Genomic DNA, 72089 nt, shown 5'->3' with positions numbered 1-72089 from the left:
AACAGTCTTTTTCTGAGTCTGCAGACTGAGGCTTGAGTATTGGATTATGGCAAATTTTCAAATCCCACAAGAGACACCCTGGGTGTTGACAGATTCCTGGACATCTTTCTGGCATTATCCGCTCCCCTCTAAATCCTGGCTTTCGTGTGTAAGAGATGTTTTTTCTTTTCTTTTCTTTTTCTTGAACTTACATAAACTCTAGGAAGAAACTTGAAGGTGCTATATAACTAAGGCGTGGTGTTAATTAGACAAAGCCTGGTGCTTATTTATAGCCTGAAGACTGTCACTTCTGATCAGATTCTTCAACAAAAATAGCTAATTGGGTATAATGGGTCACATTTTCCTCCAGTGGTGTTTTCTTCTCCTTCCTGTTGCATTGTTTACAAATAGTGTTGTTAGGGTGATATCTATATTTTGAGTTGAACAATAGTCTAATATTGAATCACTTACTTCATAATATGCCAGATACATATATTTAGACTCCCCAAAGAGAAGATGCCATTACTTCATATTTATTTATATATTTTTAATTTTTTAATGGAAGCATTGTTGCCAGACAGCATTACCTTAGCCTCAGGAATACAATATAGTGATTCTGTAAGTCTACACATTATGCTCCATTCACCACATGTATAGCTACCATCCATCCCCATACAACACACTGCAACATAATTAACTATAGTCCGCATGCTGTATCCCCCATCCCTGTGACTTTCTCATTTCATAACTAAAAGCCTGTATCTCCCACTCCTCTTTGCTCATTTTGTCCATCTGCCTCTGACAACTAACAATTTGTTCTCTGTATTGATGGGTTTGTTTCTGCTGGGGTTTGTTCTTTTTTCTTAGATTCCACATATAAGTGAAATCATAGGGTATTTGTCTTTTTCTGTCTGACTTATTTCACCTACTATAGTACCCTCTGTGTCCATCCATGTCGTCCCATATGGCAAGATCCTATTCTTTTTTATGGCTGAATAACATTCCAGAATGTGTGTGTGTGTGTTTCCCTTACCCATTCATCTATCCATGGACATTTGGGCTGCTTCTACATCTGGCTGTTGTAAATAAACTTAAGTGTGCCCATATCTTCAAATTGGTATTTCTGTTTTCTTTTGTTAAGTACAGTGGAATTTTTTGAGTCATGTAATATTTCTATTTTTAGTTTTTTGAGAAAACTATACTATTTTCAATAATGGCCACACCAATTTACACTCCCACCAACAGTGCACAAAAGCTCCTTTTTCTCCACATCCTCACTAAAATTTTTATTACTTATCTTTTTTACATTAGCCACTCTGATAGTGTAAAGTGATGGCTTGTGGGAATTTATCAAAATAAAAAACTTTTGTATAGCAAATAAAGCCATTAACAAAACAAAAATGCAACCTACTGAATGGGAGATGGTAATTGCAAATTACATAACTGATAATGGGTTAGTATCCAAAATACATAAAGAATTTATACAACACAACACCCCCTCAAAAAACCACACAAACAATCAAATTCAAAAATGGGCACAGGATCTGAATAAACATTTTTCCAAAGAAGACATACAGATGACAATCAGATATATAAAAAGGATGGTCAGTATCACTCATCATCAGGGAAATCCATATCAAAACCACAATGAGACATCGCCACGACCACACTTTATATTTCATTCAGAGAACCATATCTCCAAATGGAAAAAAAGATATATTTCACACATTCTACACAGCTTAATATCTGATTCTGCTAGGTTTCCAAATTGAGAAGCTTTGTTCTCAAGGTAATATAAACTTGCAACCTTTCAGAACATCAAGAAACCTCAAAATCTTGGATTTTCTGCACCTTCTATTAAGAAACAAAGAGAGTTTTGATGTTTTGAAGCTATTTTGTGACAAGTATCCATCAATTTGTGGAACTTTTAAGTTATAGATTGTCCGTGGAGTGATAGAGACTGGAGAGATGGTCACTAATCACCTGATGCCTGTTACAAGGACCGTCATCGATAAGACAAGAAATAGCAAATGTTGGTTATGGAGAAAGAGAACCCCCGTGAACTGTGGTGGGAGCGTAAACTGGCCACTAGGGAAAACCACTAATTAACTTAGTCAAAAAAACAGAGGGGGAAATGTATATACATATAGAATTAGACATAATTTTTTAAATGCGAATATAAGAAAAGCAAAAAACACAAATACAAGAAAATAAAAGCCTGCAGTTTTTTTCAATTTCTGCTTAAGAATTTGAAAACCTGGATGAAAATGATGATTTTTCAAGACATGTAAATTAATATTTTATGTTCCCGAGAAAACTATTAATGTCTAAGGTACTATTACTGTGGAAAAATTGAGGCCACTTAAAAAAAATCTATATTCTCCTCCCCTCCCCCCAAAAAAGCCCAGTAAGTTTCAGTCCATTTCATAGGTGACTTTAGCTCTTTTAAAGAGATCATTCCAAAGCTCCTTAATTTATTTCAGAGCATGGATTAGAGAAGGAAGAAGAGAAAGTTTTTGTCTGCAGCGCCATAATGTTGAAACAACACCTGAGACCAAATTTCTAGGCTAGTAGCACTTATAATTCATAATGTAAATTTTAAAATGAAATACTAAAATATTCAGGAGAATAGAACCAATATCATAATATTTGTAACATGTTAAAATAATTCACAGTAACCTATAAAAAGGTAAAAATATCTCCTCAGGAGCTAAGAAAGCATTGGATAAAATCCACCATCTGACAAAACTCCTTAAAATGAATACTTTGTTGTTATGACATGATAATTGTGTGTCTGTGTGTGTTTGTGTGTTTCACCCTAAAACTAGTATGTTTAATAAGAAAACATTAGAAGCACAACCAATGAAAGTCAAAAGATAAGGATGCGCACGATTACATTAGTTATTCACCATTTTTCCTGAAATACTAATAGTGCGATGAGAATGAAGAAAAAAATCATGTTTATAAATTGTGGTTTTGTGAAGACTCTTGAGAGACTTTTCATTGTTGACTCCTTTGTGCTGATAATTCAGCATGTACTGCGTTATAAAAAATGTGAAAAAATCAACTTCACAAATGTAAAAAATTTATCTCTTCAAAGTATATTTTGGTTCTTGGAATCCATGTTACATAAACATTAGGCTCAACAATTGAGAGAAAAATTTGTGGAATCCCAATTTCTATATAAACGGTTAATACATTTTAATGATGAAAAAGCAGAGGATGCATTCCAAAGTATAAAATGTATTCCTTAGAATTAAATTGTTTTGTGTTAACATAAACTGTTTCACTCTCACTCTAATCTTACTTTCCTATCTACAAAGCTATAACATGAGACCATGTTTATATGAATACATAATCAGCTGAACTTCAAATACGAAACCAAAGCCACTGTAGAGCTTCTGTTTGAAGTTACAGATTCTCTTGTGACATTATTCCATTTTAGGAAAGAACTTTTAGATGCTTTTGGAGTTAATCATGCAATGAGCTGTCACACATGCATTTGTGGGATTGCCCAAATGACAGCGCACTCCTATTAGAAGGAACTTAGGTTATGTATCACCCCGTAAGTTGATACAACACATTGCCCCTACAGCCCATCTTGTACATATGTTCAGTTACAAACTGTAAAACTCAAGGGACTTCACGAAGAAGTGATTATAGTTAAGATTGTTCTCACAGAAGACACGTGGGGGTGTGGGGAACTTGTAGAAGGTGACATTTCAAAGATATAAAGTATTATAAATACCTTATAATAAGCATGTTCTCTATACCTTTATAACTTGAGAAATGGACACTTGGTGAATCAGTAAGCATTCATATTTTCTGGAGGATCCCTATGCCCTCGAGGCCCTCATCAAAAGATAAGATTTCTGACCCAGATATTTTCTGATAAGGGGATTTTATAAAGATATTATAAAACCAAAACTAATAATAACAATAAAGCAGCATTCTATTCTTCTGTGATAGGGACAACTCTGCTCCTCAATTAATTTCTTTGTTGTCCCAGATTTCCTAGTCTCCTAAGAGTCAGGCTAGTCATGTGACGAGTCCTGGCCAATGTGTTGAGGACAGAAGGATGTTTCCCATCCATTTGGAAGCATAAGAGAACTCACAAACCACCATCAGACCTGTTCTTTCTGGTCCAGCAAACCAGAAGCCACTGTTTTTAGGAGATGCCTCCAGAGCATGGGTCCAGTAGTGCAGCAATCCCTAGACCATGCACACTAGGCATGGAGAATGAGCACATCTCTTTCCACTCTGAAGGTTCCAGGGCTGTTTTCACATGGTTCCTTCTGATAGTACATGTCCCATGTTTGCTCCAGAGCCCTCTATGAAATGATTTCCTACAGTCCCTTCATGAGTCAGAGTCAGCAATGTCTTGCTAAACCATGACTCACTAAAGGAAACAGATACAATTAACTAATTACATGGTAGAATGGAATTTGATACTGCTCCAGTGATGGGTTGGGCCTCTTCCTCGAGAAACACCCGGATTATTCATCCCCGCTAAGTAGAGCTTGCCCCACTGGCACTTTTTCTTCCGTCTTTTCCTTAATGAACTCAATTTCCTCCATTATTTAGGAAGATTGCTGTAATATCTATGAACTAGTTGAAGCCTTGTGTTGTTGACTTGCTGAATTGTCTTAAGGCCCTGTGCCTTGAGAGATGTATCAAACACATTTATCCTAAGGTGCTCATATTGGGGAAAAACATTCCCAAACTCTGAAACAGTCTGGCTCAAAATAAGACATTTATTGTGTAAATACTCAAGGCTTCCACAAAATTAACTTCTTCGATCTCTGTGAGGGAAAATGTGCCACACTGAACTCAAGGCAAATGCTGGTCAGTAGAGTAGCTGATTATAATGGGCTGCAGGACGTGTCTCCTCAGAGTAATAATCTCTCAGGAGAGTGATCCCCATTGACCCAGGCAGGGCTGCCACTCTGAAATTTTGCTCCTCTGGCTACAGTGATTTCCCCAAGAATTGGGCATCTAATCCAACTCCGGCCCATCAGATTCTTTCCCTGGAACTGTGAGCCTCAGTGGATGTGAAGCTTATGGACCAGGACCTTCTAGAGACCATGGTTCCTGCTAAATTGCCTACAGCTGAAGAAAGACACTGAAACACATGTGAGGAGGGATGTGGAACCTGAAGTTCTGAGTGGCCCCAGGCCCATCCTGTGCAGACCTGAAGCTGCTCTGGTCACCGTGTTTCCATGTTTCTTAAGATGGCTTTTCTAGACCTTCATGTCTATGTTTTATGCTGTCTTTTGAGAGTTTCCCCTCTGTCGGCCTTTTTCTTTGTATTATTGTTTTTATTTCAAATTGGTTTCCAGTATTTAAATCCAGATTTCCTAGAAAATATGGGCCATATCAACAATTTGAAAATGGAGCAAGGGTTCTGGTGATGAGTTACTTGTCCTTCCAAGTATTTTTTAGGAGTAATTTGCACAGAAGTTGCTGATGCCATATGGTGGTTCCATAAGGAACCACCCAAGTGGGTTCCTTTTCAGCAACAGAATCATTAAGGAAGCAAGCCAAACTGAGCTAGCCAGCACCTTGGGGATTCTGCACCTTCTTATCTACCCACTGGAGCTACACTTTAGATGCAGCTTCCACTGTTGGGAGGAAACATGGCCCCAGTACTGGCTTCCTTCTGCCTCCTGTGCAGGGGAGCTGGGGAGTCTAGCTTCTATGCTTTGCATCTTTACTACTACCGCTTTCCCTACTTTGAAACCCACTGTTGTCCCTGGATATTAGTCTCCATGGACTGTCAAATAAAAAAGACAGCCTATCCTGCTCTACTTCTGTGTTCAGGCTACATCAGACCTCTTGGACTCCTTGTTCTCTGGGAAGAGATTTGAACCATAACAAAAGTGGTATCAGGGCACCAAGAGCTCTTACCAGCCTGCAGCAGGGAGCAGAGACACGGAGAAGGTGGTAAAGCCAGTTGCAGATAGATACCTGATAGACAAGTACTGGGAAAGAAGGCTGGGAATAAGACCGGAACAGGTGGCCCTCCTGATAAGACATGCTTCTGAATCTTTACAGAGAGATCACCGTGCGATAACAGATAATCTGCTGGATGCAAAAACACCTGATCTACAAATGGTACGTTGTGTGACATATATTCATGACATGGCTTAAAGTTTAAAGTTAAAATTTTAAAGTTTAAGCTTAAAATATAAATACACACACAGAGAGAAATACATGACAGAGTGGAAGCTACAGATGTTTATCCAAATTTGACTTTGATTCATTTTTCATCTCTGAGATTTTAATATGTTCACTTTTATATTTTCACATGATACAGGAGCTTTAAGCATAATTAGTATGCTTGACTTATTTTAGGATAACACTGTATTTTTTCACAGGTAAATCCAACATTAAACAAAAAAAAATTCTAAAAGAACAAATAAAAGGGGGAAGGTAGCATGTCTCATGGTTAATGTGGTAGTCATGCCCTACTCCATTATCAGAACATTACAGTGTGAAGCTTGGTGTCATATTCTGGGAGTCTCATGGTAAGATAGATCTAGAGGATGTAAGAGAAGGTGTAGATGAGGGTTTGCTGAATATCCCCTCGTCCCTTCATTGAACGATCCTGGGATACAGGCATGAAAAGAAAATGCCTTGAATGTTCTCTATACTAGTTTACATCTCCCTGGTTTATTTCTTCACAGTTCTCTGTATTCCTTTATAACCTATAACAATACTAATTAATATTCTGCATAATTACCCATTTAACATTTGCCCCTTTTCCTATATTAAAGGATTTTTTTCTAAGATTTTATTTAAGAGAGGGAGAGAGAACAGGCAAACATAAGCAGGGGGAATGGCAGGCAGAAGGAGAGGGAGAAGCAGACTCCCTGCTGAGCAGAGAGACCATTGTGGGACTCAATCCCAGGACCCAGGGATCGTGACCTGAGCTGAAGGCAGACGCTTAACTGACTGAGCCACCCAGGAGCCCCTAAAAGATTGTTTTTAAAGATCATAGTTTTCTTCCATTCTGTTTGTTTATTTCCCCCATGCATGGTGAGACAGAGAGTAGATGCTCAATACCCATGTGTCTCAGGAACTTATTGGGAACAGAGGCAGACGCAGACAGCATACAGAGAAAACTCAAACAGGAATTGAGGGCTGACAGCAAACAGGTCAAATTTGCTTGGATGTATGAGTCCAAACACCATCTTGATAGTGCAGAAAAGCATACAGCTAGGATCAGCAAGTGAATGTCACAGAGAACGAGTCATTAGGAAGGAGAACTTTCTAACTCTGGGTTCATCCCCAGATGAAAGAACTCGTCAGAGACTATGATGAAGAAGACTGGTTCATGGAAACTGGAGATAAGAGGCTGAATCAAGGCATGTCAGCATAAATAAGTTAATACTGCTTAACTATAGTGGACAAAATACATCAAAGCCTGAGAAAACGAGTGAATAGAAACAGAAACTTTTAAAAAGTCAAGAATTACAAACAGTGACTGTGGAGACCACTATCGATTTTGAAGGGATCAGACTTTGTACCAGAGAACGTGTGAGCCGCTGTGAGCGCCATCTACACTTGCAGATAGTTGGGAACTGGGTGACATTTCCAGGTTCCGTGCTCTGCTCTGTCATCTGCTAATTTCATGACTTAGATAAGTGATATGACCTTGCTATTTCCTTAACTTCAAAATGCAGAAATTGAGATGATCTTTCTGTGACTTCACATCTTATGATAAATAGTGGGACCAATACCTCAGCATTTCCCCCAGTACAACCAGAGCTGTGTTGGTGTTAGAGACAATGATGGGAAGAAGACTGAGAAAAGGGGAAGATAATGAAGAGGGATAAATGCTTGTGACAATCCCAGACATTATGGGATCATTGAGAAATGGTTCATTTTATTGGCTGTTTGAAGGTACAAACTGCACACTGTAGTAACACTTTCTCAGCATTTATTGAGATATGTTATTTATTTTTTTAGTAAAACTAATAAGACAAAGTGTGATTTTTCAGAACAGGCATTTCCATTGATTGGAACCTGTAGCTTCGATGTTGGTCACTGTTGATCAGTCAAAGTAAGGGGTTAGAAGTTATCAACAACTCGTGAAAATGCATACCAACAGCTTTCAGAGTTATGTAAATTTCCATATTTCTAAATAATAGGTTCACCTCCATTTGCCAATGCATTTATTTCCTTATCTATTTTTAATTGTAGTGAGACCACTTAACATGAGTTCTAGCCTCTCAACAAATTCTAAGTGCACAGTAGAGCGTGGGTTAATTACAGGCACAGTGTGGTACACTACTCTCTAGAACTTGTTCATCTTGTATGAGGACACTTTACACCCAGGTAACAGCAAGCCTTCTTTCTGCCTTCCTCTAGCCCCTGGCAACCACCATTCCGGTTTCTGCTTCTATGGGTTTGACTTTTTTAGATACTTCCTACATGTGGAACGATGCAGTGTTTGTCCTTCTGTGACTGGCTTCTTTCACTTAGCAAAGCGTCCTCTAGGTTTACCCTTATTGCCATAAATGGCAAGATTACCTTTTTATAAGAGGAAAACTATTCCATTGTAAAAAATTCCATTGTCTCCATATCTCACATTCTATTTATTCATTTATCCTTTGATGGACATTTAGATTTTTTTGTGTATTTCATACTTTGGCTAGTATAAACTATGTTCCCATAAACATGGGAGCCCAGAAACTTCTTTGGGAACCTGATTTCAATTATTTTGAATATATACCCAGAAGTGGGATTACTGGGAAACTGGACATTCACATTCAAAAATAATAAAAGTGGACCCTTGGCTAACTTACACAAAAATCAACTCCAAATGGGCTGAGGAAGAACATGTAAGACCTGAAACTGAAAAACTATTAGAAGAAAATGGGAAAAGCTTCATGACTCTGGTGTAGGCAATTATTTCTTGGATGTGATACCGAATGTAGAAGCAACAAAGCAAAAACCGACAAGTAAATTACATCAAATTGAAAAGTTTCTGTCCAGGAAGGAAAATAATCAACAGTGAAAAGACAACCAATGGAATGTAAGAAAATATTTGTAAAACATTTATCTGATAAAGGAAAATTTCCAAAATATAGGAGGAACTCCTACAACTCAACTTAAAAAAAGAAAAAAAGAAACCCACAAACAATCTGATTAAAACTTGGACAAAGAGTCTGTACAGTCATTTCTGAAAAGGAGACAAACAAATAGCCAACAAGTTACAAAAAGATGGTCAATGTCACTCTTCATCAAGGAAATGCAAATCAAAACCACAATGAAATACCACCTCATTCTTGTTAGGATGATAATTGTAAAAGAAACAAAAGAAGTATTGGAGGATTGAGAACACTTGTACACACTACTGGCTGGAATGTACATTGGTGCAACCATTATGGAAAACGGTAGGGATGTTCCTCAAAAAATTAAAAACAGAACTACTTTATGAGTGTCAGTGCATTTTAGATCATGCAAAGAGAGTGACATTTCTTCCCATATATCAGAAATCGTCAGCAGTGTGTGTGTGTGTGTGTTGATTTACCAATCCAGAACATATCACTGACAAGTGAGCATCGTGCGGAAGACACTATTTCTCTCTCACACACACACGTGTGTATATGTGCATGTACACGTATACGTGGCTTCCATTATAGATGGAAGGAAAACAAAACCACTAAACTAAGAATTAAGTGACCTGGTTCTCACAACATCATTATTAGTTGTATCAAGTATGTGTATTCAGACCACTCATACAGAATAGACTTTATTAAATTCTCTTTTGGTGGGGCAACTGGGTGGCTCAGTGTGTTAGACCTCTGCCTTTGGCTCAGGCCGTGATCTCAGCGTCCTGGGATCGAGCCCTACATCGGGCTCTTTATTCAGCAGGGAACCTGCTTCCCCCTCTCTCTCTGCCTGCATTCTGCTTACTTGTGATCTCTCTCTCTCTCTCTGTGTCAAATAAATAAAATCTTAAAAAAATTCTCCTTTGGTATTACATGATTGGTTTCTTTTAAGAAATTTAAAAATATAACCCTGTGAATCTCACTATTATGTTTATTATAAGGATGTTCCTGAAGCTAATTTTCATCATATTATATACAACTTATCCTACGAAGACCCAGGGGACATACTAGTTTCCTATAATTATTTTTTAAAGATTTTATTCATTTATTTGACAGATATCACAAGTAGGCAGAGAGGCAGGGTTTTGGGATCGAACCCCATGTCAGGCTCCCAAGCTCAGTGGGAAGTCTGCTTGAGATTCTTTCTCTCTCTGTCCCTACACTCCTGCCCCACAATAAATAAATAAACAAGTCTTTAAAAAATAAATATAGACTCCTAAGCAGGAAGTTGGAAGACTTTAAAATATGTCAATACTGGGCTGCCTGGGTGGCTCAGTGGGTTAAAGCCTCTGCCTTCGGCTCAGGTCATGATCTCAGGGTCCTGGGATCATGCCCCACATCAGGCTCTCTGCTCAGTAGGGAGCCTGCTTCCTCCTCTCTCTCTACCTGCCTCTCTGCCTACTTGTGATCTCTGTCTGTCAAATAAATAAATAAAATCTTTTAAAAAATAAATAAAATATGTCAATACTGTTTTCTATTTATGACATCTTTGAGATTGGTGGGAAGGGGTGAGGGTCAGAGTTTTCAGGAGAACGGAGAGTTTTTATTTGCCGCTATATAGAATAAAGGGAGAGGTGATTAAGGAACCATAGGATGACCTGGTAACTTTTCAGTCCTCAGTGGAGGTTGACAACTTTAAAGTTTTAGTGGTAGAGTATGCAAGAAAAAGTCTCTCTTGAAAAGCTCTTATGTAGGTGGGAGGAGACTTGGAGTTAGATTCCACTGAGACTGGTGTTTCTCCATGACATCTTTGGTAGAAGAAGACATCTTTGGTAGAAGAAGACAAGACAGGGAGGGAGGGAGGGAGGGAGGGAGCCGAAGATGCTGCAGCAGCATCACCCAGTCTGACGGCTCAATCTGGAGGAGAACGCTGACGGATATGAACAGAGGATGATGTGGACAGGCTTAAGGCATGAAGGAAAAATAAAAAGACATTAAAAAAGGAAAAATAAATGGTTCTGAGCACATAACCAGCTCTAAACCTATTATTTCACAAAGGGAGTAAGTCTAGTGTATGAGAGTTGGAATCAGAGCAGTGAAAGCAGGCAGCTGAAACCTTTGGTCCTTTGGGTTCCAGGACACAATTACAGTGTGTGTGTGGAGGCTACCCCACACCAACAAGCAGTTCAGGTGTCTGAGAATTCACCTCAATTCTGACACTATGTGGAGACAGAATCAGATTCCACAGGTCAAGGGCTCATTCCCACAAGCCTGCCTCCACTTCAGGTGCCAGTACACTCTCACGTGATCACCTGTACTCTGACTGATGGGCTATAAACCAGAAATTCCCACAACCCTTCCTTAGGTTCAACTAATTTGCTAGAATGGCTTGCACAGATTACTAGTTCATCACAAAGGATATTAAAAGATGGGAATCAACAGCCACACGCAGAAGAAGGAAGGATGAGGCCCCAACAAAGGAGCTTCTCTCCCCGTGGAGTTTTCGACCTGGTACAGTAGCACATGGAAGGGTCCTGGCTTCTCGACCTGGAAGCTTTCTGAACCCCATTCTATTTGGACATTTATGGACACTTCATTACATAGGCATGATAGATGAAACCACCGGCCATTGCTAACCGATTCTGCTGCACTCACTCTCCCTTTCCCAGGAATCGGTTCCACCCTTCTCTCTTCTACCCACCTGTTTGTTGACCTGACCAACCGTCCATCCTTGGTATTTTCCAGTATCACCTCATTGATACAGGCGTCCTCCCTCCCCCTTCCCCCCCACTGTCGTGGAAGGGGGCTTGTTATGATTACCGAGACAATCACCTTTAGGGCCCTGAAGGATTTCAGGAACTGGGGACAAAGAGACAAATATTAGAACAAGAGGAGCTCCCATTGCTCTTACCTCTCAGAGAATTCCCAAGTTCTGGGGAGCTGTGAGCCAGGAACCCTGGGAGAAAACCAAATACATGTAGAGATATATTCTGGTCATCTGAGTAAGTAAACTGAGAAAAAATAGACTCTAAATAATGTCCTCAAAGCTAGGATGGATCACAGGCTGAGACTGAAGTCCGAAAGTATCAGATCGAACCTGAACTTTTTCTTATTTCACAATCCTTAGACTGTTCACTCTACAAAAGCTACAGAAAATACCTGAATAGCCTTATACTTCACAAGACAGCTGTTCCTAAGAGTACATTCCCAGTTTAATTAGCAATATATATCTATATACATGCATATATATGTATGTGTGTATATATATAGCAAAGTGAAGCAGTGCTGGTTTTGCAATATTCTCCGTTTAGGCGATGATACATTCGGTATAATTTCCACCCAGGCTCAGTCACAGAGATTAATGTTGTTACTAAGGACACTGGGGAAAAGACCCCATATGATGAACAATTTTACTAACTGAAAATGATTTACATTATAATTTACTTTTTACATTTGAACAAATGAATCAAATTGCCAGTTTGACACTTATTAGCCTAGTATCAGTTTCTTGAGTTTTTAAAAATTTTTAAAAAATTTTAAAAGTTTTTTAAAGATTTTTATTTATCTATTGGACAGAGAGAGAGACAGCAAGAGAGGGAACACAAGCAGGGCAAGTGGGAGAAGGGGACGCAGGCTCCCCACTGAGCAGGGAGAGTGATGCTGGGCTGGATCCCAGGACCATGGGATCATGACCGAAGGCAGATGCTTGAGCCACCCAGGCACCCAGAGTTTGGTTTATTTTACTTATTTATACTATTTTTTTTCATTTTCTTTTATCTTACTCTTTTTTAGTGCTTTTTAATTCATTTTTATTTAAACTCAATGAATTTAACATATAGTATTATTAGTTTCAGAGGTGAAGTTCAGGGATTCATCAGTTGTTTTATTCTATTTTGTTTCATTGTGGTAAGAACCTGTAGCAGGTTTTAAGTGTACAGTAGATAACTGTGAACTGTGAGCAGGATGCTGCACGCCAGGGACCTGGAATTTATTCTTCTGACATAACTGAGACTCTGCCCATTGGAGAGCAACTCCTCTTTCCTCTTCTCAGCCCCTGGCAACCAATTCTACCCTTAGTTTCTATGCGCTTGGCTGTTGTTGATACCTCATATAAGTGGAATCGTGCGGTGTTTGTCTTTTGGTCACTGACTTATTTCACTGAACCCTGCGGGTTCACCCATACTGATACAGACGGCAGGACTTCCTTCGACAGGTATCCAGGTGTCTGCACTCTGCTGGCTTCTGTTAGTGCCTAGAACTAGATCCTCTGGAGCCCCCTTATAGCTGGATTGTTGGGACCCCTGTCTAAGGAATTCCCCTCTAGGACTAAGCACAGGTGTGGGATTTTTCACCTGTTTACTCTTCGCTGAACCAGGAGGAGGCGCTGTGGAGACCAGCTGTGTGCTCAGTGTGACAGCTGCCCTTGCCACTGACCTGCGGGCAGCTGGAGTATGCTGGGGCTCAGTCCTGCTAGCACTCAGACAGAAGCTAACCTTTTGGGCAACCCCAGAAAAGCTGGGACACTGGGCGTGTGGTACAATCTTTCCCTCCTCAAGAAGATGCTGGGGGCTGGGGTTCATCTCCTTCTCACCGTGCGCCGAGATGGGGACCAGAGTGTGGGAACTGTCTGCAAAGGGGGGGGGGACAATGTGCCACCCCAAAATATGCCACTTTGTATACGATTGTTTGGAGTTTTTTGTTTTTTTTAAAGATTTAATTAATTAATTGAGTTTAATTAATTTAATTTTAAAAATTAAAATGATTTAATTAATAAATTAATTTAATTAATTAATTGAGTAATTTGTTTATTAATTTATTTGACAGAGAGACAGAGAGAGCACAAGCCAGCAGAATGGCAGGCAGAGGTAGAGGGAGAAGCAGACTCCCCCGCGGAGCAGGCAGCCTGACTTGGGGCTCCATCCCAGGACCCTAAGATCATGACCTGAGCTGAAAGCAGAATTTAACTGACTGAGCCACCCAGGCGCTCCTTATTTTGATGATTTTGAACTAAAGTGGTTAAGTGCAAGAAGAACACTCTGGCTTCTTTTGTCCTTCTGAAAGCAGAAAACAAATTCCCTACGGGAAAGGTACCCTCTTGTACCAGGAGGAAGAGAGACATCCTTATCACCAGAGATAGGGAATTTAGGGCTGAGAAGGCTGTGCAAACAAATCTTGTTCCTTCTTCATTAATTTACTACCCCAAGCCTAAACCCCTTTGTCTTGTCAATTCTCTACAAATTTATTGTCTCCTTGTCTAAAACACATGAAAGCTGCCTCTTTTGGTTACTTCCTTGAGTCTCATATTTCTATGAACTCTTGTCCGCATGAAATTAAATGTGATTTTTTCCTGTTAATCCGTTATGCTAATTTAATTATTATGCCAGCCAAGGAAACATAGAGGAGAAGAAGGGAAAAGCTTTCCTCCCCTACACTTGCATGCTAGTTCAAACCATCACCTGGCTCTGGACAGTCCCTTGCGGGAATGAGGGTATGGCAGCCCGCACAGCTCTCCAGGCAGGCAAGACAGAAGCTTCTCTTGGGAAAAAGCTAGAAAATCTGCAGCACTAAGTCAGTGCTCCTCTGTGACTCCTCAGGGCTTAGCTGGGCACTGAAGTTCCTTTCTCAGTTCCCTATAGCATGGTCGGTGGTGGTGATGGGTGCTCACACTTGCCCAGGAATCAGGGTGTTTCAACTAGATCCTGGATTTCTCACAAAGAGAACTGGTTTGTGTGTGTTGCTGCTAAACCCCAGTGTGTGGGGGGAAGGGAGGTAAGGAGAATCAGTTGAAGGCTTCCTATTCCAGTGTTCTGCTGAAGTCACTGTCACATAATTTGGACAAAATCAAGAAAATAGTATTTTCTTGAAATAGTTTGAGAAACCTACTGAGGATGTTATATTTATGTAGAGAATATGTACGAAGCACCTTCGTTCTTACTTAATCCCCTGGGAATAAATATACCTGTGTGAGAATTGTGACCATTGCTTAAAAGAAATAGAAAATAAGGAGTGGAAGGAAGTAGAATGGGAAAAGAGAAATCACAAAGGACTGAGGTCTTCACTCATGGAACTGAATCAATTTTGTAAATCCTGATCCACGATCTGTCCCTGCATGATCCTAAATTAATAAATTTATAATCATTATGATTATATATGATTATAAAATTATAATCATAATGGTGGTCTTTAACATTTTAAGTATTTTTTTCTTCTTGAACATTGTGCCTACCACCAGCACCAATCTACAGTCAACCAACTCTACCTCAAAGAGGAAAGAGGAAGAGTTCTGTGAGCTGCTAAAGGCTGTCCTGAACCTCACTTCTAGTCATTAAAAACTCAACACAATCTCTTCTTTGGGTTATTACTTGAATGGCATTTTTAAAGGTATGATTCACTTTGTGTCACTGCTTTTTATTTTCGAGGAAACCCTGATGACTGACAATTAAAAAAATGAGACTTGGTGTTCCGTGTCATGTATTTTTGTAATGATAGGATAAATTGTAAGTACATCATAAATAAATAAATAATCTTTGTATTTTCCAGAGGGGCAGTGAATTCATGCTTCCTCATAATGTCCTCTGAAAGTTACATGACTGAACAGACCCATGGTTCCAAAAGGCGAGGGGGTGGGGGAAATAAGGATGGGGATGAAGGAGTGCGCCCGGCCGGATGAGCCCTGGTTGATTACGGAAGTACTGAATCACTGTATTATACACCTGAAACTGATGTAATACTGTCTTTCAGTTATATGGGAATTAAAATTTAAAAATAAAAGAAAAACAAAAGTAAGACTTACAGACTCTTGGATGCTTTAGCCTGGTTTTCATCCCAGTAGGTTCCAGGCCAGCAGGTGCCTCAATCTCTTCCCTGGTAGAGTGAGGTCATGCCCATCTAGGCAAAAGAGGAAAATCAGATCAGCCACCACGGCTAAGAGAGAACTGCGACACTACCTTCACAGTGGCCCGTGGGGTACCCAGGGAGAGAACCCACTGCATGAGACTTAGTCCATTATTTATGTGGGTTTTGTAGGTCCATCTCAGGTCTGCCGTTTGAACTAGTTTCACATTTTGACACTGAACATTTAAAGGCAGCTGCTAATCCCCCTTTAAGGCATTCATTTCTTAAAACAAACATTTCTAGTTCATTTTACCATCGGATCATACATCATCATCACCTCGGTGTGTCCAGACCACAATTTCATTGGTGGTTCTCTAAGTGTTGATTTTGGCACCTAGATGCAACAACAGTTACTGAACTCTAAGTTTGGTGGCATTTAGGTCAAGTGGTTGACTTACACCGGCAGTGAGCTAAAAACCCAGAGGTGTCTTACTTAAACTCCCTGCCATGAAGCCAGATTTACCCTTTACTGCCTGCTTCTACTCATGCCCAGTTGGACAGGATGATGTGCAAACCATCTGAAACCAGCAGTGTGCCTCCTTAAAAGTGTTACCCAAACAGAAGAAGGGTTTAATGAATCAGATTTTAAAGGACTTACAACCAAGTGAAAGGAACAAAAGAAACCATTAGTCTACGCATGGGAGAGAAGTACAGTTCTTCTGTAAAGAAGTCATGTATATTTTCATGAGTTCCAGGAAGCCATTCTACCTCTCTCATATCCCAAATAAACCGATCTTCATCAATGTAATTCTAAACATGAAAACTATTAGAAGGTTTTTATATGATAAGATACAACGCAAAACGTATTCTATCTTTTAAAATTAATGTTTGCAATGAATTGACTTTTGGGAATCCATGAAAGTATTTAATTTCTTAGACCAAATAACATGTATGCAAGCTAGGAATTCAAGGTAGAAATTTTATTACAAGTTTCTATTGTCATGTTTAAAATAAAAATTGCATAAATTTTGCTTATCTCACATATGTAAATAAATATAACACTAAATATTAATAATATAAACAGTATAATAATTATATAAAAATAATATACTAAGTATAATAATACAAATATATTAAATATTTAGATATAATTTATTTTTATTTTCTTTTTAATTTTTAAGAAGTTTTATTTATTTATTTGACAGAGAGAGAGAGTGCACAAGCAGACTGAGTAGCAGGCAAAGGGAGAGGGAGAATCAGGTTCCCCACTGAGCTAGAAGCCTGACTCAGCGTTCAATCCCAGGACCCTGGGATCATGACCTGAGCTGACGGCAGACACCTAACCATACAAGCCACTCAGATGCCAAAAAATATTCAGGTAAAATTTAAATCAGAGAGCATTACTAATGAAATGGCATTGGATATGATTTTTCTTCATTTCAGTTTAATATTAATAAAAACTCTGCCAGAAATTTTATATGCAAACAAACCTCCAAATCATACACATTAATTTACTTATTGCTTGAAAATCCTTCAGCATAAATAATCTAAGGTTTCTGCTGATGAGCTCTTGATGACTATAAAGATGGTTCTAATTGGATAATAAAAGAGAGATACAATGGTACCAAGTAGCATAACTGAAAAGTAGCGGTTTTCTCTTCTTTAAAAGTGCAGTTCAAAAAGGAACCTCCAAAGCCTTGCATTTCTCGGCTTTATAAAATAACTATCCTTGAAAATCAACAACTGTAAACTTTCTCATAAGCTTCTTCTTATAAACAAAGTTTTGATTTCATGGTTTAAAAATAGTGCATTCTTCATTATGGCTAATTTGAAGGACATGGGATGGGGGAAAAAGGAAGGAAGGAAGGAGGGAAAGAAGAGGGAGGGAAGAGAAGGTGGGAGGGAGAAAGGAAGGAAGGAAGGAAGGAAAAGAGAGAGAGAGAGAAAGAACCAGGAAGAACGAAAGGAGAAACAAAGAGGGGGCAGAAGGTAGGAAGGAAGGAAGGGAGGGGAAAGAAAGAGAAAGAGAGAGAGGAAGGAAGGAAGGAAGGAAGGAAAAGAGAGAGAGAGAGAAAGAACCAGAAAGGAAGGAAGGAGATGCAAAGGGGAGGAGGAAGGTAGGAAGGAAGGAAGGAAAAGAGAGAGAGAGAGAGAGAAAGGAAGGAAGGAAGGGGGAGGAAAGGAAAGGAGGAAAGAAGGAAGGAAAGAAGGAAGGAAGGAAAAAGAAAACAAGTTCCCATAATTCCCATCCAACAATTCTTAGTAGCATTTGGGTGTTCCTGATTCCATGGATGCTTTGTCCACCAGTAGATAGTGGCACTTGTGTGGACATGCAGGCGAGTATGGGAACTTGGCAGCGTTTCTCCTCACCCGCTGCTCAGTGCCTGGGGACCAGGGAGGGTGCTCTGCCTTAGGGAAGATCAGTGCCGCTGCCATAACGGTAACATATTCTAGCTGAAAACAAGAAAAGTAAAATTGCTCCAGAAAAAGGTGCTAACTTGGAAAAAAGTTAGAAAGGCGATATACAGATAAGAGAAGATTTTATGTCCTGGGACCGGCTGTCACTTTTAAAGGAGGAAGTAGTATCTTATTAGGGCATCCTGACCATTTCTTAATTAGAAAATCATGCTCTGGAGTTCGTGAGCTTCTGACTAGTTAACCTTTGTTAAATCCTCAGGGCACCATGTACTTGAAGATAATGTTTTGTTTTGTTTACATACGAAAGGCAGATATATCTGAAATAAATATCTGTACTTGCGGATGCCAAACCTAGTTATACAGTGTATGTAAGTGATTTGCAGAGACCTGCTGGAACAAATAAGAAAGTTGAGTAAGGTCACAAGGGTGAAATAAATGAGTATTCAACCCATAAACAATCAGAAAACAAGATATAATTTCATTTATATTAGCATCACACAATGTTACACATTTTAGACTAAATGTAATGGACTAAGTACAAGACCTCTCCCGAAATCAACAGAATATTTTTACACAGAGATGATAGGCGGGTCGGCAAGCCTCAGTACGGATTGGTTGTCACTTGTCTACAAATTAATAGGCAGATTCAAGGCAATCACAGTGAAAAACAGCAACAGGTTTGTACAGAAATTGGCAAGTTTATTCCTAAATTTATACAGAAATTCAAATGACCTAAAATAGTGAAAGCAATTAAAAAAAAGAAAAAAACAAATGTAGAGAATTTAAATATCCTGATTTGAAGACTTGTGAAGATTCCAGAAATCAGAAAGTGGTGCCCCGACTTACAGAAAGACGCAGATCAATGAAACAGATTACTGATTGAATAAATAAATTCACAGCATAGGGTAATTTTCATCAAGGAAAGAAAAGTCTTTTCAAAAAAATGGTGGGAGTTCAAATCAAGGCAAAATTGTTTCTAGACTAAAATATAAATGGTAGCTCTATTTTCAACTTTCTGAGGAACCTCCATATGGTTTTCCAGAGCGGCTGCTCCAGCTTGCACTCCAGCCGACAGTGGAGGAGGACTCCCCTTTCTCCCCATCCTCTCCGACATCTGTCCTTTCCTGACTGGCTCACTGTAGCCCTTCTTACTGGTGTGAGGTGGTCATCTCATTGTGGTTTTGATTTGTATTTCCCTGATCCTGAGTGATGTGTAGTATTTTTCTTTTCATACATCTGTTGGCCATCTGGATGTCATATTGGGCAAAATGTTTGTTCCTGTCTTCTGCCCATTTTTTGATTGGATTATTTGTTCTTTGGGTGTTGAGTTTGACATGTTCTTTATAAATTTTGGATACTAGCCCTTTATCTGATTTTTCATTTGCACATACCTTCTCCCATTCTGTCCCAGCGGTTTCCTTTGTTGTGCAAAACCTTTTTTATCTGGATGAAGTCCCAGTGGTTCAGGTTTGCCTTTCCTTCCCTGCCTTTGGAGACATGTCTAGAAAGAAGTTGCTGCAGTCGAGGTCACCGAGGTTGCTGCCTGTGTTCTGCTCCAGGATTGGGATGGATTCCTGTCTCCCATTTAGGGCTTTCATCCATTTTGAGTCATTTTTGTGTCTGCTGAAAGGAAATGGTCCAGTTTCATTCTTCTGCATGTGGCTGTCCAATTTTTCCAATACCATTTGTCAGAGAGACTATCTTTCTTTCCATTGGATAATCTTTCCTGCTTTGTTGAAGATTAGTTGACCTATTAATTATTATTATAATTATTATTTAATATTTTATTTATGTATTAGAGAGAGAGAACATGAGTGGTGGGAAGGAGAAGCAGACTTCCCGCTGAGCAGGGAGCCCAACTCGGGACTCAGTCCCAGGACCCTGGGATCATGACCTGAGTAGGAGGCTGATGCTCAACAGACCGGGCCACCCAGGTGCCCCACTGTTACATTTTTTGAATAGTTTCTCTATCCACAAAGGGTGTCCAATGGACTGAGAACCACAAAGGAAGGATGGGTTTTTGTCCACGGATATTTCTGAATCGTACTCATGAGACCGGCAGCGCTCACACTGGCTGAGAAGAGTCCAGGCAGCATGCCCCTGGTGAAATTTTCAGCTCCACTCTGGTGCCCAGAACCAGCCCAGTGTGGGCCGGGAGGTGCCTGGGAGAGCCCATCCTTCACCTGACGGATATCCCTGGCCTAGAGTCCCGTGGACAAATTTTCCAAGGCTCTGTCTGTGGCTGAGGTTGTATCTTTACGGCTGGTGCAGGCTGGCGAGCTCATCAAGACACATGAGCAGTTAATGGATGAATATACAGATGATTCTGGCTTTGTTATCTTGTGAAATCCATGTCAGTTTGCATTTAGCGTTATAAACTATACTTCTTTGGCTGGTTTTAAAATTTTGTATCTATTACCTGAAAATTGCTTTCTTTTTTTCAAACACTTAAGACTTTTAGGAGAATATAACTATGTTATGGTGTATCTTGATTTTACACAGTAATCTTCCATTAAAAATATTTGAAAATGATAGAATAGTAATTAGTGATGCCTGCACTGTGCCTAAATTTCATCTAATTCCTCTCCAAAACTAAAACAATGTCTTTGCTCCTAAGAGTGGAATGAGGCTTCAGATGTCATCAAAGAAACATACGTGTTGTTTTTAAATTTTTAGGTTAATTTTACTATGGCAGGTTACTCCTTTCTGTTAAAGAGAGTATCTGAAGTTTTGGGTACTTATTTTTTCCCCAACATATAAGGCCAGTATACAACAAACAAACAAACAAACACCACACACACACACACACACACACACACACACGCACACACACACACAAATAAAATCCCCAGATCTTGGAACTGATAAAGATCTTGGAGAAAGTACCTGTGACCCAACACTCTGCACACAGACCCAGGCTGAGTTCTTCACAAGGGATTGAGTTCCCTGAGCTATGAATTCCATCCACGTTCACACAGAATATAGAGGAGACAGAACAGGAGGAGGAGGCAGGCTTTGAGGATGAACAGACAATCCAATGGTAAATAGAGAATCCATTCTCTCTCAGTTGTGTGTGCGTGATATGAATGCCAATGATCGTTCTCCCGAGTTACAGAATATTCACTTGTCTGGAAAGGAGAGTCTGAGATAACTCGAGGAATACTGGAGCTATTATAGTCTTGATGCCAAAATAAAATAGCAAAGAGAAAAGAACACGATAGGTTCAAGGCCTTTGGGAAATGATTGTGTTCATCAGATTTCATCTTCTCACAGCCTGGCACCTGTCTTTTCCTTCTAACGAATTCATCAGCTGAGAGAAGCTGTCTTGCAGGACATGCAAGTCATCCAGCAAGAAAGGATGAGGATCTAGCGTTTTCCACATGCAAGTGTTTCAGATTCAAAGTAGCTTTTGGTCTCTTGTACTGAGTGAGCAGATGGCTTGTCTTGATGACGTGCAAAAGTAAAAAGGATACAGTGGGTGCTGAAGAGCTGAGCTGCAGTCCTTTTCTAGCATTTCCAGATCCCTTGAGATCCTTGGGAGTATTTCCAGATATTATCAGCCTCTTCAAGCTCTTTTACGTTCAAGATGGCATGTTTTTAAGTAATCTCTATGCCCAATGTGGGGCTTGAACTCATGACTCCCAGATCAAGAGGCACATGCTATACCCACTGAGCCAGCCAGGCACCCCTCAAGATGGCATTCTAGAATAACAGTGCTTTTAAATACTAAAATCTGTTTTGTCCTTCATGCCTCTGTGCATTTATTTTTCATCACACAATTTTCCAAGTTGAGATCAAATTCTCAGGGCTTTCACTGAAGACCTTTGACAGCAGAAGGGCCTTGCCAGAGTTTGTGGGGCCCACACAAAGCAGATCATAGTCTGGTCATGCAGGTGGTGGTCCCTTGCTCAAAGTGCTCTAAAACACTGATAATCCCTGTACAGAAACACTCAGTTATCTGGAGATCAGACACCTGGCAGTCTAAAGCATTGGGAGCAGCTCACAGTAAGGAAAAGGAGCATCTCTGGCTCCCAGTGAGTCAATCGTTTTTATCATAAAATTTTTATTATTTAATACTTTGTTAATGTATTACTTTATTATGTTTTAATGTAGTTTATCACTTATGTTATCATAATTCTTATAAATATGTATAATTACATACATACTATAAGCATGATATATCGATTATATAATTTCATACATATTAATGTTTATACATTGAATGATATGTAGGTGATTATAATTATTATTGATCATTATTGTAATTATTATGTATAGTACTAATCATAGTTGTTATGGAATATAGTTTCTCTATCCATAGAAGGTGTTCAGTTGTCTGAAGACAGCTTAGGAGAGGGATTCCAGTCTACAGAACATTCTAAATCTGCCAAGAAACCAGGCAGGGCTGGACCCACAAGCTCTGCAGAGGCCCTCCTGGAAAGCCAAGCCACATCTCTGCAGCGATCGGCCCCAGATAGCTTTTCTTGTTCTTGCTCCCAACTTAGCACACACACCCCCGGACTTGAGACCACGAGGGAAACAGATATGATCCTCGAATATGGTCTATGACATAGAACAGTCCTGTTCTGTCAGCTCCCGTCCTGCTCCCCCACCCCAACAACCTGTCATCGGACCTTCCCCTTTCACCACCCAGAAGCTTTCCTGCTCCTCTGCCTGCCTTTGACTTGATTCTCTGCCAAATGCAGGGGATGGAGATGCCCCCCGACTCACTGTCCTGCTGTCAGTAAGTAGTTCCCGTTCTGTCGTGGGTGATGTTTCTTTACCTCAGGATTCTCTCTCCCTCTCCCTTACCCTCTGTACCTTCCTCTATTCAAGAGCTCACACACGCAGTCTCTCTCAAATAAATAAATCCAGGACCCCTGGGTGGCTCAGTCAGGTAAGCATGTGCCTTCGGCTCAGGTCATGATCGTGGGGTCCCAGGATCAGACAGAGTTCCACATCGGGTCCCCTGCTTAGCAGGAGAGTCTGCTTCTCCCTCTCCCTCTGCCTGCTGCTCCCGCTGCATATGCTCTCTCTCCCTCTCTTAAATAAATACATAAATAAAATCTTTAAGAAAAATAAAAATTCACATGAAACTTCCAAGTTGTATTGTGGTTCTAAATCAGGACCCTAGGTCAGAAAGTAGCCAACTGAAAACAGTCATTGGCACTTATTGTGACTTAGGAGAGAACAGTTCTCCCTGTGGAGGCCAACCCAGACAGAGCCACGCATGCCTCCTGGAGCCCCTGCTTCAAACAGCCATGAAAACAGAGTAGTGGGCCCTGCAAGCAGCCCGTCAGAGAATCAACCGAGTGCCCTCGGGAAGATGCAGCGCAGGTATAGACATGACACAACAGGTGGACAACTATCTGCAAAACAGCAAGATGTCACAGCTGCATTAGAATTGTATTATCCCAAAGAACTGTTTAGAAGCCAGTGTTATCCAATAATACAGCCTGTAAGTGCGCAAAGGCAGAGACCGTGAATGTGGCTAAGAATCCGGAGTCTGTTAGTGGTTCCGATGAAAGAAAGACATTTGTGGATTCAGGAACTTCTGCCCTCCAGCAAAAAAAAGGGAAAAGTTTGATTTGTCATGGCATTATGAGGAGGCTGTGTCTGAAAAATCCTAACAACAACAACAATAATGCTGCCTCCTTCTGCAAGGGTCTGGTAAGTGTGGGATGGAGCACTGTCTTTCCGTGAAGGAGACAGGAAGCAAGTGTGAGAAAAGGTACATGGGTCTCACCCAGGCATCGTGGCAAAGCTATCTCTTGAGGTGCCATCCACTTCATGTTGGGAAATCTGAACTTCTAGGTCACCGCATGGTGTGCAGGTCCCACAGAATCTGGAGATTTCCTCAAATGTGCCACGTGAATCCAAGAGCCTCTTCCCTGGAGTTTGGCAGCACAGGGTTGTTTAGCAAGACCTGATATGGGCCTTTCCAAAGAGCTTGAAGAGATTTTTTTCTGGAGCTCTTTTCCAGTAGACAAGATCTCCAGGTTGCAAGATGGGATGCTTAAGGTCATCCCCTTAAATGCACTGGGAAACCACTCCTCTCCCAAAACATGGTTATTTTTAACATGAACACTTAAGCCTTTAAATATTGATTTCCATTCATTTTATTTACAAATTCCCTTTATTAATTTTCATAGCCTGAAATTCACATTGCCTGTGTGGACTGAGAAATCTAAGCCAAAATGTGAGTTTACTACATCTACTCCCATTGGAGGTACCGAGAGGAATACGTATACTCTACAGGAATATGCTTTAAAGCCAGGCATTAATATATTCCTATTGAAAAACTTTTGAGGAAATAATCAGAACCCATACAACAGTGCAGAATGTGAACCAAAGAAGAAAGTGGGGGAGGAGGAGGGGACTGGGGGCAGGGAGGGGAGGGACAACAGTGCAGAATGTGAACCAAAGAAGAAGGTGGGGGAGGAGGAGGGGACTGGGGGCAGGGAGTGGAGGGGAGGGGAGGGGTGGGAGAAGGAGAAGAAAAGCTTGCAAAGACCACATACTGCAAATTACAGGCTCTGTATATTTTCAAAAGAATGTATTGACATCAAGATGAAAGATTACCAAAAATGTCCAGACATTTGAAAGGAACCCAGGCGAAACTTCCAGAATTGACTAATGAAATAACTAAAATTACAAACTCAGCTAGAGGGCTAAGCAGATACAGAGGAATTAATTAACTAGGAGCCAGATTTGAAGGTACTCTCAACAATGCCACAAGGATTAGAACATGGAAAATGTGGAGAAAACTCTCCATGAAATTTCAAAGCGCTTAAAAGGTCCTCAAATGCACTTGCACAGCCTCCTAGATGGGAATCTCTCTTTTCTTCCTCTGTGACCTCATTTGGTATCATTTCCCCGTGACCCAGAAGCTTCATTCACTCTTGTGGAATATGCTGTGATGGTTCATTTTTTGTGTTGGCTTCGCTGGGCCACAAGGTACCCAATTGGATGAAACTTTGCTCTGGTCCTATGAGAGTGTTTCTGGATGAGACTAACACTTGAATCGGTTACTCAGTAAAACAGATTGCCACCCCAATGCTGCTGGGCCTCATCCAACTGGTTGAGCCAGAACAAAAAGGCTGAGTAAGGGAGACGCCCCTCTTTCTAACCCTCTGACTTTGAGCTGGGACATTGGTCTTCTCCTGCCTGGGCCATAACCGTGTGAGCCAGTTTCTAATAAATCCCTCTCTAGAGAGAGATTACATGGAGATGTAGGTATAAACAGTCAGTTGTTTCTCTGGAGAATGCCAACTAATACACATTCAATTCCTCCTCCTGACTTAGTTCCATTGATTTAACTCCTTCCTTTCTTTAGGAAATGAGGATCCCAGTTAGATGCCCTTTCTGACCTAAACAAATTTAGACCACACAGATCCGCAGGTCCCGCCCCAGTGAATGGAAACACCACTCTGTTGTCCAGATCGTGGATCTACATTGTCACAGCTCTGTCCTAGGGAGGCTTCGGGTAGTTTGCTATGTTCCCCCAGGGCCACGAGAAGCCCTTATTATTGCCAAGTGGGCTGCTAAGAGGCACATCCTGGGATAAATAGAGCAGAACAACAAGTGGATGAACAAAAGAGCAGACCACTTGCAAATGAAAAATGAAATGAAATGAAAAACTGAAAGAAAAATGAAATGAAAAAATGCTTTTCAACCAATTCTCATGTAAATTAGGAAATCTGAGTTGCAATTCACATAAAATCAACAATTTAATATGGCAGATGGGTGTTTTGAAATTTTTCTTAGGAAGACAGGAGACCTGCACCAGGGAGTGTTAAAATCCCTTTTAACTGATGATTAAACAAAAAATTCAAATGATTTATTTGACCAAGAAACAGTGGATCTCAATCTAAACAAATCTCAAGGGAAAAAAAAAAAAAGGACTGATAGAATGAGAGTGCAGATTTAGACATTAACTAAAATTGAGTAGAGAATATATGATGGATACAGAAATATCACTGAAACCCAGTGACTTGCCACATTCCTCATGTCTAAATGTCCAGTCAAGTACTTCTACTTATGCTCAAGTCCCAGGCCATGCTGTGCTATGTGATACATCCCAGACCCATATTACCAGTCATCATGGCGGTAATTTCACTGTGGATATTAAACAGCTTCAAGATACTATTCAGGGCATTCCTCAGTATTCTTACAATCAGTTCCAAGAGTGAGTTCCACGTAAAGGATTAATGATATTCTGTCTGAGGTAAACTCCTTTGCTTGGATCAAAACACTGGTCTTGGCATTATAGGTGGAATGATGACACTTTTTATTGCTATAATCATTTTATGCTTAGTCCTCAGATGCTCACGGAAATCTTTCTGATGACTAACGGTACGACAACTTGCAAACGGATTTTGCTGCTTCTGCATTAACAAAAAGGAGGAAATGTAACCGTCCCTCAGAATGATAGACTGCTTAAAATATCACCAAGTGGTGATATTTTAATAAATAATATTTTAATAATAACAATTAAATTTATTAAAATAATAATATTTTAATAAATAAATGAGAAATGGTACTGGTCACGCAGCATGCTTGAGGATGACCTTGAGAAAACCTGTACTAGCAGCAGGCCTCCGGTGGAGAGGAGGATACACGTCCTTGGAGCCCAGCAGCTGGGGATGCCCTGGTCGCTCAGGGTGGAACATTGCCTGTTTCCCTTTTCCATTATCTCCCCGGCCTCATTAAAGCCTTCTGTTAGAATAATCCCTTTCTGTGCTCTTGCTCAACTATAAATTTCATGCTGCTGGGCCAGGCACACCCTACTCTGTTTACCTACAAGACTATGATCGATGTAGGACTCCCATTCCTTCTGGTTGGCCTACAAGACCCATGACTAATGTATAACCTCCTCCTTTGTTGGTTGTTATCTTGTATCTAATAAATACGGGACTGAGGAGTTTTTTGGGGTGACAGTCCTTTCAGCTGTTGTCCTGCTCCCTCTTCAGGTGACTTGTTTGCACCTCATTCTTCTCCTGAGTGCCATCAGGAAGCAGCTCCCCAAATCCCGGCAGAGGGAAGAGATGCACTGAGGGAGGCCTGGTGCTTGTGTGAAGTGGGATGTCACTCAGCGCTCAGGGAGCTGTCACACCCTCACGGCAAAGCTGTCCTCCTTTGCCCTGAGCCTCAATCTTCGATGCCAGACCCATACTCTAGGCCAGGAGTGTCTTTACATTGCCCTAGGGCTGTGAAGCAAAAAGATTCCATGGGGTCCCCAGTGGGAGAGAAGTGGCGCTTCCAATAGGGAAGGGTGAGTCTCCCCCACTTGCCCTCCCCAGGCCAGTGTTCTCCCAGGCCCATCCCCGAAACTGAAAACCTACTCCCACTCTTCAAGGGTCCGTCCTTCTAGCCCTACCCGCTCTGCTGGGCCACGGGAACCTGGAAACGATGGCGTCTGGCTTCCCATGCCAGCACCCACTCGACTCCCAACTTTTGCACACTTGACCCACAGAAGAGACTCAGGAGAGCTATGCAGAGAAACTAGAACAAGGCTTTAATGAATGAATGAACACTACCTAAAAGTTCTGGGAAGAACATGGGGAGAAGGGAGGGGAAACCTGTGGCAGCGGCAACAGTCCCGGGAGCTGTGCGGGTCTTGAGGCCAAAGGGACACGGATCTCCGTGTACTGTCCCAAGGCCGATGGCTCCTGGGATCACACATGAGGCCTCAAGCCCTCATGTTCTTTCAAAATGGTGGGTCAGGGATTGGGAAGTTTCCCCAATGCTGGCTGGCTGGCTGGGAGCCTGGTTTTGCTCCAGGACCCGCTGGATTTGTCTCCCGTGCCACCCTATTCTTTACCGGTGTCACCTGGAAGGAAGCAACACCGGCTACTTCTCCAGGAAGCTACGGGCTCAGCCGAGCCTCCGCCTCTTGGGCCCCAAAGGAGTGGGCTGTGATGTGGAGGAAGATGGTTTGTTGCATGGTGCAGCTCGTTTGCGTCTCATCAAGCGCTGGGCAGGGGATGAGCTGGTCTTGGTGGCAAGGCTGCTCTGGGCCGTGCTGACCAGCGAGGTGGGTCCACTAGGAAGAGAGACCGGGACGCCCCCGCTCCCGCAGGCGGCCTTGCTGGCAGTGCTGTGGCCATCTGAGCTGGATGTCTGCTTGGTCAGGTGCCTGGGGATGTGACTGGAGGGAGGGGCACTCGGGGCTCCCGACACAGGGTGGTTCATCGTGCTGGCTCCCGTGGTCCCTGACAGGGTGTTCAGGCCCAGGCTTGCCCTGGAGCTCTGCGGGCCGCTTGGGGCGCTGCTCATTCCTGCTGTGATGCTGAGAGCCCCAAAGCTGGAGCACAGATCCGCAATATCAGCACCTCTCCCCAAACCTGGGGGTGCTGCCGAAAGCCCCACCCTGATGGGTACCGCCATTCTGCTGCCAGCTGTGGGGCGGGGCTGCTGGTTGTTGGGCCCAGCATGGGACACAACGCGGGGCACCTGGGGGGCAGCTGCCAAGCCAGGGGCAGCGGCCGCTCCAGGGGCGAGTACAGCAGGGGTGGTAGTTGAAACTGGCTGGGCACAGGCACGGGTGCCCTGGGAGGCAGATGCAGGTAAGGGAACCACATAACCCACCTGGGTGCCGCTGCCCAAGGATAGCTGGGCTAGAGCTGTGCTCAGGGCCTGGACTGGGTCTGGAACCTGAGCTGCCGGCCGTCCATGCTGGGGAGAGCTGTGAAGGGTGCTGGCTCCGGGCCACTGCCCACCCACAGCCCCGAATGCGGTCTGGGCAGTGGATCCCGGGTTGCCACTACCCCCGGGCAGTGCAGGCAGCCCTATGGGGACTGTGACTGAGGCCATGCTGTCCCTGGATGGCATCAAGGGGGCCTGGGTAGATGCACAGTTGCTCCCACTGCAGCCAGGGTGAGACCGCAAGAGGACAGGCTGCGAAGGTGGGGAGCTGTCCACGGGGGTGACCTGGGTGTCAGAGGCTGGCAGGGGAGCAGCCACTGCAGCAAACAGGGACAAGGCACTGGATGTCCAAGTTGGGCCAGAGCTGCAGGTGTCCTCTGTGTCCCCTCGAAGAGCTTCTTGGATGCGCTGGAGAGCAGCTCTCTTTTCCCGGTCCAGGTCCTCAGCAGTCACTCGAAACCCCAGCTCAGGGGGTGACGGCAGCCTCAGAGGCTCCCCTCGCCTGTGTGGCAGCAGACAAACCTTGCGTTTTCGGGCTCTGGAACAGTCAGCTGGGGATGAGCTGTTCATCTGCGTTGCCTTCTGCCTGGTGGTGGTATCGGCATCCTTTTCCAGCTGGTTCTTCTTCTGGCAAAGTGCAGGCACTCTGGAAGGACACACGGGGCCCTCTTGGCTGACTTTTCTGGGGGACCTCAGGGGCTGCGAGGCCTGACTTGTGGCCAGACCCCTCCTCCTCTGCCCCAGGTGGAAGCCCCTGGTGGAACTGTAGGAACTCGTGATGGCATTTCGAGTGGGGCAGGAGCTCCTATGGGAGCTGGGGGACTTCTTTTTGCATGGGTCTTCTGAGCTCTCTTCCCGGGGGAGGGCTCTCAGCAGAGGCCCAGGCCTGGGCACAAAGGATGAGAGGCCTCCGTGGACCCCTAGGGGCCTAAATGCCCCCTGTGAGGCCCCAGTTACTTCAGGGTCCCCTCTGTGAGTCTCTCGGTGGACCATCCCTTTGCCGCTATCTTTGGGGTCTCTACACACGCTCTCCCCTGTGGAGACATTGTGGACATTCCTGGGTGCTGAGGGCAACAGCCCGGTGACGACCTGCTTCTGCACCACACAGGGGGTGACCGTGTCCACGATGGACTTGCAGCAGCGGCGGCAGGACACCTGTGATCCAGCAGCTGACAGCCTCGCCATCAGCCGGCAGCCCCATCTGCAGAAGGAGGCGGGGAGCCCCAGAAGAAAGCGCAGGATCTCCAGGATCATGGAGTACTTTAGGCAAGCTGCAAGCACTGAGCATAGTTGCCAACTCGCGGGGTACTTGGAGGACCGCCTGCAAGTAGGCGCCGGGGCGTGGACCGCCGGGCGAGCCCTGGGCGCCAAGAGTAGTCTGCGGCCACAGTGAGCGGGATTGGGGTGGACCAGCCCTCCTGGCAGGTGCAGACCCCACAGAGACCGGGGCTGTGGAGAGGGGCACGGCCTGCTCAAGGAGGTGCCCATAGAGCAGTCAGGTAAGGCCAGATGCTGAGGATACCAAACTAGGCTCGCAGCACTCTCCTTCAGCTGCCAAGTCGCGGCAGAAGGCCTAGAGCACAATGCAGGGCCTGTTGCCAGGACACAGCTTTGGAACCTGGAACCTGAGGAATGAGCGCACGTGCAGGAACCCCTGTGCACGCGCACAGCTTCTGTTGGGCCGCCGCCCAGTGCATGAATCAGGCCTGCAGAGGTGCCTTGTAGGGGTCGACTCCCTTGTTCCCAACCCTCAGGGGGTTCACAGATCTCTCAGGCTTGAAGGCTGAACTGAGGAAGAGGAATGGGAATGCAGTGGGTGCCAGCCATGTCAACTGGCTGGGCCCCAAGCCGTCAGGGACAGGAGCTGGTCCCACAGCCGTGCCCCTGTGGACCCGTCAGGCGGGCATTGCAGGGCTACATGCATCCTCTCTTCCCTCGGCAAGTGATCGCATTTTCTTCTTCTCTGGGTGTCAGGCCCTTTGGTTCTGGGTGACATCCCGGACAGTGGACTCACAGTGTTGTGCGACTCTGGCCTCTAGGAGACGCTCTGAAGACCTTTAGGGTTCTTTCCCCATTTTGATTAATCAAGCAACAGAGTGAATGTCCAAGTGGGCTTTCCATCTTGCCTTTTGTCCACCATTCCTGTTCCAGTGCCCATGGCCTGCCCTTGCCATGCTCTTCATATACACTTTACACACCCACGTCTGCGGTTACAGCTACAGCTCAGTCTCTCCTCTACTCTCCCTAAGATCCCATGGACTGTTTTCCATTCACAGAACTTTCCTTACTTTCTGACAGCACCAGCACCCACTGTGGAGTCTCCTTGGACAATCCCCACAAGCACAAACTGAAACCCAAAGGGCAATTGTTTCTGGTAACACCCTCTCACAGAGACCCCAGGGTCGGTCCCCTGGCGCATGTGGGTCCACACGGCAACCAGTGGTAAGCCCCCCGGTCAGCTACAGCTTCGATCCTGGTGGTCTCTGTGCTTTTCTCTCTTGCTGCTGCTGCCACTCAGAACCGAATTCTCACCACTGCCTGTGGCAACTGCAAGAACTGCCAAGTTCTTGATGTCTGTCCATCCCTATCCCACTCAGAGGCACATTAAGAAGGAGGGAGTCTTCCCTGTTCCGTAGTTGGGGACACTGAGACACACAGAGGATTCACCGCCTGTCCCGGGTCACCCAGCTGATAGGCTGCTGCCACCCTGAGTCCATGCTGAGAACTGGGTCCTAGAGGCTTGCAGGCCTAGTTAGAACTCAGGCCCTGACCTTCCCTCATCCGTATAGGTCTGAGAGCTTGCTGGAGAAGGGTGGTAAGGGGGAGAAGGTGCTGAGCAGTCCCCACACTGGGACTGGGGCCTGAGCGGGGCCCGTTCCCTGTACCCTGGCCCTGACCCCAACAGCTACATTTTCAGTGTGGCCCATAGGCCAGGTGGACCCCCGTCCCCCACAGGGCCGCCTTTTGCCACTCTCCCAGGAAGTACAGCTTGAGCTTTAAGGATGCTGGCCTGAGCATGCAAGAAAGGTGGCCTGGGGGCTGAGAGACGACGCTGACTGTCCTGGACGCAGTGGCAGGTGGTTGGGAAAGATGGGGCAGCAAGCAGACAGAGAAGCAGAGAAGGGACAGCACTGCAGGAGGAGGTGGGAGGGGAGAGGAACAGAGGGGACTGACAACACACACACACACGCACACACACATACACTCACATGCACATGCACACACAGAGACACAGGGCAGGTAGGAAAGAGGGGAGGAGCAGCGACCCAGGGATACAGTAAGGCCATCTAGATCTTGCCCTTCCTCCTGGCTGCACGTCAGGACCCTAGTGGGCAGCTCACCCCTGCTGTGTCCTAGTCAGTCTCTTCCTCATCTGCATAGCACTTTGGTGGGACCCTGTTCCTGCTTGCACGAGTGGGTAGCATCTACTGTCACCTGTGTCCAGGGCTGGCCTAGTACCAGAGCTTTCATCTGCTCAGGGCCCAACCCACACCACAGGCACACAGAGAAACTTTAAGCAATGACTGCTCCCAAGGCCACAGACATGCTGCTGGGGGCTCAGGAGGCTGAAAACTTGGCCTGGGAAGAGAATTTCTTTCCCTGGGGGTTTTCTGCTGAAAACGATTCCCCCCAGGCCAGGAGCCAGCTGTTTTCTTGGATAGTCTGTGGCCATGGAGCAGCAAGAAGACCCCCTACCCCATGTGGGAAGCCTGGGAGGTGGGTTTCTGAAATCCTGAACTGTAATCCCATCGGTAATAGTCCAACAGTTTGCTTTGACCAAAGATCCTTTGTATTTGAACATGCTTTCCAATTTTTCATTAATGGGAGTCCCAACATAACACAGCTCACATATTTTTATATGTGGGTATAGATTTTTATCTATCCATAGAGAAAAATTATGAAATCCTTTGTTTTTGGAGGTACTCTCTCATACCTGAATTCATCTCTACACCCAGGGTGGGACTCAAACTCACAACCCTGAGACCAAGCATCACACACTCCACCTAATGAGCCATCTGGGCAGCTCATCATTTTGAAAGTCATTTCTAAAATTCTGCCTTAAAATTTTTTAAAGATTTTATTTACTTATTTGTCAGAGAGAGATGGAGAGCACAAGCAGGGTGGAGGGACCGAGGCAGAGGGAGGAGAAGACTCCCCTTTAAGCAGCGAGCCCAATGCGGGACTCCATTCCAGGATGCCGGCCTCATGACCTGAGAAGGCAGATGCTTAACACACTGAACCAGTCGGGTGTCCTGAAAATTCTGCTTTGAAATGTAACCTGGGCAATTATCAATTTATTTATTTTATTAGTAGTTTTATTATGAAGATGATTATTAATTTTTAATATTTTATTTGTAAATTACTTTTTTATTTTATTAATTTTATTTTTAAATTTATTTTATCATTTATTTTTATTTATTTATTTAAAATTTTTGCAATTTATTTGAACAGAGAGAGAGAGGTCACAAGTAGGCAAAGAGGCAGGCAGAGAGCAATGGCAGAGGATTAAACCCCTGAGCCACCCAGGAGCCCTGGATTCATTAACAAGTTACCTTATAATAAAAGGTCACCTTTTAGAGTACAGTCTGGAGGACAGTTTGATTTTTCGGTGGGGGTGCTGTTGGGGTCTTGGAAAATGACAGTGTCCTTAAGGAGCTCAGTCTGAAGTTGCTGTACCAGTTAACAATGGACAGGGTCCGATCGTAGAACTTAATGTTACCTCTATTATCACCTGTGACAATATAGCTGAAATGGAGAAAAACGGTTTGGGAACTAACCGTAGTAAGTACCATCTCCTGAACAGCTCATTTTGGGTCCAGCTCTGGACTCCAGGTGTTGTACAAATTTCACTTTAATACTGTCCTACGAGGCTGATTTTACATTTGTTCCACTTTACATCTGGGAAACTAAGGCTCAGAGAAGTTGAGAAATTTGACAAAGCCTGGGGTTGCCAGATTTAGCAAATAAAAAATGCAGGATGCCCAATGAAATTTGAATTTCAGTGAAACAAGCAGTAATCTTTCAGTAGAAGTATGTCCCAAATACCGCTGGGGACCGACTTACACACGGCAGCTCCATCAGGCCCGGTGGCTAGACTGTGCAGGGACCCAGGAGTACCTAATGCAAAGCACACGCTCTGTCTCGCTCTCCTCTCCCCGGCCTCTCCCATTAGCCACGTGCAGTGACGGTGGGCATTGATTGACACTCTCTGTCATGAGACCACAGAGGACACAAGAGTCTGTCCACCAGCCCTCTGAAATCACACTTGGCAAAACCACACAATCCACTGCCCTCAGAGCCATATAAAACCTTGTTTAATGGTCACAGCCAAAGGCAGTGTCCTGTGACAAAATGGCTTTTATTTCCAGTTCTCAGATCCATCCCAAATGTTTTTTTTTTTTTTATAAGCTTCTGGCATAAGTCTAATCACGGGGGGGGGGGCAGAATGGGGGATGAATTTCCTCTTATAGATGCAAAGTGATTAAATGCAGTTTCTGATTGATCAGCAAGGCAGGTGGGCAGAGTAACTGATGAGAACATCTTTCACTGCCCTCTGCTGGAAATAAATGGGAAAACAGGCCAAGTGTTTTCAAGATCCTTGGTGGGCTCCCTGGTCCTGGCTGGGTTTTATTTACCATGGATAGTGGGGAGCACAGGACTGGTCTTTACTGGGCCCTAGCCCCCAACTAATTAAAGGCTGATTCACCATCAGTTGCAATTCTTCTACTGTATTTTCCACACCCCTGAGTGAGGACAATTTGCATTTCTCTTTATAAAGACATGCCAGGACCTCACCGCTCTCTGTATTAAAAGAAATGAAAAAAAAAAAAAAAAAAAGCAGGGCTTTTGGAAAGCAGTTGGCACAGGGACTCCAAACACATGTGCATGGTCCCTGTCATGAGGCAGAGTCCTCCGTCCCTTTAGGGAACTTCTCAAGCATACAGATAACAACAATTTCGTCTAGAGCTCCCCTGTGCCAGACAAGGTGCTAGAGTTTTACGTGGCTTGTCTCACAAAAATTCTCATAAAATCACTCTGAGGGAGAGTGTCGTCATGCCCATTTTGCACGTGGAAAAATGGAGGCTCAGCCAAGTTATGTCCCTTGCCCTGAGTCCTTCAGCAAGGAAGGGATATGTCTGGAATGTGAACCCCTTTCTGTCGGAGACTAAAGCCTTTAATGACACTGTATGAGCCCCCACAGCCTCTTCAGTCAGCAAACTTTATAAAGTTCTGTTGTATTTCATCTTTTCATACTGGGTAAGTGTTGTTTTGTAATCAGAAGAAACAATATAGTTATTTATGCCATTTCCTTAAAATTAAAGTACATACTATTTAGGGTGAAAATGACTCTAATTAGTGTGGAAGGAAAAAACCAAGTTTTTGTTTCACCAACACAAAGGGGTTCTTTAAAAGTAATACATGGCCATGATTTAAAAGAAAAAAAAAAAAAAAAAAAGGCAAACCAGGGAGGAGTCAGGATGGCGGAGAAAAGTAGCCCACTGAGACAACATCAGATAGTAGGAGATCAGCAAGATAGCTTATCAAACCATCCCGAACACCTACAAGTCCAACAGGAGACTGAATAGAAGAAGAGCAACAATTCTAGAAACAGAAAATCAACCACTTTCTGAAAGGTAGGACCAGCGGAGAAGTGAAATCAAAGTGATGGGAAGATAGACCATGGCGGGGGCGGGGGGTGGGGCGCTCCCAGCAAGAAGCAGGGCAATGGAGCACAAAATCAGAACTTTTAAAAGTCTGCTCCACTGAGGGACATCCCTCCAGAGGCTAAACCGGGATGAAGCCCATGCGAGGAGAGCGTGGCCTCAGGTCGCTCAGGCTCACAGAAGGATCGGGGCTGTCTGAGTGTTGCAGAGCTCATAGGTATTAGAGTGGGGAAGCCAGCTACAGAGACGGAGTCGGGGAGCGAACTCTCAACTTGGGATTACCTTATCGTGATCCGTGGCACAGGCCATTTCTCTGTGAGCAGGGACCCCATAAGATCCGGGGAGACCCCACTGGAAGAACTCAGGGATCGGAGGGGTTCAGAGACTCCAGGCAGGGTTGTGTGCCAGAGACAGAGAAGCTTGGTCACAGTTTGGAGGCCAGGGAGATGGGAGTGACTGAGCGCTTTTCTCCGAGGGCGCACAGAGGAGTGGGGCCCCAAGCACTCTGTTCCTCTGGGCCAGAGATTGGGAGGCCGCCATTTTCATTCCTGAGCTCTGGAACTCTACAGAAAGCATTCAGGGATAGTGAACCCCAGCGGATTACGTAGCCTGGCCCCTGGTAAGGGCGATGCATTTCCGCCTTGGGCAAAGACACTTGAGAATCACTATAATATGCCCCTCCCCCAGAAGGTCAATAAGAAATCCAGCCAAGACCAAGTTCACGTACCAAGAGAACAGCGGAATTCAGAGGAGGAGAAAGCAAAGCATGGAATTCATGGCTTTCTCCCCATGATTCTTTAGTCTTGCACAGTTAATAAATTTGTTAAATTTTATTTTTTTTCCGCTAAATTTTTTTTAATTTTACCCTTTCCTCTTTTAACATTTTTAACTAGTTTCTCTTAACAATACCTTTCGTAAAAAAAAACAAAAACCAAAAAACAAAAAACAAAAAACATTTTTTTGGAGGCTTCATTATTAAAGTCATATTTTATCCTTCATTGCATCTAACTTAATTTTTTGTTTACACATAGGGTTTTTTCTTCTAAATAAAATTTTGGGTTACAACTTCTTCTAATAGATCAAAATACACCCTATAACTAGCACAGGGCTTTGTTATAATCTCCAGCTTCAGCAAATTGTCTCCAATTTCTTATTCTTTATTCTCCCAACCAATTTATCCTTATCAATTCCTTTTATAGAAATTAAAAAATTTTCATCTTTATAATCATATTCCATCACTTCATTGTGTTTACCATTATATATTTTTTTCATTCTTAAAAATTTTGGGAGATACTTTCTTTAGTTTCTTCTAAGAGACCAAAATACTCCCAAAATTAAGTGGGAGACCCTATTCTATTCAACAGTCTAATATATATATATATATTTTTTCTTTATTTGTTTACTTAAAAAATTTTTTCTGAACTTCTTTTTACCCACTTTCTTCCCCCCATGATTTGGAGTCCCTTCTGATTTGGTTAAAGCACATTTTCCTGGGGTCTTGGCCACCCTTTGAGTATTTTATTCACTCCTTCATATATTCTTATCTGGATACAATGACAAGGCAGAAAAACTCACCACAAAAAAAAAAAGAACGAGAGGCAGTACCGAAGTCTAGGGACCTAATCAATACGGACATTGGTAATATGTCAGATCTAGAGTTCAGAATGATGATTCTCAAGGTGCTAGCCAGGCTTGAAAAAGGCATGGAAGATATTAGAGAAGCCCGGTCTGGAGAAATAAAAGCCCTTTCTGGAGAAATAAAAAAGAACTAAAATCTAACCAAGTTGAAATTTAAAAAAGCTGTTAATGACGTACGATAAAAAAATGGAGGCTCTCACTGTTAGGATAAATGAGGCCGAAGAGAGAATGAGTGATATAGAAGACCAAATGACAGAGAAGCTGAGCAAAAGAGAGAGAAACAACTACTGGACCACAAGGGGAGAAACTGAGAGATAAGAGATACCATAAGATGAAACAACGTCAGAATAATTGGGATTCCAGAAGAAGAAAGAGAGAGGGGAGCAGAAGGTATATTGCAGAGAATTATTGCAGAGAATTTCCCTAATATGGCAAAGGGAAAAAGCATCAAAATCCAGGAGGTGCAGAGAACCCCCTCAAAATCAGTAAGAATAGGTCCACACCCTGTCATCTAATAGTAAAATTTACAAGTCTTAGCGACAAAGAGAAAATCCTTAAAGCATCACAGGACACGAAGTCTGTAACATACAATGGTAAAAATATTAGATTGGCAGCATACTTATCCACAAAGACGTGGCAGGCCAGAAAGAGCTGGCATGATATATTCAGAGTACTAAACGACAAAAACGTGCAGCCAAGAATCCTATATCCAGCTAGGCTATCATTGAAAATAAAAGGAGAGATAAAAACTTTCCAGGACAAACAAAGAATTTGTAAACACCAAACCAGCTCTACAGAAAATATTGAAAGGGGTCCTCTAAGCAACGAGAGAGCCTAAAAATAGTAGACCAGAAAGGAACAGAGACAATATATAGTAATATTCACTGCAGAGGCAATACAATGGCACTAAATTCATATCTCTCAATAGTTACCCGGAATATAATGGGCTAAATGCCCAATCAAAAGACACAGGGCAGGGTATCAGAATGGATTAAAAAAAAACACCAAAACCATCAATAGGTTGTCTATGAGAAAATCATTTTAGACCCAAAGTCACCTCCAGATTGAAAGTGAGGGGTGGAAAACAATTTACCATGCTAATGTTCAAAAAAGAAAGCTGGGGTGGCAATCCTTATATCATATCAATTAGATTTTAAGCCAAAGACTATAGTAAGAGATGAGGAAGGAGATTATATCATCCTCAAAGTGTCTGTCCAGGAAGGAGATCTAACAATTTCAAATATCTATGCCCCTATCATGGGAGCAGCCAACTATATAAACCAATTAAGAACAAAATCAAAGAAACACATCAATAATAATACAATAATAGTAGGGGACTTTAACACTCCATCATTGAAATGGGCAGATGATCCAAGAAAAAGATCAACAAGGAAATAAAGGCCTTAATGACACACTGGACCAGATAGACATCACAGATATCCTTAGAACATTCCATCCCAAAGCAACAGAATACACATTCTTCTCTAGTGCACATGGAACATTCTCCAGAATAGATCACATACTGGGTCATAAATCAGGTCTCAACTGGCATCAAAAGATTGGGATCACTCCCTGCATATTTTCAGACCACAATCCTCTGATGCTAGAACTCATTCATAAGAGGAAATTTGGGAAGAACCCGAATACATGGAGACTAAAGAGCATCCTTCTAAAGAATGACTGAGTCAACCAGGAAATTAAAAAAGAATTGAAAAAAATTATGGAAACAAATGATAATGAAAACACAATGATTCAAAATCTGTGGGACACAGCAAAGGCAGTCCTGAGAGGAAAATATATAGCAATACAAGCCCTTCTCAAGAAACAAGAAAGATCTCCAATGAACAACCTAACCCTACACCTTAAGGAGCTGGAGAAAGAACAGCAAAGGAAGCCTAAACCCATCCGGAGAAGAAAAATCACAAAGACAGAGCAGAAATCAATGAAATAGAAACCAGAAAAACAATGGAACAAGTCAAAGAAACTAGGAGCTGGTTCTTTGAAAGAATAATAAGATTGATAAAACCCTGGCCAGACTTATGAAAAAGAAAAGAGAAAGGACCCAAATTAAGTGAAATCATGAATGAAAGAGGAGAGATCACAACTAACACCATAGATATACAAAAAATAATAAGAACGTATTATGAGCAACTCTAAGCCAGCAGATTTGACAATCTGGAAGAAATGGATGCATTCCTAGAGACATATAAACTACCACAACTGAACCAGGAAGAAGTAATAAACTTGAACAAACCCATAACCAGTAAGGAGATTGAAACAGTCAAAAAAATCTCCAAAGAAACAAGAGGCCAGGGCCAGACACCTTCCCAGGGGAATTCTACCAAACATTTAAAGAAGAATTAATTCCTATTCTCCTGAAACTCTTCCAATAATAATAATAATAATAATAATAATAATAATAAAGGAAGGAAAACTTCCAAACTCAGTTTAGGAGGCCAGCATCACCTTGATCCCAAAACCAGACAAGGATTCCATCAAAAAAGAGAGTTACAGACCAATATCCTTGATAAACACAGATGCAAAAATTCTCACCAAAATACTAGCCAATAGGATCCAACAGTACATTAAAAGAATTGTTCACCACGGCCAGGTGGGATTTATTCTGGGGCTGCAAGGTCGGTTCAACATCTGCAAATCAACCAATGTGATACAATACATTAATAAAAGAAAGAACAAGAACAACATGATACTCTCCATAGATGCTGAAAAAGCATTTGACAAAGTACAGCATCCCTTCCTGATCAAAACTTTTCAACGTGTAGGGATAGAGGGCACATACCTCAATATCATCAAAGCCATCTATGAAAAACTCACTGCCAATATCATTCTCAATGGAGAAAAACTGAAAGCTTTTCCTCTAAGGTCAGGACAACAGCAAGGATGTCTATTATCACCACTGCTATTCAACATAGTACTAGAAGACCTAGCCTCAGCCATCAGACAACAAAAAGAAATTAAAGGAATTCAAATGAGCAAAGAAGAAGTCAAACTATCACTCTTTGTAGATGATATGATACGATATGTGGAAAACCCAAAAGACTCCACTCCAAATCTGCTAGAACTTATACAGGAATTCAGTAAAGTGTCAGGATATAAAATCAATGCACAGAAATTAGGTACATTTCTGTACACCAACAAGAAGACAGAAGAAAGAGAAATTAAGGAGTCAATCCCATTTACAATTGCACCCAAAACCATAGGATACCTAGGAATAAATCGGACCAAAGAGGCAAGAATCTATACTAAGAAAACTATAAAGAACTCTGGAAAGAAATTGAGGAAGACACAAGGAGATGGAAAAATGTTCCATGCTCATGGATTGGAGGAACAAATATTGTGAAAATGTCTATGCTACCTAAAGCAATCTACACATTTAATGCAATCCCTATAAAAATCCCATTCTTTTTTTTTTTTTTCAAAGAAATGGAACAAATAATCCTCAAATTTATATGGAACCAGAAAAGACCTTAAATAGCCTGAGGAATATTGAAAGAGAAAGCCAACGTTGGGGGCATCACAATTCCAGACTTCAAGCTCTGTTACAAACTGTCATCATCAAGACAGTATGGTACTGGCACAGAAAAAGACACATAGATTAATGGAACAGAATAGAGAGCCCGGAAATAGATCCTCAACTCTATGGTCAACTAATCTTTGACAAAGCAGGAAAGAATGTCCAATGGAAGAAAGATATCCTCTTCAATAAATTGTGCTGGAAAAATTGGACAGCCACGTGCAGAAAAATGAAACTGGACCATTTCCTTACACCACACATGAAAATAGATGAAAAATGAATGAAGGACCTCAATGTGAGAAAGGGATCCATCAAAATCCTTGAGGAGAACACAGGCAGCAACCTCTCCGACCTCAGCTGCAGCAACTTCTTCCTAGGAACATCGCCAAAGGCAAGGGAAGCAAGGGCAAAAATGAACTATTGGGATTTCATCAAGATCAAAAGTTTTTCCACAGCAAAGGAAACAGTTAACAAAACCAAAAGACAACTGACAGAATGGGAGAAGATATTTGCAAGCGACATATCAGATAAAGGGCTAGTCTCCAAAATCTATAAAGAGCTTAGCAAACTCAACACCCAAAGAACAAATAATCCAATCAAGAAATGGGCAGAGGACATGAACAGACATTTTCGCAAAGAAGACATCCAGGTGGCCAACAGACACATGAAAAAAGTGATCCACATCATTCGGCATCAGGGAAATGCAAATCAAAACCACAATGAGATGGTACCTCACACCAGTCAGGATGGCTAAAATTAACAAGTCAGGAAATGACAGATGCTGGCGAGGATGCGGAGAAAGGGGAACCCTCCTCCACTGTTGGTGGGAATGCATGCTGGTGCAACCACTCTGGAAAACAGCATGGAGTTCCTCAAAAAGTTGAAAATAGAGCTACCCCATGATCCAGCAATTGCACTACTGGGTATTTACCCTAAAGATAGATATGTAGTGATCTGAAGGGGCACGTGCACCCAAATGTTTATAGCGACAATGTCCACAATAGCCAAACTATGGAAAGAACCTAGATGTCCATCAACAGATGAATGGATAAAGAAGAGGTGGTATATATATATATATATATACAATGGGATACTATGCAGCCATCAAAAGAAATGAATTCTTGCAATTTGCAACGACATGGATGGAACTAGAGGGTATTATGCTTAGCGAAATAAATCCACTGGAGAAAGACAACTCTCATATGATCTCCCTGATATGAGGAAGTGGAGATGCAACGTTGGGGATTTGGGGGGTAGGAAAGGAATAAATGAAACAAGATGGGATCGGGAGGCAGACAAACCATAAGAGACTCTTAATCTCACAAAACAAACTGAGAGTTGCTGGGGGGAGGGGGGTAGGGAGAGGGTGGTGGGGTTTTGGACATTGGGGAGGGGATGTGCTACGGTGAGTCCTGTGAAGTGTGTAAACCTGGCGATTCACAGACCTGTACCCCTGGGGCTAATAATGCATTATATGTTTATAAAAATAAAAATTATTTAAAAAAGCAAACCAATTAGTACAAATGAGATCATAAGAAGAGGTGAAGCCACCCCCACCCTTGATCCCGCTTCTCTGTTCTTTTCCTCAGAGGCACCAAACATTCCCAGTTAATAAGGAATTTCTCCAGAAATATTCACTGCATATACAAAATATGTGTATACATCCAAAAGGGTTGTAATATACTTTGATAATCACTGATAGCTGCCTTTTTATTAAGTTAATTACAGATCAACTGTAATGAACACAGTGATCCGCTCTTTCTGAAAATGAACCAATTTACAAGGTTTGATTTGAGGAAAGCCCACAGAGGCGGAGGTAGGCTATGGTGGGCGGTGGATGTCCCAGATAACCAGCTTCCCTTCCATTGTCGTGGAAAGTATTTGTGTTAAATTCAAATGAAAGACTGACTGGCTAAATTTTCCCACGAGCTTGTTGAAGGTCTGCATTTCAGAAGACAGATTACACATTACGTTGGTGATAAATATAAAACAAGCATTTGTCAGTATGGCATATTTTATAATATTACATTGATTTACAGTAGGAAAAAAGACAAAATCAAAAAACCAATCACTAAGAAATCTCGTCCCCGTGAATTGCCATAGTGCAGGCTGTTCTGAACCTCTGAAGGTTTGCTAGGAGCAAGTGAAGGACTGTGTACGGGGTTCATGAAACTGTTTGCTTCAAGCAAATGAAAAAGTGTTTAACCACTTGTTTATACCTATTCAACTTCTCTTACCGAGGTTTCATAGATTGATAAAAGAAACTAATGTCTGTCTTGTGCAAAAGCATGCTCCAGTTGTAAGATATCACAAAATAATTATCCCAGTCTTATAACTATAAACTTTTCCCATAAACTATTTTCCCATCAGAAGAAATTAAGTACTATACACAGACATGCCCCTGACACCTCATGAAATCTGTGCTACATAAAAAAAAGCACGAGAGCCATCTTTTTTTTTTCTTTTTTGTATTTTTAAAGATTTTTTTTTATTTATTTATTTGACAGAGAGAGATCCACAAGTAGATAGAGAGGCAGCCAGAGAGAGAGAGAGAGAGGGAAGCAGGCTCCCTGCTGAGCAGAGAGCCTGATGCGGGACTCAATTCCAGGACCCCAAGATCATGACCTGAGCTGAAGGCAGCGGCTTAACCCACTGAGCCACCCAGGCGCCCGAGAGCCATCTTTCTTAGGCAGTGTCTTGGAGACGAATTGTAGAAAGAACCCAGAGTGGTGAGTGGAGCCCCACGATGAATGTACAGCGAATGAATCAAACAAAGAAATGCCTTCATTTGTCACGTGATACAGCAAGTTTGCTGCCCCCTTCTCTAAAGACACAGAGAAGACCCTAGGCTCACCTCTTCTGCCCTGAGCACAGGAGGGTCAGAAAAACAATAACTGGTCAAAGGAGGGCATCAAGTTCTCCCCAAGAGCTGCTCTACTTCCATACAAGACATTGTCATGGCTTGTGGGTTGTGTATTTGCAAACTCACCTACTTGCTACAATTTATAACCCCAACATCAACCCTTGTGGCCCTTTCATGATGGTCTGCAGACATGTGCAAATACGGAGTGGCAAAAATCTGATTCTCCCTGTGCACACATTCCTAGCTGAGTCCAGTGAGGACATGCTCTGCCTTCTTATTCCAGCTTTCAAGCTGTAAACAAGTGTCTTTCCAGGGTCTGCTTAGTGCCACGTGGGTCACGTTTTTGAGGTGCTTTTGTTGGTGAGGGCAGTATTTAAGCTAATGCAAACACGGTACTGAAAGGCAGTCTAGTGATGTACCTTCCAGAGAATATACCTGAGTTAGATAAATGTCATTCAGGCACGTGTTTCAGAGCTGCTGGCTGTGAGGCAGCGCTGATGCATCAACATTATGTATTAAATGCGATGTCTTCAAAAGAAAACACACAGAAGACAAGGTTATGTATCTATCTGTTGGGGAAACTTATGACCCAAGGCTGGCAGGAACGTAATCCTGTACTTCTCCTAGGAGCAATGATTTTGTACTCGCTGAGGTCTGCAGAGATTTTGTGAAACTTAACTGCCACACATAATGAGAATTGACTTTATTGTTTGATAACTTTGATTTATGAAAAAGAGGTTTGGACAGAATCATCTTTGTATTCATCCATCTCAATTTTTTTTTTTTTGCATGTCCTCTTAAAAATAAATTTCTATAAATCCTACCAAGAGTGAAGAAAGGAAGCAGAAGAAACACCATAAGGTGCTCACTGAGGGCAGATTACATGGGTGTCAAATGCAGAAATTGTGGCAGGAGACGAGACCCGAGGTCCACCTCAGATGCGACAATGGCTCCAGGTGAGCAGGCAGGAAAGATAACCTGTTTCCTCCAACACCTGACGCACCACCTTTGTACTGGCTCTGAAACATCTCAATATCTAAGATCATGTTTTATTATTCTGAAAACCGGCTAGCCTAAAAATGAGCCACTCATGTTCAACTCTTTATTATATCACTCCGAAATAACTTTTCACTCCTTGTCGTATGCACACACATATTAGTAAAGCCATCACTTTTGGGGGGGTATTTTCTCAGGGTAGTCAAATTTCTCTTCCATAATATTTTATTTTGAACAATGGTTCCATTACTGTATTGACAATTCAATATAGTAAAGGACCCAAGTAAAAATGTCCAATGATTTGACCATGGTGTACTATCAAGACAAACAAAGAGTAGCCCGAAGTGACTAAGCTTACACATATTTACTCTCCACAGCATCTGGCATATAAAAATGCAGGAAGCATACTCACTTTTTCTGTTCAACGTGGGGCACTGTGAGCAAGTATACCTCCCTCTTCATACTGAGGGGTACAGAAAAAATAATCACCACTACAAAAAGACCTGGTTTCTAAAAGAAAGAACTACTATAACCACAAAATCAAAAGGAATGCATCTAAACAGGGGCAGAGCTTTGCAACCTCCTCAGATAAGAGAACCTGCCTCAAGGAACATCTGAAAGCATTCTGAAAGAAAAGCAAATGTGTAAAAAAAAAAAATGCCACAAATGATTGTGAGTTTAAATGATAGTAAATGAAAATCTGAATGCTACATTTCTAAGGCATTAAAGCTACAACATGTACCAGAAGTAACAACTAGCACTGAAAATTGGTGATTGAATCTTGGGTTTTGTTTTGCATTGAAAATTTCCATTTTCAATTGAGGTAAGGTTCACCTACCATAAAATTAACCATTAATCATTTTATTATTTTTTAAAGATTTTATGCTTAAATATTTTTAAAATTTAAATTCAATTAATGATAACGATTTCATTTTGAGAGGTACCTGGGAAGCTCAGTGGGTTAAGCCTCTGCCTTTGGCTCAGGTATTGATCCCAGTGTCCTGGGTTCGAGCCCCACATCGGGCTCCGTGCTCAGCAAGGAGCCTGCTTCTCCCTCTGCCTCTTGTGATTACTTGTGATCTATGTCAAATAAATAAATAAATAAATAAATAGCGATTTTATTTTGAAGCAATCTCTACCCCAAACAACTCCAAGATCAAGAGCCACGTGCTCCACTGACTGAGCCAGCCAGGCATTCCAACCATTAGTCATTTTAAAGTGTACAATTCGGGGACACTTAGTGCACTAACAATGCTGGGCACCATCCCCTCTGTCTAGTTCAGGACATTTTCATCACCCCAAAAGGAAGACCCCCTCCATTAAGTTATCATACATGCCCTTCCCCAGGCCCAGCAACCACCATTCTGTACTTTGTCTCAATGGGTTCTCCTCTTCCAGACATTTCACATCGATGGACTCATACAGCACATGGTTTGTTGTGTACGGCTTCTTTCCTTTACCATGATGTGTACGAGGTTCATCCATGTCGCAGTGGGCGTCAGTGCCTCGTTCCTCTGTATGGCCGAATCATAGTCCATTGCACGATGGGCCACATTTTGTTTCTGCATTTAGTAGCTGAGGGACATGAGGTTTGCTTCTACCTTTGGTTACTGACGATCATTCTGCTGCTACAAACGTTTGTATGTCTGTGTTTGTCTGAATGTCTGTTTTAAATTTTTAAATTCTTTTGGATTTAGGAATTGCTGAGGCATGTGGTAATTTTATGTTTAAGTTTGATGTTTTTTTAATCTCACAATTCTGCCCTGTGTCAGCACATACATGCTGATCTCTTTTCTATGTCCTTTCTAAAAGGGGGTAAAATCCAAGGTCTTGAAAAACCCTGTATTTTTTAAACATGTTAAATACATTCAAATAAATATTTGCCTCGTTACTTTAAAAAAATTAAATGAAATTTAAATTTCTGCCTCTGATTTAATACACTAGTTTCCAATGAGATTAAAGTAAATGCTATAATTAAATTGAAATATTTTAATACATATTTATTCCTTCCTAAGTAGATACTGTACTGTTACATTACCAAAACATCTCTACTCGGGGAATGAACATCTACTTGTCCCTACATTTAAGACAAATCAAAATATTTCTGGATTAAAAGTAAGATAGTTCTGATATATAAAGTATGGAAATATATTACATTATGACAAATTTTCTGTTTCTCCCTGGCTAAGCTAAGCATTAAAAATAAATAATATTTATATTATATTAAATAGCTGAGTAGGAATAAAAAACAGAAAAGACAACAGCATTTTGTAAGCAATAGGAATAGAATTGAAACCCTGAGTGTTAAAATTAATGATCTCAAATGTGTCCCCATTTTTAGTCTTATTTATTATAATTCATCATCTGTAAATTGGAACAAGCAAAAGTAGCACAATATTCACTAATAACCTTTACCCTGTGTCCTTTTGGACAAAAACTGCTGCATACACATATCTAAATTTGACAAGGCCAAAAGGTAACTTGGAGTGAATGCCAGATACTGGAAAGAGTTTCTGATTCCTGCCAACACGGTGAATAGCCTGGACTGCCTGGCTCCCTTCCCATAAATCAACCCTGTGGTAACTACGCAAGTGAGGAAACCACAAAGTGCAGAAGCTGAACAACAGCCACACCACCATGGAGCTCCCTGGGGAGACTGAGGCACGTGTCCTGTGGGGGTATGTGTGTGGGAGGGGGTGGCTGTGGCCTGAGGTGAAGGGATGGAGGGAGCAGCCCTGGGAGACAGTTTCTAGAAACATGACTTAAGTTCCCTTCCTGCCACCTCCACACCATCACCTACTCCTTGCCTGCTCCAGGAAAGTGAAGGACCAGTGCCAATGTTTGAGAAGTAATTTCAGGACAACTCAACGGCCTCAGCAGGGGTAGGGGATGGGGTGGTGGGGGGAAGGGGTGGGCAGAACTGTTGGAAGCAAATGCATGGACAAGTCCTCACAAAGGCTGGAAATCAGCGACAAATCACTGTGATTTGTGATGCGATTAATCAGTTAATCTCGTTAACTCTGCCAGATGCCAGCAAGAAGCAAAAATGAGTTTTCCTTGGAGGAAGGTATCATCCTGAGACTCAAATTATTCCTAAACTTCTTAAAGCATGACACTGGGCACCCGATGAAACACAACCAGGCATAAGAAGGAGACATTTCCAAACGACTGACAACCAAGAGGGAAGCAATCATCAGCAAGGACCCCAGGAGACGCAGGCATAACATCGACACACGCAGACTTGACAAGAACTGTGGTCACGAGGTGCCAGAGAGTAGAGGGCCACATGGGCAATCTCCACAGTAACTCTATTTTTAAAAAGAATCAAACAGAAAATCTAGATCTGAAAAAAAAAAAAACCTGATTTAAAAAACTTCAAAAGAGGATTAAACAGAAAATAAAATATAGCCAAAGAAATAATCAGTCAGTACAATGGGAAGATAAATTATAGGAGAAAATGTCCAGACTGAAGGACAAAGACACAAAACAACAGACAATATAGACAATAAGACACATATAGCACAGGACGGGTCTAATGTCTGTATAATTGGAGTACCAAAAGGACAGGAAAGAAAAAAAGGTGGTAAAAGTGATTTTAAAAGAAGTAGTGGCAGAGAATTTTGCAAAACTGAAGAAAGATATGATGTTGCAATTTCAAAGAACTCCAGAAGATATGTTTTTTTATTTTTGTTTTTTAGATTTTATTTTTTATTTATTTATCCTTTTTTCGGGAGTAATCTCTTTGTCCAACATGGGGCTCGAACTCACAAGCCTAGATCAAGAGTCACATACTCCACTGACTGAGCCAGCCAGGCACCAGTTTTGGATTTTTTAAAAAATCAACAACATATCCATATGCATACAGACACATCCTTAAAAACTGCTAACAATTACCAGAAAACCTTAAAAGCAGCCAGAATGGGGCAGGAGGGGAAAGACATATGTAACTTTCAGAAGAGGGAAAAATAAGATTGATAGTTGACTTCTCAAGGGAAATGGTGTTAAGTCTGAAGACAATAATATCCTCAAAGTATGGAAATAACTACCCCCCTACAGTCCTATAGTTAGGGCAAATAGCCTTCAGAAACAAAGATAATTACCAAGAAAAACGAAAGCATATATCCTACAAAGACTTGTACATGAAAGTTCATGCACCTTTGTTTTCAACAGCCACAAACAGGAAACGGGGCAGATGTCTTTTAACAGGTGAATCAGCAAACTGTGACATATCCATTCGATGACTACTCAGCATTCACATTTTAAAGGACACATAGAGAGGAATAAAGAGGAATAAACCATTTTTGCATACATAGATGAATCTCAAAATTTAAATCAAATAAAAAAATTAAATTGAATAAAAGAAGTCAGCGCACTCCACAAAAAGAGTCCATTTCTGTAAAATTCCAGGGCATACAAAGGAACAGACATTAATAAACAGGAGGGTAGATGCTGGGAGATGGGTGAAGGGGAAGCTTAGGGTTATCCCCATCACAAAGGGAAGCCACTCAAAGACTTTAAGTAAGAGAGTGGTATGATCTGTCCGGCTCACTTAAGAACTATCACTCTGGCTGCTGCAGGAAGGCGGGAAGGACTGGGACAAGAATGAACACAGCTCAGCCTGAAGGATGTTGTAGTCATGCAGGGAGCTGTGGTGGCAGTGGAAATGGAGAGGGGAGGAAGGATTTTGGGTGCATCTTGGGAGTGCACAGGACTTAAAAGTCATGGGAATGGATGAGGACACCCAGGAAGAAGGTGTCGCCCTAAGAGGAGCTCCCACAACTCAACCCTGAGGACGGCCAGCATTTAGAAGGTGTGCAGTGAAAGGGGACAAGCCCACAGAGGAGCCCAGGGAAGGCTATGAGCCCAGGGAAGGTGTCTTCAGCACCCACTGGGAATGGTGCTCATGCCGATGTAATAGTGCTCGCTTCACTTGGAAATGCCAGTGACTGTGATAAGCATAGATTTGGTAGAGCTGTGGGTAGGTGGAAGACAGATCAGAAGAACCAAATGTTCATCATCAGTAGGATAGATAAATGAGCTACATTATACTCAAGACAAGAAGAGACTAGATAGGCGTGAAAATAGTGAATTATAACTCAGTAATCAAAATGAATGAATCTCAGAAACAAGGCAGACAAAATGAAGCAATTATGATTCCCCATATGCACCAAAAAAACCCAGGTAAAACAAAATAGGATAGTACTGGGGGAGGGGCGCCAGCTGGCTCAGCCAGTAGAGCCCACAGCTCCTGATCTCAGGGTCCTGAGTTCCAGCATGGGAATTTAAAAAAATGTGGTGGTGGGGAGGGGACCCGGGGGTCTCAGTTGGTCAAGCATCCGACTCTTGATTTTGACTCAGGTCAGAAGCTCAGAATCCTGAGTTCAAGCTCCACATCAGGCTCTGCACTAAGCATGGAGTCTGCTTGAGAGTCTCTCCCTCTCCCTCTATGTCTGCCCCTCCCGGCTCACATTCTCTCTCTCTCTCTCTCTCTCTCTCGCTCAGAAAAAAAAAAAAAAAGGAAAGTACCAAGAGATACTTGCTAGACAAAAGTATACAGGAAGGCATGGGAATGTGTAACACAAAATCGGGGACACTAGTTAACTAGTTAACCCTAGTTAACTTGGAGATGGGATTGTGGAAGGAGGTCAAAGGGATTTCTAGGGTTTGGGTGGTGTTCTTTCTTGATCAGGCAGTAAACACACCTGTACCTTTTGTTTCATGCCTTAAAATGTACACATTTTGGATGTATGCCTCCTTTAGCAATGAAAATATAAAGAGATCAAATATTTTGTGCACAAAAGAGTAAATGAGATATGATGAAGTCAGAAAGCAGGCACAGACAGCACCTCAGAGACATGTAACTGTGAAGAGGCGCAGAGGGCCAGAGTCGGAAGGAGACGCATCATCAGTGGTGTCCCAGAGACGGGGGAGAGGAACGCATGTGTGTCTGCTCGGGGTATAATCACCCAGCAGAGGGGGTGCGGATCGCTGCAGGAGACGGCCTCGAGCGCCCGAGAGGAGTGGCATCTCAGGCAGTGGCTGCTCTTACACGCAGAAGGGCAGGAGACGGTGGTGAGGATGAAGCAGGTTGTAGGCTGGGAGTGAGAACAGGCCGGGGTTTGTATCCGATGGCCCCCATTCTCTCAATGCAAAATGAGAGAGGTCATCAGCCTAGAGGAAGAGGAAGGGCTGGGAGAGATGAAGAAGAGAAGGTGTGAGACCGTTCGCTCTAGAAATGAAACAGCCAGCCTACTAGAAAGCTGGGCTGTGCTGAGAGCTCGCTCACCCTTTGTGACTCAAGCCCAGATTGAAGGGTTCGGTCCAGCTGGGCAGCAGGAATGCAGAGCAGGAAGAATGCTTCCAGACTTGGGGCCTTGCAGCGCTGCCCACAGCACATTCCTCTGTGACCGAGACATTGGCTCATCTGTTGTCAAACATGGCAGCTACTGGCCACAGGTGGCTGGGGAGTACTTGAAATGTGGTGACCCCAAGGAAATGAATCTGCAGTTTTGTTTGTCTGTTTTGTTTTAAAGATTTTATTTAATTGACAGAGATCACATAGTAGGCAGAGAGGCAGGCAGAGAGAGCGGGGAAGCAGGCTCCCCGCTGAGCAGAGAGCCTGATGTGGGGCCAGATCCCAGGACCCTGTCATCATGACCTGAGCCAAAGGCAGTAGCTTACCCCACAGAGACACCTGAATCTGTAGTTGCATCTCACTCTAATCGACTTAAATCCAAGCAGCCACATGCATTCAGCAAAGTTTCGTGACACAAAATCCTACAAATAGCAGTTGTGTTTCTAAAGACTAGCAATGAAAACCCACGAAGGGGATGAAGAACACCAATCCACTTATGATAGTATAAAAAGACCTAGGAATAAACCTTCGGTGGAGGGTTTGTTTGCTGCAAAGGACACTGCTGAAGGAAACTCAAGAAGATGTAAGAGAATGGAAAGACAGCCTGTGCCCGTGGATTGTTTTGCTTTTTGTTTGTTTGTTTTAAAGATTTTCTTTATTTATTTGACAGAGATCACAAGTAGGCAGAGAGGCAGGCAGAAAGAGGGGGGGAAGCAGGCTCCCCACGGAGCAGAGAGCCCGATGCAGAGCTCGATCCCAGGACCCCGGGATCATGACCTGAGCAGAAGCTCAGAGGCTTTAACCCACTGAGCCACACAGGCGCCGCTGTGCTCATGGATTGTTAAGAGGACAACTGCCCAAAGCAATCCCCAGATTCAATGCAAGCTCTAAAATGTCCCAGAGCGGTTTCTGGCAGCAACAGAAAAACTCGCTATGGCTGGTGGCTACCGTATCAGCTCAGCTTATAAAAGCTGTGAGGAAATTTTTTGCGGAGACCTAGAGGGACGGTGGGGGCCAGAAGGAGAGACACGGACATGAAGCTGCAGCGTGACATGTGCCCGGCTGAGCCCAGTCACCTGGGCCCTCTGACTGGGTTCTGGATCCTGCATCCAGGTGAGCACTTTGCACAGTGTCTGGTGCATCGTAGGGACCGAGCAGCCGTGTGGTGAGCGAAGGGTGCAAGGATGAGTACGACGACACAGAATGGAAGAGTAGACTTGGTGGGTGCCCTTGACACGTCGCTTCAAGCAAACTGAGACTAATAATTTCTGAGTCTCAGGAGCAGTTAAGAGCATGTCTAGAACAGGAAAGGCCGCTGGCCCGTGACTTCAGACAAATTATCTAGTACTTAACAGTAGCAGTCCATTGTATTTCTAAAGAACTCCTTCCCAGCACGTTTGCATGGACTGCGGGAGATACTTGCTGTAACAAACTTAGCAGAACCTGGCACATAATACATGCTCAGAACAATATTACTCACTATCAGGAAGATTAAAGTGAGATCAAGGACACGGCAGTGTTTTTTTACAAGCACTAGTGTACCATAACTGAACGCCAGTAAAACCGAAAGTAGGTTTGGACCTGGACTCGGTGTGACTGTAGACATAGCTTTACACACTCAAACTGAGCTCACCTGAACACCATACTCTTTGAGGAGGTCGAGGGTACATGCTGGGGTTTCCACGGCTGAGGTCCACCTCCAGATGCAAACTTCCTGCGAGTGACAGCAGATGGAGGAGAATGAGAAGGTTCCTGAAGGCTGTTGACAAACCCGACACCTCTCGTGGTAGCCATGTAACTGTGGCTCGGGAACATGGCACCGAGAGCTATACCCCAGGAAGAGAACCCTCAACGGGGGGCCATGGGGTCCGGTCCTTCCCTGAGAGCATCACATCACCACGTGGCCCAAGCCGAGCCAGCCCACTGAGGCCGCCTCCACGTGCCCCATACCTGGATTTCAGCATCGGAGATGGTTGCCAGATATTTGGAATCCCGGGTGATGGCTGTGGCCCCGATGCCATTGCCTTCTGGGCAGCTGTCAAATATTGTGTGCACAGGAATGCTGCAAAACAGGACCAGGGAACCCGATTTGAGGTCTGCCTTGCTCCCCGGAGGGACTCGTTTCAAAAGCTATGGAGGAAACAAATGTGCTCCATCCATACAACAGACTGCAATGCAGCCATACAGAGGAAGGAAGCACGGACCCCTGCTGTATCAGGGGTGGACCCTCATACATCACGTGAAGTAGAGAAGCCTGACACAAAGACCACACGTTGTTCGAGCTCATTGCTATGAAGCGTCCAGAATTAGAAAATCCACAGGGACGGACCGGCATGTCAGTGGGGTCAGAGGGAATGGTAGGGATGACTGATGGCTTTGGGGTTTTCTTTTGGGGTTTTGGAACTAGTGGCATCCAGCAGGCTCAGCTGGTGGACCATGTGACTCCTGACCTCGGGTTTGTAGGTTCCAGCCCCACGTTGGGCAGAGAGATGACTTTAAAACAGCAGTTGGAACTAGAATCAAGCCGCGATGGCACAGCATTGTAAACACACTCAATGCCACTGACTCGCAGGCTTCACAGTGGCGAATTTTACCTTATGTGAATTTTATCTCATTTTAATAAATAATAGAACTAACTCAGCATTATGCAAGCATGCTGTTCATTCTCTTCATGAAGTCGACTGTCACCCACTATTGAGCGCTGATTCCGTGTCAGGCACGAAGGACAGGAAAAAAAAAAAAAGATGCCTAGGACAATACCCCAGCTCTCAGGAAAACGAGCGCCCTCCCACCTAAGCTGGATCCCAAGACTCTGAGGTCATGACCTGAGCTGAAGGCAGAGGCTTAACCTGCTCAGTCACTCAGGCGCCCTAGCATATGGTAATTTCTTAGAGCAGCCCAAGGAAACTAAAACAGTGGGTATGATCAGCCTCTTTTTTTGTAGATGGGGAAAATCACTTCACTTCCTTGGGCCTCCAAGCTGCGTTAGTGTTAACCTCCCTCATCTACTCTGGGACATCGCCAAACCAAGTTTCTCAGCCTGAAGAGCCAAGAATTGTAAATGGGGAAATTCACGAAGGTAATATCACTCGACCGGGCCTCAAGGCAACAGGACGACCAGCCTCCCCAGGCCGCTTCACCCTCTCCCGGCATCCCACCGCTGGCTTCTGCATGCCCAGACCGGTATTTCTCATTTGTTGCGGATATGCTACACTGAGTAGGGAAAAGGGAGCTTGCGCCACGCCTACCCTTGAAGGAGTCCCATATGATTATCAGGCACTAGGGCCCTTTGTCGGCCGCGGCAATCCACCGCCTGTCTTCACTGATGCAGAGGCAGGAGATCGCGTTAGTGTGGCCCTGCAGAAATGCAGAGAAAGTGCTCTGAAAGATTCAGGATGGCCAGAGAGGCTGGAGCCCCACAGAGAAAACTAAGCTCCTCTTCCAGGTTCATCGGGCTGAAAGTTCCACTCCGATGGCCTTCCCCTGGCATTTCTTCATAGCCAGTGGTTTTCTGATTTTCTCTCCCTCAAACCCCTAAAGTGTAAGCCACACTCCCCACAAGGACAGTGCTCCCTACAGATGTAGGCATGTGCCCAACTCTGAACCCAGGTGGGGAATAAATGTTGGGGTTCTGCCCCACCTCCAGCCCCCTTGAAGCCCTGCTGGCCTCATCTCCCTTAAACAGTGTCCACTCAGGCCACTGAGCAGATCTGGAGCAAAAGCCTCTTCGCTGGTCTCCCTGCTTTCATTCCCATCCCCCCACAATCCTTTCTCAGTAACTCAGGAACCTTCTGGAAACAAATAAGATGCTAGTGCTCCCTGCCAGGAAATAGTTCATTTCTTCCCTCCTTCCTCTCCCCTTGCTCACTCCATGTCAGTCATACCAGCCTTCTTTCTCGGCCCCATGGGCAGGCCTGCAAACCTGGAGCTCCCTGGGTCTGGACTGCTTCTCCCCAAACTGCCCCTGGTTCATCCTCCTCAGTGAGTCAGATCTCGGCACAAAGGGCATGTTTGCCAGCGCAACCCACTGAAGGGCCATCTCTCACTCCTGATCTCTCTCCTGCAGCAGCCCACATTTCCTTTGGAGTGCTTGTTGTAATTCATAATTGTGTATTTATGAGAGTATAAGCTCCATGGGGGGCGGCGGGGGGGGGAGCTAGATCTGTTTTGTTCATGACTACATGCCCAGAATCTGAAACAAAGAGTTTCTGGTAAATACCTATGGAATAAATGAATGGAGGAACGAATGGGTGGATGGATGGATCGTCAAAGCCACTCCCAGCCACCTGACTCTGCAGGAGGCTGGACAGCTGCCTGGCATGGTCCTTATTTCTCAGCCTGTCTGCCTGCTGCTCCTTCCTCACTCTGCAGATACAAACTACCCCCTCTCCCTCCCATCAGCACTGTGCTCAGTGCTGCACATTCAACTAAGCTCCAAGAAGGGCTGCTTGCTGGGCCTGTGTGTGTTTCTGGACATCTAGAGAGCAAATTCTGCACCTACGTGGCATGGATCCCTGAATATGACTAGGCTTTTGGGAAACCCTCTGTGATGTTTTTGACCTATGCATTGACTTAAGGAAGGTCCTTATTAAAATATATGTCAAATGCCCAAATAAATGCCCATATATTGGGCAGCTCAGTCGGTTAAGCGTCGGCCTTCAGCTAAGGCTTTGATCTCAGGGTCCTGGGATCCAGACCCACGTCAGGCTCCCCGCTGAGCAGGGGAGTCTGCTTCTCCCTACTGCTCTCTCTTGCTTGCTCTCTCCAAATAAATAAATAAATAAAATCTTAAAAAGCAACAACGAGAACTTGCATACCTGAAGGTGCTGCTGAGTATTCTTGAAGACATCGTCGATGACCACAGTGTGAGCACAGACGTACAGAAGGACTCGCTAGTGTTCACCTCGAATGTAGTAAACGGTAAGAGAACTGGTCCATCTGAAAGACCAAGTCATGGTCTGGAAGACAAAGGCAAGACCAGCAAGACACTGAGTGTGCCGAACCCAGAACTGTGAAGCCAGGCACCCCTGGTGCAGTCTCTGGAGGGGAAGGATTTCACATCATCAGCCCAAAGTGAGGGAAATCACTTCAAGAACATCCTCAAGCACATGCTAGGGCCTGGAGGGCTCTCGAATCCATGATGCTGAGTGAAAGGGGCCACACACAGTGCAGGGTCAGTCCAATCCATAGAGATGGAAAGGAGCCCAGTGGCTGCTGGGGGCCTGGGGAAGGTGGTCGGGGAGTGACGGCGAGAGGATATGGATTTCTTCTGTGGGGGATGAAAATGTTCTGGAATCAGACAGTGGTGACAGCCGCACAACCTTGTGAACATGCTAAAAAGCAATGGATGGTGCGCTTTAAAGGGGTCACTTTTATGAGGATGTGGAGAAATTGGAACCACTGGCACTCTTGGTGGGAATGTGAAATCGTGCAGCTGCTGTGGAAAACCCCAGGGAGAGCTCTCCAAACACTGAAAGCAGAATTAGCGTATCATGCAGCAATGACACTTCTGGGTACCTAGCTCAAAGAACTGGAAGCAGGGTCTCAAAGAGACAGTCACACGCCCATGTTTAGAGCAGCATACTTCACAGAAACCAGAAGGTAAAAGGACGCCAAGTGTCCCATGACGGATGAAGGGATGAACAACATGTGAGTGCTGTTCAGGCTTCCACAGGAAGGCAACCAACGCTCTACAACGTGGATGGACCTTGGGGACATCATGTAAGCGAAATCCACCAGTCACAAAATGACAAATACGGTAGGATTCCACGGACATGGTCCCAAGAGGAGTCAGATCCATAGAGACAGAAAGTGGAATGGTGGTTGCCAGGGGCAGGGCTGGGGAACGGGGAGTTGTTCAATGGGTAGGGAGTTTCCATCTCACGAGATGAGTTCCAGGTGTTGGTTGCACCACAGTGTGACTGTACCTACTACGACGCTGTACACTTCAAAATGGTGAAGATGGTAAATTTTAGGGATGCCTGGTGGCACAGTTGGATCAGCAACTGACTCTTGGCTTTGGCTCAGGTCGTGATCTCAGGGTTGTGGCATCCAGCCCGACATTGGCCTCCAGGAATAGTCTGCTTAAGACTCTCCTCTGCCCTTCCCTACCCTCCCTTTCAAATAAATAAATAAAGATTTAAAAGAAATATGAGGGGCACCTGGGTGGCTCAGTCATTGAGTGTCTGCCTTCAGCTCAGGTCATGATCCCAGGATCCTGGGATCGAGCCCCTGCCAGGCTCCCTGCTCCTCAGGAAGCCTGCTTCTCCCTCTCCTACTCCCCTTGCTTGTGTTCCTTCTCTCGCTGAGTCTTTCTCTGTCAAATAAATAAATAAAGTCTTTTTTTTTAAAGATGGTAAATTTTACTTTATGTGTATTTTACCACAATTTTAAATTTTAAGAAGGTAAATTTAATGGTATGTGAATTATACCTTGCTTAAAAAAGAAAAGAAAGTCAACAGTAAACAGAAAGAACGTCCTATCCTCCTAATCCCCAGAACCTAGACTGCTCAGTACCTGACACACAGTGAGCACTTAATATTGTGAAATTCAATTTACTTTATGAAAATATATGGAAGGGGGAAGTTACAGTATAGTTACTAAGGAACTTCATAAGAAAGATAATTATTCAGCTGGGAATATTTGTATTTGTTCTTCATATACCAATTCCTCTGGAAGAATGAAGCACAAAGGGACAAAATTACCTAAGCATGATTAAAAATTCCATATTCAGGGGCACCTGGGTGGCTCAGTGGGTTAAAGCCTCTGCCTTGGTTCAAGTCATGATCTCAGGGTCCTGGGATCGAGCCCCACATCGGGATCTCTGCTCAGCCTGCTTCCCTTCCTCTCTGTCTGCCTCTCTGCCTATTGGTGATCTCCATCTGTCAAATAAATAAATAAAATCTTTTTAAAAATCCATATTCCCTGGAATAAATCCAAGATAAAAATTTTCTGAAATGAAAAATTAGAGGTATTATAAATCTATTACTTTTAATTCAACAGTAGCTTACTTCTGCATATTTTTTGTGTGCAAAGTCTTTTATAAAAAATCATGGATGTGATGAAAACACTTTATAAAAACTGTGGATACATACAAAAAGAGTACTACTCAGAAATAGAAAGTAATGAACTAGCAAGCCAGGAAGAGACATGGAGAAATCTTAAATGCATTTTGCTAAGTGAAAGGAGCCAACCTAAGGAGACTTCACAGTGGGGACACCTGTGTGGCTCAGTTGGTTAAGTGTCTCCCTTTGGCTCAGGTCATGATCCCAGAGTCCTAGGATTGAGCCTTGCATTGGGCCCCCTGCTCAGCCAGGATTCTGCTTCTCTTTCCCTCTCTCTCTCTACCCCTCCCCCAACAGGTGTTTTTTTTCTCTCTCTCTCTCTCTCTGACAAATAAATAAATAAATCTTAAAAAAAAGGACTTCACATTGTATGATTCCAACTACATGATATTCTGGAAAAGCAAATCTATGAAGACAGGGGGGGAAAGTGGTGGCTGGGGAGCGAGGGGGTGAAGGCAGGGATGGAGAGTGGGGCACGAGGGATTTGAAGGCAGTGACACAAGTCTGTAGGACACTGCAATGGTGGATATACCTCATCATACCTTAGTCAAAGCCCAGAGAATGTCACACCACCAGGCGTGAACCCTCAAGTAAAATATGGATGTTAGTTAACAACAGTCAACATGGGCTCATCACATCTAACAAATGTCCCCCACTAATGAAGATGTTAACAAAAGGGGAACCTGGTGGGGCGCACAAGGGAGTATATGGGAACTCTGTACTTTTCATTTCGTTGGCTATCAATCTAAACTGCTCCAATAAATAGTCCTTAGGGGCGTGTGGCTGGCTCAGTCAGTAAAGCCTATGCCTCTTGATCTGGGAGTGCTCCAGCCCCATGTTGGGTGTAGAGATTACTTAAAATAAAAACATTCCATTTAAAAAATTAACCGAGGGGGCGCCTGGGTGGCTCAGCGGGTTAAAGCCTCTGCCTTCAGCTCAGGTCATGATCCCAGGGTCCTGGGATCGAGCCCCGCATCAGGCTCTCTGCTTAGCGCAGAACCTGCTTCCTCCTCTCTCTCTCTCTGCCTGCCTCTCTGCCTACTTGTAATCTCTGTCAAATCAATAAAAAAATATCTTAAAAAAAAATTAACCGAGGCCAATTAATCGAATGTGGTAGCATCTAAAGTGATGGCTAAGTGATCAGAGACTTTTAGCAACTGACTCACTCAGGATTGACAGGACCTCCTTGCTCCAGCAGCGCTCACACTCATTGAAAGCACACGGTATCCGCTGACGCTGGGCCCTAGTGTTACCGTTCGTGGTGAACGGTTATGGAGCTAGCCGGCTCTTACAGCAACCTTCCAAACGCGAACACAAAACGCTATGGTCCAAAGCAGATTTCACTGCGTTCGACAATCATCAAAGATTCCTTCTCATAAATGCGTGACACCTTGTTTTCTTGGTGGAAGTCGGTATCCAGGGTTATGCCTACTTACCAGGAGCACTCTGAATTATTCCAGGACTCTGGGGTAAGGCAGGGACCCAAAGGAAAAGGAGGAGGCTGCAGGCAGAGAGAGAGGCAGGAACACACTTGTTGAAGCCCCTTTGGTGAGAACAAATCAGAAGTAACAAAAAGCGCCATCCATAACAGGGCACCGGTTGAATTTAAAATGAGGAAGTGGTTCTACACGCCCTGATACAGAAAACCCTCTGAGACATACTAAGTGGTCATGCAGAAGATCTGACCGGTAAAGAAAACAAAACCTAGCATGTGTGGTGTATGGGTGCACACACACAGACGTGTCCACAGATGCCCAGGAAAAGGTCTGGAAAGATAAACAGTTATACCAAAATGAAACGGTAGTCACTTCCAGGAAATGGATTTGGCATGGTCTGTGCGAGAAGAGGAATCTGCCTGAAAGTTTTTTTTTTTTGTTTTAACTTATTTATTTATAGAGGGGGGAGGGCCCAAAGGAGAGAGGCAGAGAGAATCCCAAGCAGGCTTCATGCCCAGTGCAGAGCCCCATGAGGGGCTCAAGCTCACAACCCTGAGATCACAATCACAACCCCAGCTGAAATCAAGACTCAGACACTTAACCCACTGAGCCACCCAGGTGCCCCTGCTTTCTTTTTTTTTTAAAGAGCACCTATTATTTTTTTCCATTTTATTTTTTCAGCGTAACAGTATTCATTCTTTTTGCACAACACCCAGCGCTCCATGCAAAACGTGCCCTCCCCATTACCCACCACCTGTTCCCCCAACCTCCCATCCCTGACCCTTCAAAACCCTCAGGTTGCTTTTCAGAGTCCATAGTCTCTTATGGTTCGCCTACCCTTCCAAATTTTTTTTTTTAATAAACATATAATGTATTTTTATCCCCAGGGGTACAGGTCTGTGAATCGCCAGGTTTACACACTTCACAGCACTCACGATAGCACTTACCCTCCCCAATGTCCATAGCCCCCTCCCCCTCTCCCAATCCCACCTCCCCACAGCAACCCCCAGTTTGTTTTGTGAGATTAAGAGTCATTTATGGTTTGTCTCCCTCCAAATCCCATCTTGTTTCATTTATTCTTCTCCTATCCCCCTAACCCCCCATGTTGCTTCTCCATGTCCTCATATCAGGGAGATCATATGATAGTTGTCTTTCTCCGATTGACTTATTTCACTAAGCATGATACGCTCTAGTTCCATCCACGTCGTCGCAAATGGCATGATTTCATTTCTTTTGCTGGCTGCATAGTATTCCATTGTGTATATATACCACATCTTCTTTATCCATTCATCTGTTGATGGACATCTAGGTTCTTTCCATAGTTTGGCTATTGTAGACATTGCTGCTATAAACATTCGGGTACACGTGCCCCTTCAGATCACTATGTTTGTATCTTTAGGGTAAATACCCAGTAGTGCAATTGCTGGGTCATAGGGTAGTTCTATTTTCAACATTTTGAGGAACCTCCATGCTGTTTTCCAGAGTGGTTGCACCAGCTTGCATTCCCACCAACAGTGGAGGAGGGTTCCCCTTTCTCCATATCCTCGCCAGCATCTGTCATTTCCTGACTTGTTCATTTTAGCCATTCTGACTGGTGTGAGGTGCCATCTCATTGTGGTTTTGATTTGTATTTCCCTGATGCCGAGTGATAGTTTGACTTCTTCTTTACCAATTTGGATGCCTTTAATTTCTTTTTGTTGTCTGATTGCTGAGGCTAGGACTTCTAGTACTATGTTGAATAGCAGTGGTGATAATGGACATCCCTGCCGTGTTCCTGACCTTAACGGAAAAGCTTTCAGTTTTTCTCCATTGAGAATGATATTTGTGGTGGGTTTTTCATAGATGGCTTTGATAATATTGAGGTATGTGCCCTCTATCCCCACACTTTGAAGAGTTTTGATCAGAAAGGGATGCTGTACTTTGTCAAATGCTTTTTCAGCATCTATGGAGAGTATCATATGGTTCTTGTTCTTTCTTTTATTAATGTGTTCTATCACATTGATTGATTTGCGGATGTTGAACCAACCCTGCAGCCCCGGAATAAATCCCACTTGATCATGGTGAATAATCCTTTTAATGTACTGTTGAATCCTATTGGCTAGTATTTTGGCGAGAATTTTTGCGTCTGTGTTCATCAAGGATATTGGTCTGTAGTTCTAAAGAGCACCTATTATTTTTAACAGGAAGAAAAAAAGGGGGGGGGCCTGGGTGGCTCAGTGGGTTAAGCCTCTGCCTTTGACTCACGTCATGATGTCAGGGTCCTAGGATTGAGCCCCACATCGGGCTCTCCACTCAGCAGGGAGCCTGCTTCCCCCTCTCTCCCTGCCTGCCTCTTTGCTTACTGGTGATCTCTCTCTCTGTGTCAAATAAATAAAATTTTTAAAAATAAAAGAGAGAGAAAACCAATACAGGAACGGGAAGAGAAAGGAACAGAAAGGAGGTGTCGTAAAGGTGCTAAACAAATTTGCGGAGGGAGGTGGTCTAGAAGAGTTGAGTTCTACAGTGAGCCCAAGGCTAACAGGGGCCCAAACCCCTGGCACGCAGGACACTTGCTCTCATTAGCGATATCCCCGGGTGTCATGCTAACTGGCTAAACAAGCCAAAAGTCTTCACAGGCTCTAAAACTTGATCTATCTTTCATCCTGGGCAAGCCCAAGTTTTGACCTTGAAATCCACTGCTCAAGGTAAACCCCATTTACAGAAACGAGGCTGGCAGTTGTCTGCATCTCCCACTAGGAGTTTCCCATCATCCTCCTCATCACTACCATCCTTGCCACCACCACCGTCATCGTCTAGATGTGAACACCCGTCCAGTGCTCGCTATGTGTCAGGAACTACATTAAACACTTTACGTGCATCCGATCACTTACAAATCTTCCAAAGGCAGAGTCTACAGGAAAAAAGGGAGGTGAATCCTAGGAAGCAATTTTCAGTGCCAGGTGGAGGAGGAAGGGAAAAACTCTCCTCCTCTTCCTTCTCTTGGTAAATGGTAATATTTGTGTGGCAAAGGCAGATGCCAGTCGAGCCCCTGGTGCCTTTCTCAGTGCCTTTCCCTTTTTCATACCTTTTGCTTTCTGGTCCATCTCTGAATGCACAGTTTGAGGAGCCCATAAGAGTTTTAGGAACTTGTGAAGAGGTATCAAGCCATCTAAGGCAGAAGAGGTGAGGAGAGGAGGGAAAGGGGAAAGGCATGGAGGAGCGGAGGAGGAAGTGAGAAAGAAGGGGAATGGGGAGGAGAGGGAGAGATTGACCTTGAGTCTCCCACAAGAAAGGGCACCCTAGGTAACAGACAAAGCACGTCCGGAATTTCCTGCCTGGGAAGCAACCCTGTCGGACCCAGATGTCAGGCCCAGACGCAGCACTCCTCTGACCCATGTCCCGCCAGAGCACTGAACTTCAAAACATACAAGTCTATTATTAGTTCAAAAGGATATTTCTGGTGGTATTTTTTTCTTCCATATGCATAAAATCCCCTTATTTCACAATGCTTTTAAAGCACTAGAGGACATGAAAAACCATGTTACACTCCCTTACCAAAGGATACACGTTGGCGCGGTCATCCTTTCAAACAACATGTCCTCGCTGGTAGACACCAGTGATTTCTTGGGGATCTCTTCTATGGACTGGAATTCTTCCTCTCGTTGCTCACTTAAGTCTGATCATCTTTTTACCTCTCTTCTTTCCCGTCCCAGTTCATCCTGGGGCATCTGGTCGATTTTCTCCCCAAGCTTGCTTGAGGGCTGTGTTTCAGGGAAACTAATCTCTGCTTCCTCAGAACCGCTTTGATCCAAATCAAGAAATTTTCCTTTTGAGCTCAAGTCTCTTAAAAGCTCATTTGTTTCCAAATGTTCTGATTCTAACGCATCCTTTGACTCGCCAAGGGTTCTCTTAAAAAAGAAATAAAAGAAGATTGTGATTCCAAAGACAGTACAGAGCTGCTTCATTCCCTCCTTTACTTTTCTTTCTGTTCCTACTCAGCCAGCCTTAGTGCTCGCCTCACACTGGAACTCTGATCTGTTTCAAAAAGGTACCTGGGGGGTGCCTGGGGGGCTCAGTTGGTTAAGTGTTTGCCTTTGGCTCAGGTCATGATCCTGGGGTCTAGGATGGAGCCCCACATTGGGCTGCCTCCTCAGTGGGGCGTCTGCTTCTCCCTTTCCTGCTCTCCCCCTGCTTGTGCTCTCTCTCACTCTCTCTGTCAAATAAAAAAGTAAAATCTTAAAAATAGTAATAATTTAAAAAAATTAAAAGGAGCGTGGGACACTTCGTACTTAAATAACATGAATCATGCATGTGCCAAGTTTATTCTTGGCCTCCGAGCAGAACCACACAGCAAAACCCTTCTTCTAAGTGGCACTGGTCATCTCCAAGGATGGGCGAGTCACAGTCACTTCTCCTTGGACCACAACTGAGTTCTCCTTCAGGGGGAGAGCCTACATTACTATGATCATGCTGACTCTGTTCTAAGACAAGTGCATTCCAACTAACCCCTAGGAACTCTTTCTGTCAGCTCCTCTGCACACCTCCCCCAGGAGGCCTTCCCTGACCATCCTCCTAGCTGGGCTAAGTGTCCTTGATTTTTGTTTTGTAAATATCTCCCATGCATCACTCAATCACTGCACTTAGGATATTGTTTTATGGTGTTCACGTATCAGTCTACCTCCCTACACACCCTAGAGCTCCTTAAGAAATGGACTGTATCTTATTTGTATTATCCCCATAGCATGGCAAATGGTGAGCATTCCATGATTCTGAATGAATGAAAGAACAAATGAATGAATGAATGAATAGATGAATGACTTAAAATTACTACTTACTAGGGATGTTCCTGACATGACTGACTGGGAATCAGTCAGGGTAAGTATCTCCCCTGCACCTGACATTCTTCTTTGCGGAGTTTCCTTTAGAGAAATATTGACCATAACCATTAGCAGTTCACTCTGTTTCCCATTTTAATTTCCTAGTGCATGAACCTATCAATGAACAGTGCAATACCTGCTCTGGTTCCTTTCCACAGGAATAAAAAGAATTTCATACTTCTGGGAACGCCTGTACCAAATCGGAAGCATAGTGATGCCAGGGCCTCTCACCTTTCCAGGAATAATTTAGAGCCCTCTAACTCACTTTGTATATATCCATATTCCCACAGACAAGCAAAATGATAACCCAGGCATTAACAACAATTCTCATAATGTAAATAAGGACAGAAGCAGCGGTTTAGTGGTTAAACGCGTGGGCTTTGTAGTCGGTCTCTCCTAGCACCCAATCCTGGTTCCACCACTCACTTGCTCTGAGAACTTGGACAAGTCGCTGTACCCTCAGAGTGCATATTTCCACACAGGCAGGATAAAAGCAAGAACACTAAATTCTGGGGTTGAGTTGACCTATGTAAAATGTTCAGTGCAGCTGCCGCAGAGGGCTTGAGAAAGGCAGCGATCGTTTACAAAGTTTAACAGCCTTCTAACATAGTCTCTCATTCATTTTTTTTCAGCAACCTGAGGTTTGAGGCTCTGGGAGTTGAAATGACATAATGGGCTCACACCACTGGAAAGAGGCAGACCTCTCCAATGCTGGGTTCCTCCAGGTGGAAAAAGCATTGCTAAGATTTCAAGCCCAGGGCCTTGATTGTAGGGTCTGCTCTGACTGCAAACTTTGCCAGTGCATTTCGAACAGGGGCCCAAGGGAGGGGAGGAAAGTGTGGGGGGTCTGTGCGGGAGGGGAGGGAGACACAAAGGCGGAGGTGCTGCTCCTTCCTCCAGCTTAGGTCTCTCTGTGGCCGCCCTGGGCCCCTTCCCGGGTGGGGCGAGCGCCCCCAAACCCCGCGGGGCACCAGGCCCTCCCACACCAGGACCCCCAACCCTGACTCACAGAGTGCGCCCTCCAATGGCCTCAAAGGCCCTGCCCTCCCATAGCCTGGACTCCTCTGGCAACCAAGGTTTTCTCCTCCAGAGCTCCCTACCTGCGGTTGTCACCCCCAAGCCCCGCCCCAAGATAACTGCCACCAGGGCAGCAGCCTTAAACTGGACGGCCCGAGAGTGGTCACGTGTCCAAGGCTATGCCTCGATCCAGCCGGCACGCCCCCTGGCGGTCAGCAGGGGAGAGGCGCCGCCTGGGCCCTCCTACTGAAATTAGCCTTCCTTGTCCCAACCACTGTCTTCAGCTGCTCCCCCAACTTTTTCCAGAGGTGGCAAGGTCTGAGAAGCTGCATTGGTGGCTACCTGCAATTCTGACTTTCTGAAGACTAGGTATGAGCTCTTTGGTAAAATCCTCTTTGTCAAAAGCAAACTAAATATCCTGGCCTCCTGGACACAGCACAGATCAACCCTCCCCACTATCTCATGGGTATTACATGTTGTGTACAGTATTTCAGCTAGCTGGGAGGACACAGTATGTAGGCTACCATTATCTTGCTGCTCCTATCACAACAGGTGTCTTTGTTTCCAGAGGTTATTTCTCATACCTGAAGTCATCTCTACACCCAGGGTGGGACTCAAACTCACAACCCTGAGACCAAGCATCACACACGCCACCAACTGAACCATCCGGGCAGCTCATCTTTTTAGAGGTTATTTCTAAAATTTGGCCTCAAAATTTTTTAAAGATTTTATTTACTTATTTGTCAGAGAGAGATGGAGAGCACGAGCAGGGGGGAGGGGTTGCAGCAGAGGGAGAAGCAGACTCCCCTTTGAGCAGGGAAGCCTATGCGGGCCTCCATTTCAGGACCCCCGCATCATGACCTGAGGAAAGGCAGATGCTTAACACACATAGACATTCAGGGGTCCCAAAAATTCTGCCTTGAATTGTAAACCTGGCAATTATCAATTTATTTATTTATTATTAATTTTATTTATTATTCTTGTTAATTTTAATTTTATTTTATTAATTTTTTCATTTATTAATTTTTTATAATTTATTTTATTATTTATTATTATTAATTAGTATTTATTTTATTTTCTTATTTATTTACTATTTAAGGACAAGTTTAGGGAGTCTGTGACACTCACCCAGGCCCGCCGTGAGCCTGCTGTCTGGGACTGTAAATAGGAACATTTGCTGATAGAACTGTAGGCCAAGGTGGAAATGGCCCTCTGGACATGTATCTGGGGACCTAAAGAATCAGAAATGAAGAACAGTCACTGACTAACTAAACCTACATTCCCAGAGCTAAAAGCAGGTCCCTCTGAAAATAGAGAATTCCAAAAATAAAGTGAAAACGAACAATAAGAAAGTCAAATGACTCAAACATCAATATCAAAAAGCAAAGGCATGACATGACTGAAACAAAGCAGAAGGCACTCGAAAGTAGCCACTCTAAGATGGAAGGACTGATGTGATCAAAATAATTCGGAGAGAAAATAGGGTTTAAATACTGAATAAAAATAGGTCTCAATGATTGGGAAGACCCACATCCATTTTAAAAACTGCAGCCCCCCCCTTCCCAGCTGTCCAACCAGAACCTGGAAGGCACACACAGGTGCTGCAATGATGGGGGAGGCACAGAGACGGATGGAGGAGGCCCCCTGGTTGGGTGTCTGGCACCCAGGCGGCCCCATAGATTCTAGAAGGGGACCTTGGCCCTGACATCCCCAGGGCACAGAGCCACAGGGCACCAGGGCCCTCGCTGGTCTCAGCTCACTGTGCTTCCTGGAGCTGAGAGTGTCTACGAATGTTCCCCAGGAAAGACTTCACCTAGGCATTTGGTTGGGCAGACTTCAAGGGACTGGTCCCCTGGACAGTGATGTGATGTGCAGGAAAGGGGAGCCTCTAGGCTTCAGGATGAACAAGCTCGTTGTACCCCTAAGCCCCAAGAGCAGCAGTGGCCCAGATGACACAGTGTGGGAAACGGTCAACCTGCGCCTGCCTCCCTCCCTCCCCCCCACACAAAGACCCATCATGAGACCAACACAGTCAAAGTGCACAGTTCTTGCAGCTCCCCTTTCCTTCTGTGAATCCTTTCCTTTCTAATACCCCAGCCAAATCTGAAGGTGCTTAAAATAAAAGGTATTATGCTATGGTAATGAAAACATGTCATTTCTCTCTAGTGCCTTCCAACATGAAAGCTTGCCAAAACATGAGCTTTTATTTATTTACTTTTTTGAATGATTTATTTATTTATCTGTTTATTTATCTAATTTTTTATCTATTTATTTATTTGGAGAGGGAGCCTCTGTGCAAGAGAGGAGGGGCACGGAAGAGGGAGAGATGCAGACTTCCTGGTGAGCAGAGAGCCCAAACTGGGGCTCCATCCCAGGACCCTGAGTTCATGACAGGCAGTCAAGGCAGATGCTAGTGGACCTGGCCACCCAGGCTCCCTGAAACAGGAGCCGGTAACACGCGACCAAACCAGTTACGATTATATTATTGAACAGTGGACTTGGAGAACAAATAGAAGGAATATAAGTCATTTGAATGCTGCTTCTTTAACTATTTCCAGGGAAATAGGGCATGAACACCGGCCTCAGGTGTCCCTTTCGTTCAACTCCAGAAGCTACTGGAGCACACACCTCAGGTTGAGAAACGGTGCCATCATGTGACCCCATGTCCCCTGCATCAGGCAGGGAGCCTCCAGTGTCCCCTCGATACCAGCACCACCCCGTATGCACAGGGAAGCAGGGTGGGTCCTGGGGAGCTGTCTGTTTGCATGAGCACTGCCCTGCCTGTGTCTTCACACTTTTCCCAACAGCTCTGAGTTGGGGCAGTCAGAGCTATCCCCAAAGTCTCTTTATGTAAAGATTTTACTTAGTATTTGAGAGAGAGAGATCTTGAGTGCAAGAGCAGAGGGAGTGGGAGAAACAGACTCCCGCAGTGCAGGGGGCCAGATGAGGGGCTTGATCCCAGGACCCTGGCTGGGATCAGGACCCAAGCCAAAGGCAGAGGCTTTACCCCACTGAGCCACCCAGGCGCCCCTGTGAATAGGTTTATTACCAGTGCCTTGAACGCCCTGGCGTCCGCAGCAGCATCTTCCTCCTCCTCCTCCGGGTTTTCAGAGTCAGTGTGCTTGGACTCCTCCACCAAGTTGACCCCCTTACTGGGGGTGCCGCCCCCAGCGGCGGTGCCGGCGTCCCCCCAGGTCCCACCCTCATGGCCAAAGTCCCCGCGTCTTTGCCCCCGTTCTCCTGCTGCAGGCACATGAGGTGCAGCAGCGGGAACTCCAGCAGGTTCGCAGGCTGGTGCCTCGCCACCTGCCACCTGCACCGCGCAAAGCCCTGCAGCAGCTCAGTCAGTCCCCGGGGTCTCCATGCCTCCTGTCTGCCCCCAGGCTGCCCTCGCTGCCTGCTTGGACGGGCCTGCGGCCCTGTGGCCGCCAACCAAGCGCGCTAGGCCAGCGCTGGAGGCGCTCCTCGCTCCTAGCCGGGCGCGGCCGGCTGGCAATTGTCCTGGCTCACGGCGCTCCTTGGCTCCCTTTGGTGGCGGTGGTGGCCGCTGAGCCAGCGCGGCCCTGGGGCAGCTTCCTCCAGCCCCCGCCCCCTTCTCTCCCCACCCCTCCCACTCTCAACCATTGTTCATTTTTGTTAATGATTTTTGTTTGTTTGTTTGTTTGTTTGAGAGAAAGAGCACACGTGAGTGGGGGAGGGGGGGAAGGGCGGGGCAAAGAGAGCACAGAGCTTGCCTCAGGGCTCAATTGCAAGACCCTGAGATCAGGACCTGAGCCAGAGCCAAGAGTTGGGCACTTCACTGAGGGTGCCGCCCAGGTGCACCTACCCTGTTTTGTTTTGTTTTGTTTTTTAATTTCTGGAGAGGGGCGCCTGCGTGGCTCAGTTGGTTGAGCAACTGCCTTCAGCTCAGGTCATGATCCCCGACTTCCAGGATCTCATCCTGCATCTGGCTCCAAGCTCCTTGGGGAGTCCACTTCTCCCTCTGACCTTCCCCTCTCTCATGCTCTCTCTCACTCATTCTCTCTCAAATAAATAAAATCTTTTTAAAAAATTTCTTGAGACTTGTTTTTTGGGCTTGAATGTGGTTGATCTCAATGACTATTTCCTGCGTCCTTGGGTATTCTGCATTTGTTGGGCGTTGTGTTCGAGTGCCAAACAGGTCAAGTAGCTTGAATGGATTTTTACATACATACATATATATATCTCCACTTTTTTTTTAAACTTCTGTTACTTGTAAATTAAGGTTTTTATTTTTCTCTTTATGCTATCCTGTCTCAGAAGTGCTGCTTTTTGCTGCCTGGTAGTGTCTTTAACATTACCTCCCATGGAGAGATAATATCCAAACTAATAAAAGTAGAAGTGACTCTAAATACTAAGAACTGTATTGGAGTAAGAACAGAATAACTATCCATCAAAAAGTAGACTTATGTGATCTCTTTGAAAATCCCAATGCATTTTTTTTACAGAAATAAAAACGGCTATCGTAAAATTCATATGGAATCACAAGAGAACAAGGATAGCCAAGACAATCTTGAAAAAGAATGAAGTTGGAGTTCTCACAGTTCCTGGTTTCGAAACTTATCATAAAACAACAATACTAAAAGCAACGGAGTACTCGAATAAAGACAGACCTATAGGGCGCCTGGGTGGCTCAGTAGACTAGGCTGCTGCCTTCGGCTCAGGTCATGATCTCAGGGTCCTGGGATCGAGTCCCACATCAGGCTTTCTGCTCAGCAGGGAGCCTGCTTCCTTTTCTCTCTCTCTGCCTGCCTCTCTGCCTGCTTGTGATCTCTCTGTCCAATAAATAAATAAAATCTTTAAAAAAAAAAAAGACAGACCTATAGGTCAATGGAAAGAACAGGGAATCCAGTAATAAGCTCTCATCTAAATGGTCCAATGATCTTTGGCAAAGGTGCCAAGATCATTCAATGGGGAAAGGAGAGCCTTTTTAACAAATGCTTTTAGGGAAATTACAAATTCACAAGCAACACAATGAAGTGTACACTTACTTTACACCATATACAAAACTTAACTCAAAATGAGTCAAAAACTTAAATGTAAGAGCTACAACTATACAACTTTTAGAAGAAAACAGGGGAAAGTCTTTATGATATAGGACGTGGAAATGAATTCCTTGATATGACAGGAAAAGCTCAGGCAGCAAAAACACAGAAAAAGTGAATACATCAAAATTGAAAACTTTTGTGCATAAAGGACATAATCAATAGAGTGAAAGGCAGCCTACAGAATGATAGAAAATATTTGCATATCATATATTTGATAAAGGTTTAATATCCAGAATACATAAAAACTCCTTCGATTCAACAGCAAAACAATCCAATTAAAACAATGATCACGGAAGCCTGGGTTGCTCAGTGGGTTAAGGGTCTGCCTTCAGCTCAGGTCATGATCCCAGAGTCCTGAGATCAAGTCCCATATCAGGCTCCTTGCTCAGCAGGGAGTCTGCTTCTCCCTCTGCCTGTTGCTCCTCCTGGTTGTGCTCATTTTCTCACAAATAAATAAATAAAATCTCTAAAAAATAAATAAGTAAAATAAAACCAAAAAATGGGCAAAGGACTCGAATAGACATTTTTGCAGTAAGATGCAGAAATATCCTATAAGTTCATGAAAAGTTGTTCAACATTAGGAAAATGCAAGTCAAAAGCAAAATGAGATAGCACCTCACACCCACTGTGATAGCTACTATCAAAAAAAGAAATAACAAGTGTTGTGAAGGATGTGGAGAAAAGAGAATCCTTATGCACTACTGTTATATTAAAAAAGGTGTAGTTACTGTGAAAACCAGTGTGGAGTTTCCTCAAAAAATAAAAACAAAATTTCCACAGGATCTAGGAATTTCACTTTTGGTTTTATACCTATCACAAACAGAATTATGTCCCTCCAAATTCCTAAATCCTAGTAGCTCAGAAAGTGATTGTATATGGATACAGTCTTTAAAGAGATAATTAAATTTCTTTTAAAGATTTATTTATTGGGGCACCTGGGTGGCTCAGTGGGTTAAAGCCTCTGCCTTCAGCTCGGGTCATGATCCCAGGGTCCTGGGATCGAGCTGCACATCGGGCTCTCTGCTCAGCGGGGAGCCTGCTTCCTCCTCTATCTCTGCCTGCCTCTCTGCCTACTTGTGATCTCTGTCTGTCAAATAGATAAATAAAATCTTTAAAAAAAAAGATTTATTTATTTGACAGATAGAGATTATAAGTAGGCAGAGAGGCAGGCAGAGAGAGAGAGGAGGAGGAAGGGGGCTCCCTGCTAAGCAGAGAGCCCGATGTGGGGCTCGATCCCAGGACCCTGGGATCATGACCTGAGCTGAAGGCAGCGGCTTTAACCCGCTGAGCCACCCAGGCGCCCCATAAAGAGATAATTAAATTTAAATGAGTTTGGCCCTAACATAGTATGACTGGTGTTTTAATAAGAAAAGGAAGTTAGGATATAGATTTACCTAGTAGACAGACAATACAAGGAGAAAATGGCCATTGATAGGATAAGAAGAAGAGCCTGAGGAGAAATCAAACCTATGATCTAAATTATTATGATCCCGGGGCGCCTGGGTGGCTCAGTGGGTTAAAGCCTCTGCCTTTGGCTCAGGTCATGATCCCGGGGTCCTGGGATGGAGCCCCGCGTCAGGCTCTCTGCTCCGCGGGGAGCCTGCTTCCTCCTCTCTCTCTGCCTGCCTCTCTGCCTAGTGGTGATTTCTTTCTGTCAAATA

General features: G+C 43.8%; 2 pseudogenes; both read right to left on the bottom strand.

Moving 5' to 3' along the window:
* Nucleotides 1-21549: 21549 nt before the first annotated feature.
* Nucleotides 21550-26395, bottom strand: LOC123930009 (annotated as a pseudogene).
* Nucleotides 26396-33443: 7048 nt separating this feature from the next.
* On the bottom strand, nucleotides 33444-63196 carry LOC123930008 (annotated as a pseudogene).
* Between the last annotated feature and the right edge of the window lie 8893 nt (nucleotides 63197-72089).

Source organism: Meles meles, chromosome 18 (assembly GCF_922984935.1).
Source record: "Meles meles chromosome 18, mMelMel3.1 paternal haplotype, whole genome shotgun sequence".
NCBI classification, from domain to species: Eukaryota; Metazoa; Chordata; class Mammalia; order Carnivora; family Mustelidae; genus Meles; species Meles meles.
The sequence above is the reverse complement of the archived record's forward strand: the minus strand, read 5'-3'. Positions and strand labels throughout refer to the sequence as shown.